Consider the following 69,407-nt stretch of genomic DNA (forward strand, 5'->3'; position numbering starts at 1 on the left):
ATCCCACCCACCCAGTGCCTGTGGGACTGGTTTGGGGGGGGTGTGGAGCTTCCCCAAAGCTCTCCTGGAGCCCGTAGGGGGATGCTGGGCTGCTTGGGGAGGGGGGAACCAGGGCAGAGACACCCCCCCACCCCCCCCTAAAAATGACAAATGCTCGGGGAAAATTTTTCTCTGCGTTCCACTGGCCAAGGTGTTTCGTGGGGGCTGAGCTTGTCCCCTGCCCACGGTGGCCCTCGACCCTCTTGGGCACGTCCAGAGGGCAAGTCCAGTTGGTGGCCGGGCACAAGCGGGGTTCCCCCGGGCTCGGTGGGGGGGTCTGGATTGATGGGCTGCAGGATTCCACGAGGCTGAGGGGCTGGGGGCTGCGCTTGGGTCCCTGCAACCCCCCCGCAGCACTGCAGGCTGGGGAGGAGCCCGTCGGGAAGGGAGCTGGGGGGGACGGCTGGTCGCCAGCAGGGTGGCCAAGGTGGCCAGCAGCACCCTGGCCTGTATCAGCAATGGGGTGGCCAGCGGGAGCAGGGGAGCGATTGTACCCCCGACTTGAGGCCGCCCCTCGAATTCCCTGGGCAGGTTTGGGCCCCTCGCTCCAAGGAGGAGGTGCCGGAGCGTGTCCAGAGCCGGGCGGCGAAGCTGGTGAGGGGTCTGGAGAGCAGGTCCTGTGAGGAGCGACTGGGGGAACTGGGGGTGTTCAGCCTGGGCAGAGGAGGCTGAGGGGAGGCCTCGTCGCTCCCTACAGCCCCCCCGAAAAGGAGCGAGGTGGGGGTCGGCCTCTTCTCTCATCCTATCGCTCGGGAGGAAACGGCCTCTAAACCTCAGGGGGGATTGGGAGGGAGACCTGACGAAAAATTCCTTCACCCAAAGGGTTGTCCAGCACCGGAACAGGCTGCCCGGGGAAGCGGTGATGTCACCCGTCCCTGGAGGGGTTCAACAAACGTGCCGAGGTGGCCCTTGGGGACGGGGTTTAGTGGTGGGCTCGGCGGCGCGGGGTTGTGGTTGGGCTTGATGACCTCAAGGGTCTTTTCCCCACCGCAAGGGACTCCGCGGTTTTGGTGGGGTCTGGCCGTGCTCCTCCCCATCCCGCCACGCATCCCCGCTCCCGTGTCCCTCCTTCGCCCGGGAAACGTTACCCTGAAGGAGGCGAGACACCCCGAAGGGGGAAGCAGTGAAAACCCTCGGGGGCTGCTCCGCTCCCACCCCCCCACCCCCCAGGCTTTGGGGCCAGCGGTGCTGGCGGGACCCCCACAGCCGGGGACTCCACCTTGTCCCCCCTGCTGTTTGTCCAAGCCCTGGGGCGGGGTGGGGGTGTTCCTGTTTTCTGTTTTGTTGTTAAAACCCCCAAACAACAAGCCCACATGCAATTTTAAACTCTTGAGCTGTGATATTTATACCGAACTGACGTTTTTTCTACACGGGAATAATACTGGAAGTGGACGAGTTGCCTCGGTGTGTGTCGTGCTTTGCCGCAGCGGTGGCGCGGGGAGAGGGAGCCCTCCTGCCTCCTCCCTGCTGGGAGGAGAGGGGCTGAGCTGGGCAAAGCAGCTTTTTTTTTGGGGGGGGTGTGTGTTTCATAACCTCCCCTTTCGCAGGAACTGCAGAAATTTCGGAGCTGTGGGAAAATAATGACGTTTCAACGTTTCCAGCGGGACGCTGGCTGGTACCTGGGCCTGCCTTTGGCTTCAGCAGCCATGGAGGGGGAGGTGAGGCCCTCGCCCACCGCTGCGGCACCCCCCCAACCCACCTCCCCGCACCCTCAGGGTGGAGAAGGGGGGGGGGGATGTGTGTGAAAAACCCCACCGAGGTGGCAGTGAAGGGGGTCGGCGGTCCCCCCACCGCACCCCGGGGCAGGGAGAGGTGCTGAAAACCCCTCGCCCCAATGTCCTCCCCTCCTGCTGTGGCTCCTGCTGCGACCCGTGGGCTCCGGGGCTTGTTCAAAATGACTTTTTGAATGGCAAAAATGACTTTTTAATGGCAAAAATGACTTTTCGAATGGCAAAAATGACTTTTTTAATGGCAAAAGTGAGCCTCCACGCAGGGCAGCAGATCCTCCGCGTCATCCACAGCATCCCCTCCATCACCCTGCCCAGCAAGAGGGCGACCTCCAGACCATCCCCGTGGTGGTCCAGTCCCTCCCTGTCATCTGCACCCCCGTGCCCACCGGCGGCGTCACCGCCATCACCGTACCCCTCATCGGGGGGGGACGGCAAGAACGCCGGCTCGGGTCAGGGTGTGTAGGGTGGGGGGGAACCTTGAAATTATGTGTATGGGGGGGTGTCCCACCACGTGGAGCAGCACCCCTGAAGGGGGATGTGATTTTTCCACCCTGGGGTGTCCTCCCCACCCCACCGTCTGCCTCCCCACATCTGCCACCTGCACCCAAAGCAGCCCCCTACCCCCCCCCCCCCCCCCATGGGGACACAGGGACGACAGGGGACAGAGGAGGCATGGTGCTGCCTGCCCACCACCCATCCCTTCTGGGGGGGGGTGGCCCTTTGGGGGTGCTGGCACCCTCTACCAGGGCTGGGGGTGGTCGTTTGGGGGCTTGGGGAGGCTCTTTGGGGGTGCTGCCAGGGGCTGGGGGGGGGTGGGTTGGTGGCCTTTGGGGGCTCAGGGAGGCTCTAGAGGTGCTGGCAGCCTGTGTTGGGGGCATCTTTGGGGGTTCAGGGGGGTCCTTTGGGGGTGCTGACACCCTGTGCTAGAGACTGGGGGTGCCCCCTGGAGTCTCCAGGTGGCCTTTTGGGGGTGCTGGTACTCTGTGCCAGAGACTGGGGGTGCCCCTTGGAGTCTCAGGGTGGCCTTTTGGGGGTGCTGGCACCCTGTGCCAGAGGCTGGGGTTGCCCCTTGGGGTCTCAGGGTGGCCTTTTGGGGGTGCTGGCACCCTGTGCCAGAGACTGGGGGTGCCCCTTGGAGTCTCAGAGTGGCCTTTTGGGGGTGCTGGCACCCTCTGCCGGGGTTTGTGGGTCCCTCGGGAGCTGGGGGGCGGCACCGTGGGAGCACTGCAGGCTTTGGGGGGGCCCTTGGGCTCTGTGCTGGCCCTTTGGGGGTGCTGGTACCCCAGACCATGGCCCAGGGACCCTCCTGCCCCCAGGTCTGGTTACGGGGGGGCTCCCCCCTCCTCACCACCCCCAGCACCCTGGGGTCCCTCTACCGGGGAGGGCTCCTGGACCCCCCCATTGTGTGCTCGGGGCCCCGTGGGACCCCAGGCTCTGCCGTGGGGCGCCGCTGCGGCCGTCCCCGGGGAGGACAGCGGGGTGCTGCCCGCGGGAGGGTGCCATGGCGGAGGGCACCCCCTCCCCACCCACACCCGGGGGTGCCCTTCGTGGTCCCCGGTGGGGGGGGGGGTTGCGCCCCCCAAAATACCCTCCCGGGCCTCGCTGGCGGCGTGGGCGCGGGGCTGGTGCCACCCAAAAAGCCCCACTCGTGCAGCCGGTGGCGCCAACGGCCCGCGCTGGGCGAGCGCCGCGGGGAGGGTGCGGGCAAACGGGAGCTGGGCTGGCGCCCAGGAGGGGTGCTGAGACCTGCTGGGGCAGCAACTCGTCCCACCGATGACGGAGCCAACCGGGTGGCCCGTGGCACCCGTGTGTCCCCCTGTCACCCCTCCCCGCTGCTTGGTCGTACACCCCCCCCCCCCGGTCCCGGGGAGCAAAACCGCGCCAGCCGCTCTTCTCGGGGGGCGAGCTCGGGCTGGTGGCAGCACGGGTTTGGGGCGAAGGGCCTTTCCCCCTGGTTTCCCCCCACCCCGCTGGCCCCGTTTCCCCAACAGCGGGGGTCCTGCGGGGTGACGGACGCTCGCTGGGGGCCAGGAGGAGGGGGCTGACAAGGGGGGGCTCAGACCCGCTGTAGCTCTGGGTTTTGCAACGTCTCCGCGCCGGCGGCCGTAAATATTTATTCTGGTGATGGAGGGGGAGATGGGGGGGGGTCTCTGCAGGCAGAGCGGGCTTTGGGCTCCGATGCCCACCCCCATCCCCCCCCCCGAGCCGCTTCCCCCAGCCCTGCGTGGCTTGGCGACACCTTGAAATATTTGAGGTGATGGTCTTGGGCCCCACCAAGCCCTGGGCTTGCACCACTGCTGAAGGAGCCGTCCTCCGTCCGTCCGTCCATCCGTTTGTCCCGCTCTGCCTCTCCCGTGTGCGGCCAGGGCCGGGCCGTTGGCTGGATCGTGATGTCCCAAGGGTCGTTATCGAGGCGAGGCAACACTTGAGCGCCCCCCCAGCAAACATCCCTCCTGCCCGGCCTCACTTGCCGTTGAGGGATGAGCTCGGGAAGCCCTTGGGCCACCCCTTCCCCCTGCTGGCACCCCTTCACGGGACCCCCCCACCCCGTGCTCCGTCTGGCTCTGATTTCACCCCCTCAGTCCTTTCTCCTGCCTCTAGGAGACCTTTCATGGTGCTGGACCTCAGCGTCCACCCGGTCCTTCAGCAGGACGCAGCCCCACGGGTGGATGAGTTGAGGGGTAGGCTGGGGTGGGTGGTGAGAAGGTGGGGTGAAGCCCCCAGGTCTTGGGAGGAGGCACAGAGTTGTGGGGTCGTGGGTGTGTGGGGGTGACACAAGGTCTTGGGGCACAGGGACATGGGTCCTCTCTCCAGCAAGGGCGTCACCCTGCAGTTGCTGAGGTCCTTCAAAAAAGGTGCTAACCCCTCCCCAGGGGTTGATACCATCATCTTCTGAGGTCCAGACTCTGCTTCCTCCCAGCCTGCTCTCCTTCCTAAAGCTCTGAGGGCACTAATTGGCCTTAATTGCTCTAAGCAGCCCCACCTGAGACCTCCACCCCACACCCATGGGCCCGGGGAGCTCATTTAGGCTCAACCTGGGGCCTCCAGCTCCTCCCTGAGCTGTGTTGTAGCTGTCTCAGCCCCCACCCCATCCACTGACCCTGCTGGCTCCCCGGCTTGGCCTTGGACCCGGTGGCTGCCCTGGGTTGTCACTCCCATGGGAGCTGCTGGCCATCGCCGTGCCCCGCATGTGGGGACATGCATCCCATGACCTCCATGGTAGGGCTGCAGGCAGCGGTTGGAAAAGCTTCTTGACCCTGAAGCCACCCAGGATCCGTTTTAGGGAGACAGCAGGGCTGAATCTTGACCCTGTGACACCCCCAGGTGGCTTTTCCACGTGTCTGAGAACCTCCAGTACCTTCTTGATGTCCAACCAACGCCATCAAGAAGTCTCCTTCAGCCTCTGCTTGCGCCCGGGCCAAGAGCAAGGTGAACCCCAGGGAAGCCTGTGCCATCCCTTGTCTTGGGGCAAGTGGTGCCCAAGCTCCAGCGAAGCTCCTCGGTGGCACCGGGGGCCACCAGACCCCGTGGCAAGAGGGAGGCATCCAGCACCAGGTCCTCTGGGTGGATTCTCCAGGGGCCGGGTGGGGTTGTGTGGCTTTTCCCTCGGTGGGTGTTGGAGGGGTTTCCCCCCCGCTGCTGGGGCTGCGCGACAGCTCTTGCCATTGCCTTTTGGTTTTGGGGCATCGCTCCTTCAGGCGGGGCTGGGGTTGGGGGGCAGGTAGTTAAACACCCCCCCCCCCCCGTGTGTATCGTGTCTCCCCTGTGCTGGGTTTGTTGGTGCTTTGTGGGGGGCTGGGGAGACAGACCCTGTTGCCGGACCCCCAGGTCCATCCCTGCAGCCCTGGGGCTGGAGCAGCTGAGGTGGGAGCACAGCAAAATGCCCTCCCCCCCTCCCCCCGCCCCGGTTGGTTTCTGGGTTTGGAAAAGGTCCAAGGTTGGGTTTTTTTTTGGGGGGGGAGAGGAAGGCAGGTACCTTCTTCCTTCCACCATGCCATTTGTCCTGGAAACATACCTCAGAATCGGGCCCTTCTGCTTCCTCACCACCTTCCTCCTCCCCTGGTAAGGCCTGGGGTAGCTGCTGACCTTCTCTTCCCCGGGGCTGCGATGCCTCCCCGTGCTCCAGCACCCCCCCCCCACAACTGGGGACACTGGGAGCCATCCCCAGCTCCTCCAGGCTTTCTCCCCATCACCCGGCCGCCCTTTTCCCTGGCCTCTCCTTACGTCACGACCAGGCTAAAAATTTAACAGACCTAAAATCGCTTCTCCCCTGCCCAGGAGTGATGGCTGGGGGGGGTGGGGGGGGTGGGGGATGTCCCTGCTTGGCTGGTGGCATCCCCACCTCGCCGGGGTGCGCGATGGGGTGGCGATGCCTTTGTCCCGTGGGGTGCGATGCTCGTCTGTCTCCTTGCTCCGGGGTCACCCGAGGTCCCTCCGTCCGGTTTCTCGGCCCTTTCCCCGGTCCCGGTTTGCGCCAGGCAGGGGGGTGTCGGGGGGCCTCTCCCTCCTGCCAGCCCAGCACTGCTCAGACTGGTTTAGCAAGTGGATGGGGCGGCTGCTTTTCCTTTGAAGGGCTCCCAGGAAGGATTTGATGACTGGAAACCTCCCCGAGGAGGAGAAAGGAAAAGACAAAAATAGGTGGTTTTGGGTTTCGGTGGGGGAGGCCCAGGCGGTGGGTTGACTCCAGCAGCTCTGCAGACCTTTGTCTCCTGGTCGTGGTGAAAGGCAAGCGGAGAGGGGGGCGGGTGGGTGTCCCCCTTCCCTGGCCACTGTGTCTCCCACAAGGTTCCCGACCAGCACGGAGGCTGATCCAGGAGCTCCTGGCCCAAATCTGGCGTGGCCTCGCCCCCAGGGGGGCAGATTCAGAGAGGACTTGGGGATGTCCACCGCGGCGCAGCGAGAGGTGGGTGCTCCAGCCGCCGCTTTTGGGGGTGGATGGATGAGTTTGGGGGCTGCAGCAGGGTGAGGAAAAGCTGCTGCAGGAGGAAAGCAAAGCTCAGCGACACCCCCCCACCCCCCACCCCCCCAGCTGGGGACTGGACCCCCCTTCCCCAGCCCCCACGTGCCTGCCACCACCTCCTGGGTGGGATGTGCTGAGGGACTCCGGCCAGGGATGTGACCCGGGCTGTGACACTGGGCTGTCACCCATGCAGGGTGGTTCCTGGGGCTCCCTTGTGACCCGACCCAGTGGTGGCTGGTCCCCACCAACTGCTGAGGTCTGAGGATCAGTGTGAGCCCCTGCTGGTTCCAGCTTGGGGTGCCTCTGGCCACCGGCAGTGCTAGGGATGGTTTGGGAGGTGGGAGCTGAGATTTATTTCTCAGCCTGACCCAGATTTCCTCACGGTTTGGAGCCTTTCTTGCATTTTAGCTCGAGTCTCTGCTACTCCGCCCAGGGCTTCACCTCCTGGCTCCTGCACCCTCTGCTCCCGTGTGAGAGGAGGACCCGGGTGTCCTTCCTCACCATTCCCACAAACCCCGAGTGCTTGATTCCCACCCAGTGCCAGGCAGGGGAGGGGGATCAAGGTCTGGTTTCCCAGTTCTCCCCCACCAACCACCAGCGAGCCCCATCCCCTCCTTGGCATTGCAAAGAGGAGACTTCACCTACAGCCCTTCAGTTTGAGAGCCCCTTTTGGCTCCTCCACAGACCACCCCCACCACCCCCTTCGCAGAGTCTCCCTTCCCCAAACCCCCTTCGGCGTCTCGGCGTCCTCTTTCCCCCGCAGAAAGGAGTCTTGGACCCGAGGAACGTGGGTTGCGTAGCTGGGGGGGTCACGGGAGAGCTGCCGTTATCACCGTACCTCGCTCAAGCAAGACATGCCGTCCTCGGGGTTGCGTGGCCCGTGGGGACAGAACGGGGACCTTAGACCAGCGCCGGTCGGGGTACGCCTGGCTCAGCCCCCTCCTCGGAGGCTGCGGCGGGGGCGGACGGAGCAAAGTGCCTGGTGGCGGTGAGAGGCTCAAGGCCGTTCGCCTTCCTGCGGGGCCGGCGGCAGATAAAGGCGCTGCGGGTGGCTCTGGCCCGGCCCTGAGGAGCGAAGCTGCTCCGCCTTGGGACATGGTTGTCGGGTTGACCTGGGTTGGAGCGGGGGCCAACCGGCCCCGCAAGCCCACGCGCTTGGGGGAGGAGGGAGAGAGAAGTAACTCTTCTGATTTATAGATTTTTATCACCGCTAGGGTGAAATTCCCAAACTTCCCAGTTGGTAACCAAGAAAATATCGCTATTTTCCTGGAAAGTTTCGTTTACCTTTGGTTTATACGCGCTCCCAGTGGCAATAGATGATGAACAATATGATGGACCACTGCATGAAGATGAGTAGGGTTTTACACCCCACTGCCAAATCGTGTAAGCAAAACCAAAAACATGGTCAAAATGCTTCCTATGATACTGAACGAGGAGTGGAGGTAATAAAGACAGGAGAAATGGGCTAAGGCTGATCCCCAGAGGAATCTTCCCGAAGCCCGTGATTGTGGGGTGCAACGACACCACGAGTTGGTCCCGTTTGTAGTTCCGTAACAGCAACAAGGTTTGGTGCTCGCGCAGCTCTGGGTTGTCTCTCAGTGCTGGTTTGAGATGAAATTCTCTGGGCAATCCCCATCTAGCACAGGGGGATATATATATATATATATAAAAAATAAATATATATATATATAAAAATAAATATATATATAACCCTGGTCATCCAGGTACCCTGGCAGTAACGAAGCAACTCACGTTAGGATTAAAAGGAATATGATAAGAAGCCGCAGAGCCGTCTAATGATGCCCAGGACAATCCTTGGGGCAGTAACTGGGACAATGCCCTGAGGTTTGGACAAGCCAGCTTTGGCCAGGACGCTTTAGGGGGTTTCCTTGAAAACTGAGAGTAGTCCACCACCAGTCTAGCTTCAGGGGGGTTGGACTAGATGATCTTTCTAGGTCCCTCTCTCCTGTTGTGATGCTGCTAAGGGCGTCCCTCTGGTGCTGTGGGATGCTGTTCCAGAGGGATAAACCATTCCTGGGTCTCACAAGAGGCATTACGAGTTTGGTTTGTGACTGGTGACTCCTCGGGGGGCTCTCTTTTACCTTTACCCTCTCCACATTTGCTCTGTTGATCGCCGCTTGTAATTCTTCCTCGTTTCTTGCATCTCCCGTTTAGCTTAATACCTAAATTTGCATCAAATTAGTTCAGCAGCTAGACTTTCATCAGGTATTGACTCTAGTATCTTCCGTCCAAAGTTCTTACGTTCATAATAACATGCCAGAGCGTTCCTCAAGGCTGAGGAGTGTGGTGTTGACCATCATCTAGCTGCTTTCCGAGGCAGCCTTCAGTCATTGTTACCACCTCCTCCAAAGACGGAAAGGTGGCACTACAGAGCCAGCCCCCGCACGGTGCAGCCCTGCACCCCAGGACCCCCACCCTCCGCTGCCAGCACCAAGCTGTTGTCACGTGGTGGGTTCCCGTTTCCACGTGTGGTCCTGCAAGGCTTGGTGGAGATGTCCCCCGTCTCCCTGGCATCGCCTAGGAGCCCATCCTGTCCCTGGAATCTGCTCCGGCAGCAGCACGGCTTCCCTGGAAAGCAAAGCCACGGGGGGAAGGTGCCCCTGGCAAGGGCTGGGCTCTTCCCCCTTGTTTGCTTTTCCGAGGGCTCAATATTTCTGACTTTCCCCGTCCCTCTGTCGCTGAACCTCCCCTTGTTCGGCACAAGCAGCTCCTCGGGAGGACCTGGACGTCGGCCCGAAGCCTCGCATCGATCGAAACCGTTCGTGTTTGTTCCGCGTTTACGCTGCCAGGGGCCGGGGGTTGTTAAAACCAGGCTGATCCCCCGTCCCACACCGCCTTCCCCGTGTTTACTGGGGGCCTCGTCCTGCTCAGGGCAAAGTTTTCTCACAGCTGGAGGATGTTTTATGCCAACCCTGTGGACCTGGTGCCCTCAGGGAAGGCATTTTTGGAGCCATCGCCCCTCGCCCCCCTTCTCCGGGGAGCTCGGCCTCGCCAGATGATGGTGTTCAGACCCCAGCTTGGCTGCAGTGTGGGGGAATGCCAGCTGCCAGACCCCAAAATTCACCGGCCGTGGCTGCTGGCATCATTGGAACGATCACGGGGTTCAGCCGCGTGTGTGGCTGGTGTGAAGCCCCCGTGGTCCCACCGGGGTGGCAGCAACCCCCTGGGAACAGGCTTTCTCCTTCCCTGGCAGGAGCCCAGCTCCCTTCCCTTTGGCCAGGGGGGGTACAGCAGCCTTAGTTCCCCCCCCTCTCCCTATTTCTGTGGTTCTTGAGTCCCCCCCGACAGCGCTGGGGATGTCCTGGGAAGGGGGTGACAGCAGCAGCCCCCCCCCCAAGGGCACAACCTATGCGGGATCCTGCCCAGGGGACACCAAAAAGTGGGGAAGGGAGGTCCCGGGGCTGATTTGGGGTGGAGGAGCACGGAGGGCGAGAGAAGGCCGGGCTCGACTTAGCCAGAGACAGTGCAGCTCCTTGGGAAGGTGCTGGGGACACTTGGGGCTGGATGTGTCTGGAGGAGAAATTGCTTTTATTTTTTTTTTTTTTTCTTCTCAGAAAGGTGATTTTTATTCCCTTGTTGCTCTGGCTTTTACACTCCTTCCCCCTCCCCTCCCCTCTCAAAAAAAGAAACCCAAACCCAGCCGCTTGGTTCCTCCGTAAGAGCCCGGCTGGAAAGCACCGTGCCCTCGCGTCTGCACCTTTTAAACTTTTCCCTTGTGGTGGTGGTGGTGTTTCCCCCCCCCGCCCCGAGGTTTATCCCTTTTCCCCTTAATCCATTTATTTCTGATCCTTCCTTGTCCCCTGGGAATAAGAAGTGCGAGCAAGCAGGAATCTCCTCGTCTCTAAAGATCAGTTTCCGTGCAAAATTCAACCATTTGTTGGAAAAATGGCATTTTCTCATTTAAAAAAGAAAAAAAAAAAAAACAACGGCCATAGCTTTTAAAAACTAAAATAAACCCCTCGCTTCAGCGCCGGGCACTCCATTGGGGAGATCGTTTCCCAGCCGTGGTCGTTTCGGCCCTTCCCCAGCCCCACAGGTGGGCTCCAGCCCTGGCGAGGGGTCCGGGGTTGGCGTGGCACCGGTGGGACCGTGTCCCGCCATCCCGGCGAGAGTCGCCGCGCCGGTGCCGCCCGGGCACCGTGGCACAGCATGGCTGACGGCGAGGCTCTCGGCCGCCCGCTCGCTCCCGGCAGCCTTTTATTTGCCGGTGGCCCGGTGGAGCTGCCGGCGGGGCTATCGGCGGGAGCCTGATTGGCTCGGCACGGCCTCGCCGTCGCTTCCAGGTTGGCGTTCCTCCTCCCGCAGCCCAGGTAAAGCCTTCCCGACACCCGGCACCTGGCCTCCCAGGATTAGCAACTCGCTCCGGCTCGCCTCTCTGCCTTCAGGTTTTTTTTTAATTTTACCTTTCCCCTCCCCTTCCTTTTTTTTTTTTTTTCCCCTTTTATTTTTTCGTTGTTTTTAATATTATTTTTGAATAAGAGCTGTTTTCCCCCCGGGGGAACGGGCACGAGGGGCGCGGGAGGAATGAGCAGCGGGCTGGTGCTCCGCACCCCGCTCCCCGAGGACGCCTCGGCGTTTGCGCCCCTGAAGCCCGTCACCATGTCGGGGGAACCCGCCGAAGACGCCCCGGTCTTTGAGGACATCAAACCCCCCGCCCGGCCCCTGGAGAACCCGCCCGACCTGGCACAGGTAAGGCGGCGGGCGGTGGTTTGCCGTGGGGCAGCGGGAAGGGGTCAGCTTCGCCCGCTCAGGTGCACCGAGGCTGCTAAAGTCTCCTGCAAACGTGAGAGTGGATTTTTGACTTAATTCTGCTTTGTTTTTTCCGCTCTTTGCTCAAAGACCTCCGTCGCTTTGTACGCTCGTGCTTCCCCCTCCGCTGGATTTTCTCTTGGGCGTGTTGGGTTTCATTATTATTTTTTTTCTCTTTTTTCTCTCTTTTTTTTTTTTTTTTTTTTCCCCCTCCTGTCTTTCTTCAAAACGCCCTGTTGCCCGTTTTGGAGGAGAGCCTGGGTTTTGCTCGCTCCCCACAGCCGGGGCTCGGTTCCCTCTCCCCCAGGGCTGGCAGGGGAGGGGGTGCCGAGGGGCTCTGCGCCGCTGCCGCTGCCTCGCTGGGAAAGACGTGGGCAACAGGGTCGCTGTGGCTGTGCGTGATATGGGGGGGGGAGGGACACGACACGGAGGTTATTTTCTATATTTTATTTTATTATGTTGATTTTTTTCCACCGCCGGGGCGGGGAAGGAATGCTCCTTGAAATTCCCCAGTGGCGTCCCCCACTCCATGCACTGGAGATAAAGACCCGGATAAGCGGCTTTGGGGCGCTGCTGCACGCGCGCCCCTCTTGCACGCGCGCCCCTCTTGCACGCGCGCCCCTCTTGCACGCGCGCCCTTGCCCTGGGCCGTGGAAGAAGCTCGTTCCAGCCCCGCCGCCCATCCCAGGCCAGGGGGCCAGTCCCCTCGCCGGTGTTTTGGGTGATGGACCCTCCATCCCACCGCGAAGAGCCTTCGGCTGCTCTTCCTGGTGGGAAAAGGGGGAAGCCAGGCCTGCCCCCCACCCTGCTGCTGTGGCTTCGGACCCTTTCCCCCCACCCCCCCCCCGGAGGAATGGGGTGAGCTGGGGCGCGGGGTGCCCGGCACCGCCAGCAGCTAATGATTAACCGCACGCCCCACGTCCCCAGCGCCATTTTGATCAAGGTGGGAGGGCGGCTCCGGCCCCCTCGCTCCACGGCCGCCCTGCAGGGACCCCCTTGTCCTGGCCGCTGATCCTCTGGGGACCCCCCCGGGAAGTTAGGGACCCCCCTGGGAAGTTGGGGACCCCCCCGGGAAGTTGGAGACCCCCTCGGGATGTTGAGGACCCCCGGGAAGGCATCCCCATGGTGGGCTGCTCCGGTTTGGCACGGGGCAGAGATTGGGGGTGCGTATCCGCCGCCCGATTCCCTGGCGGCACTGATGGGCCAGTTTGGGGGCTCCATCCTTCAGAGGGAGGGGGCGAGGTGAAGGCGGCGTCTCCATTGCCGTGTTTCCACAGGGTGCCCTGGCGATGGGCCACGCAGCACCCTCCTCCTTCCCCTGCGGTGGTCCTGGCTCGGCACCTCTCCCCGTAACCCCAGGGCCGCTGGAGTCCCTTCCCCTCCGTACCGCGTTCGGGTGGGTTATCTGAAGTCGGAGGGTGGGGTGGTAGCTCTTCAGAAAGGTGTGGGTTATCTCTGGGGCCCGTCCCCGGTGGGAAAGGGCAGTGGCTCCCTGTTTGGTCTGGGGGGGTGGGGGGGGGGGGGAGGGCCAGGTTTGCTTTTTTCTTCGCCTTTGGAGCCTTCCCACCGGCTGCCGGGTGGGATTAGGCAGCGGGGCTGGTGTTCTCCCCCTCACCTCGGCCATGGCCGTGGGGGGCGGACGGGCAGAGGTGCCTCCTGGTTTTGGCCAGCCCCGTGCCACCTCTTGTCCACCTCTTTGGGGGGGGCGTGGGGGTGCAAAGGCCAGCCATGGTTGGAAGCACCTCCATCCCACGGCGCCATCCTTTCTGCCCTTCCAAGGGAAGAAGGGGTTTCTCACCCCGGTTTGGTCCCTGGGGCAACGCCACCCCCACCACCGGTTTGCTTCGGGGTGGAGGCAGCCGAGGGTGGGCCTTGGGGGTGGCTGATCAGAGATGTCATCCCTTTGCCATAAGACCACCCCGTGTCCCTTTGGGGACAATGAGGGGGTCCCTGGGATGGAGGCTGGAAAGCTGCAGGGCTGGACCCCACGCCTCACCCATGCATCACCCCCTCAGCCCCCCACCAGCCCCCACCAGGGACTTCTTTGCAAACCCACCCAGGGTGAAGCGTTATGGGTGGCAAAACCCTGACAGCCCAGGGCCGGACCCCACATCTCCCGGGGAGGAGTTTTCCGTGTGTTGGCCCCCCCTTTCTCTTAACGAATGCCAAAGGCTGTGGTCGATGTAGAATTGATGCTGGAGAAGCTGCCGTAGCTGGAGGGTGGAAAAGCTGGATGGCTGCACGTCTGGGAAACCCTTTGCTCCGGGAGGGTGTTTATCAGAGCAGTTTGACAAGACTTATGGAAAAGGCTGTGACCTGTGAGAGCTCTGCTATCGCCCACGGGGCATTTCCCCCTGCTCCAGCTCTCCGAAATTCTCGGTCTCGCTGATCTCCCGGCAAAGAAAGCAGCAAACTCACAGCTAATCTCCTTATCTCACTGGTGGCAAAGTCGTCCCCCTCCCACCTCCACAAATCGTTTTTCAAATAAGAGTGGAAGGTGGGAGCTATTTGCTGTCGAAAATTTGATTCAATCCGAGTCAGGTGGAAGTAGACCTTTTGTGGAGATTTACGCTTAGTTTTTCCCTTTTCTTTGCCTTTCCAGCTGCCCTGCCCCAAATTAAGAACAAACAAAAAGAGAAAAAAGGAGGGAAAAGGGCTTGTGAGAGAAAAGCACTTTTCCTTTCTGAGTCAGATCAGCCAGAAACAGAATTTTCCCCTTTAAATCTCAAGAGGTCGATGCTAGAAGGAAGGTAAAAAAAAATAAATAAAAAAAAAAATGAAACCAAAAGCAAGGCACGTCCAGGGAAGCATGTTGGAAGAGGAGGAGATGATCCCTTTGCGTGGCTGTCGGGTACCCCCTGGTGAGCAAGGGGGCTGGGGGGGGACAACAGGGCTCGTCTGCTGCTCCCACCTTGCTGCCCTTTGCTCTCCAGGTCTGATGAGCCAAAGCAGCTCCCAGGCACCTCGCTGTTACCCGAGGCTGGGGAACCCTCCTGGGATCATCTGCTGCTTGTCAGATGGGTGGCTGTGTCCCTCTGGGCTGGGCTTGACCTCACGGTAGATGATCTACCCCATTGCTAAGTCCTCTAAGCCACCCCATCGCTCCCGAACCTCCTGGAGCCATGGTCGTTACGCCATGGTCTCCCTCGGGTGTAAGCGTGGTCCCCAGAGGTGCAAGCCTGATGGCTGCCCTCTTGTGAGAGCTGTCCCTGGGCAGACGGCTGCGGTGATGGGAAGGGAGATGGTGAGAATAGACCCAGGTTTCCACGATCCTGGAGCCGTTTCCAGAAGGAAAGTGGCCAGCACGGTCATGAAGGAGATGGCACTTCCCCTGCTCCCTGCCCAACCCGTGCAGGACAGGAGCTGGGAGGAGCACGAGGTGAGGTGGAAGGTGTTACCCACGCTCATCTCCATGGTTGGGTTTGCTGCAGTTAGTGGGTGGGGAGAACGGGGGCTGTCGGGCCTGCCGTCGGGTGCAATCAGTTGTCCTCGCGGGTTCGGGGAAGGCAGCACCTGTCTCAACGGGTTGTACCAGAGCTGCCGTCGGACACTGGAGGGTCACCTGGGTCTGCAGCAGCATTGAGTGAGGACAGGACCTGGCGAGGAAGCTGCTGGGAAGAGAGATGCACAAACCCCACAGCCTGTTCCCTGGTTTAACCCCTTGCCTACCTGTATCAGGAGTCCCAAGGGCAGTTGTGTTGAGGCCGGTGAGTGGGGTCAGAGGCTGTCGTGGGTGACGTTGAAGACCCCGATGAGTGTGGCTGGGGATAAGCCCCAAGCCAGCTCGTCCTCCACTGCCTCGCTTTCCTTGGGTGGGCTGTGCTGCTGCAAGCTGAGAAGCGGTAGCAAACAGCAACCCCTGTGTCCTCCAAGCCCAGTTCCCACCCCACAGGCAGCTTCTCAGCCCTATCCTGGGCGCACCTCCCTGCTGCCCTGCCCGAGGGCTGGGCAGGGGGCTCACCTAGGAAGAAGTCTGGGAGGTCGTTGAACAGATTAGATGGTATCAGGATGGTGCTGGTGCTGTCCCCTGAGAGCTTTTCCCGGCGCTTCAGATCCTCAGTACCCTGAACAGCATTTCCCAGACCCTTTCGAAGGAGGGGACGTAGGCACCGTGATGTTCCTCTGGCTTGATTCGTCTTTCCTGCTCCCCAGTGGTCCAGCATCTTGCACAGCCCAGTTGGAACCAGGGTGGTGGGTCTTGCCCAGGCAGTTGTGGTTTGCGCTGGGGCCGGGAAGGAGTCCTGCACCGCTTTATTTGTTAGTAAAGATGTGGAAGTCCACAGCCCAGCTGTCAAGGAGTGATTTGTGTCCTTGGGCTGTCGGGAGTTGCACGCAATGACTGAATTCAGCTTTCCTGCGGGGAAAGGGGAGATGGTAGCTTTGGAGTTTTGCTCTGGGTGTGTAGTGAGATGTTGACAGCTTGTCCTGGCTGGGGGTCGCTGAGCCCAGGCATCTTTCTGCAGTTTGATGTCATTCCTTGGGTGCTCAGAGGGGACTGGAAATATTGTGCCCTCTCCCGGGGTCCTCCTCGTGCCCAGCACGCTCAGGAGAAGGTGGTCACGCCGCTGAAAGTGGCCCCGGGTATGGGGACACCACGGGCACGAGCTCAACGGGGCAGTGCCGGGTTTCAAGGCTGCGCCCATGTTTGAGGACAGGCTGTGAGCTTGCGGTGTTGCAGCACGAAGGTGTTCCCCTGCCTATCTCTGCCGGATCGTGACGGTGCAAGGGGACCGCGCGGGCTTTGCACCGCCGCGTGTCAGAGGAGCTGCGATTCTCAGGGCTGGCAGGAGCCGCGTGCTGCCTTCACCCATCCTTTACTGCCCCAGCTGAGCAGGATGCTGAGCTCAGGCATCTGCCAGGATCCCGTGTTTACAGCTGTGGGAATGGAGCAGGCTGGCGTGATCTGCCGAGGATTCAGCGACTCGGTCCCTTCTCCCTCTTTCTGAGCCGCTCCGTGCTTTTGTGGGCAGCGAGAAGGCGCGGTTCTTCGCTCCGTCTTGGGTGGCCGGGTTGTTCCGTCTTCTGGGGTCCTCCTGGCTTTGCAGAAGGGTTCAAAAACGTCCGTGTGTTCCGCAGAGGTGTGCAGAACGCCGCGCCGAAGCAATTTTCAAAGGGTGCCAGCAGCCTGGGCAGGCTCGAGGGGTGTGCAAGAAACTGGTGACGCGGAGATGTCAAGTTAAAGGCTGGGCAAGGAGGAACGGGCTCATTTGGTCCCCCTCAGCACAAGTCGAGATGGTGGGTTGGCAGCTGGTGGGGCTGAGCCCTGCGTGGCCTCTGGCTAGAGGGATCTCAGGAGGGCAGGGATCCTTTCGGGCTGTTTTGCTTTGGGATTAGCTGGGGCCTGATGCTTTCAGGACCAGCCCGCAGATTTGCAAGTCTGATGGGGTTCCTCTTGGTAGGTGTACATGGGGCCACGGGAAACGAAGCTGGAGTCCCCAGAAAGGGTGAATTTGTCCCTCTCCTCTTGCGGGAGGACCCTCAGGGAGAGTCCCCAGGCAGGACGCCCGCCCGCCGCCGCAGCCCTGTGTCGAGGTGGCGGTGGTCTCGTTGCAGATCAGATCCCGTGGTGGGAGCGGGTCCAAAGTCAGCGGGGAGCTTGCTCCTGCTCAGCAGGCTTTGGACGAAACCAGTGTTACCAGTGAGCCAAAGACTGGCAAAATTTGGGGGTGAGGGGATCCCAGCCACCGTGTTTCTTTTATTTTTCCAAATCCCCCGAAACCCCCGTGTATGTGTGTGTGTGTGCGCGCACGCAAGTGCTGCTGGAAGCAGACGAGGTGTAGGATGAAACGGCTTGGCCGAACTTTGAGCTCGCTGGAGCACAATGGCTTTGTCCGGGTGGTACAAAGGCTGATTGTTCCGCGTGGGGGAAGTTTGGCTCGGCAAGGTGGGGAGCGAGGGAAAGGGACAGCGCCGAGAAAGAGAGCAGATTACAGGTGGGCTGTTCCTTGTCCTCTCGCGCAGCCCTCGCTGGAACCTCTCTTCCACTCGCCGACACGGGAGAGGTTGCCAACGAGCTGGAAAAGCACGTTGTGGGGTGGGTTTTGGTTGGGTTTGGTTGGTTGGTTGGGTTTTTTTTTTTTTTTGAGCGCTGCAAAGGCAGGTATTTAAGGGAGGAAATGAGCAGGGGACTCCGACTCCATAATAAATGCAACGGATTTCCCTTTATCGCTCTTCCCGAACGGTGTGTGGGAAGCAAACACAGTCATCTGAAGTTACTCACGAAGGTCTAGGGTAATGCATTTCTGGCTGGTGCATCATCAACTGTGAATTTTCCCCTCTCAAACCTGTTTGGTCAGCTACCTACGCTATTTCGTTCTCGTTCCCTGGTCCAGTGAGTTCTTTTATCTAACCCATCCACTGCAAATAATCACACTTACGACCGTCTTGTTAGCTGAGCCCCTTGATTAGAATATTTGCTTTTCTTGTGCTCCATTGGTGAATTACATGAGTCACAGGGTACAGTTGGTGTTTGGGGATTGGATAACTAATGTTTACAATTCAGATGTTCTCAGAACTTGAGCTAGCATGAAAACTCTCAACCCCCCCCCCCCCCCCATGGGCTGTTTACCACATCAAAGAGGTTCAACCCCTTCCAAACTCAGATGGAAACTCAAACAAAGAATCTTTCATTAAGTTCAGAAATGCTTGGAGAATTCTTTGAAAGTTATTATTTTTAATTTTTTTTTTTTTAAATGCAATGGGGACCTTCAGGTTTCCACCAAGGACAGGATTGGCAAGTATGAAAATGCACGTAATGACCTTGCCCTTTGTAGTATTTCCAGTACACGCAGGAGGAGAGAATGGCAAGAAATTGGTCCCAGTGTAGTCGGTCTGAAAACACAGGTACTTACCACTTGCTGGAGGAAAGAATATTATCCATTGGTTATCACGTCTGTCACATCTAAGGCAATTTGTTTGACAGATCTGGACTCATCCTGGAGAGGGCAGAGATGTGTGGGTGCCTGCTCGCCGGCCAACCCAGCCCATCATGTTAATACTGCCTTTACGACATTATCATTTGCCATTTTGCTGCTCCTCGAGGACGGCTTAGGGAGCTGAACCCCGGGGTGGCTGAATATATTCAGGTGAAAATCCTTCTCTCAATGAGGAGAAGGTTCGATGGAGTTCTCTAAAATGTAGAGATGACGCAAGTTTGTTAAATTGAACTGGAAAATTGGGGCATCCCCCCTACCCAACTGGTCGTTCGAGATGCTGCTGCTTCAGAACGCAACGTTTCATTCTGAGCAGCTCTCAGTGTGAGGGGTTTTTGTGCGTCGTGGGAGAACTCAAAATCATTCGCTGGGCTGATGGTTTGACATCACCTCTGGGTGACACGACGAGTGTCACAGCCCTTGTGTCTGGCAAACCCCAGGCTCCAAAACACTCTGGCTGGAGCTTCTCCAGGGCTCGGTGCCTTCTCCACGGGAACTGTCAATTGCCTGTTCTCGGCCTGTGCCATAATCGTTCTCTCTTAATTAAGACCGATTGGTGATTTATTTCTATACAGGGGAAAGGTGGAAAAGAGAGGGTTTAAGCTGAAGGGAGTGGATCCTGAGGGAACTCTTTGAGGCTCTCTGGTCCCAGTCTAGCAGAAGGACCCTCCCAGCGGCACAGACGCTAGGAAATACACAGGGTAGCATCCGTGGCAGAAGGGGCTGCAGCAGGCAGACCTGCTCCGACGTCCCCCTCGGTCCCTGATTCTGGCGGTATCTCCTTGGCCTTGTACCGTGCTAGGTGCTGTGCAAGCTTGGAAGAAAGATGTTGGCCCAAAGACCTACTTGTTCAAACACAATGTTTTCACCTGCCTTAGGGTTTGTTTTGTTTTGTTTTGTTTTGTTTTGTTTTCCTAACTGGTTTGGCGAGGAAGTCGAGGGCCACAAGGACGGTGGGATTTGCTGCCTGCACGTGAAACCTGACCTCGCTTTTCCCAGACGTGCATGGGGTATTGGATCTGCCTTGCGCGTTGTACTGGGAAGAACAGGTTTTTTGGGCTGTTTTATCACTTGCTGAATGCCAGGAGGACTTCGCAAGCCCCAGCAAGCAGCAGATGACTCACCCTGCCTTTGTCAGACCCTGCCCTGGGAATGTGCTGCTTTTCTTCTGGTCGGAGGAGGCGAGGTGATGAGCGTGAGCTTTGAGATGGTTTGAGCGAGGTGGAATGAATCCCACCCAAAACCCAGCTGGGGGAGCTCCCTATGAGCTCTAACAGCCGTGTCACACTCGGTTCGGGACCCGTGGCACAGATGTGTAACCAGAGGGGAGCTGAAAGGCTCAAGGACAAGGCCAGTGTCCTATGGCCACCCAATAGCTAAAACCAAGTGGTTTATTTGTCCAGGTCACGCTGCGGAATGGTGACATGGGAGAGCCTCCATCTTCTCAGACTCAGGGGAGAGGGTGGGCTGGAGCGGAGGCTGCAACCGAGGAGGAGAAATGGAGCTGCAGGTGGGCCTGCTTCTAGTTCGTGGTGCTGGCAGGAGCTGTATGGCTAGCCCAATTCAACATTTGTTTGTACACACGCACAACCCGGGAGAACGCTTGAGTTCCTGCGTGTTTTGGCTGGGGCTGAAGTAGCTCCAAGCCTCCTGATCTTCCAGGAGTTGAAATAACATTAGGTTGTTTCATCTTTCCAGAAAAAAAAAACATCCAAATGGCTGTACCAGCTCACACCAAAAGTCCTACCCAGCCTCTTGCCTCCAACAGCGGGTGCCCACTTATCTTGATGGAAAGCCTCCAGTTGGCTTTGGTGGGCTTGACCCCGGCCTTTTGCTGAGCAAGAGCAGCTCAGAAATAGAAAGCTGCGTACGAAGGCGCGACTCCCTCAAGTCCTCGTGTCGTCCCTTCCCACGCTTTAAGAGAGCTGCCCTCCTGCTGGGCAGAGCGGGGAGCAATGGGTGAGGAGAGACGGGCTGTCCCCGTTTCCTCACCTGCCTTGGGGCTCCGTCCGGCGACGAGGCTGTGCTTGGTAGTGCTGTGAGAGGGGAAACCAGTGTGGAGCTACTTTAATGTCAACCTGGGACCCCCCACCCCTGCCTAGACCAGTCCAAGGCCAGACGGGCTGAATGGCCACTGTGTTCAGCAAAGCCTAGAGGTGGTAGAGCTGGGCCAGAGCTTTCTCCAAGCTCAGTATCTCCAAGGTCTACCCTGCTAGTTGTTTTTCAGTCCATTTATAGCTTTATTTTCTGAAAGGTGTCTGCTGCTCTTTGGGGGCCTGGCTGCTCCAAAATGCTCCTCTTCCAGGCACTTGGCCTTGGACTGGGATGAGGGTGTTTTTCCTGGTTTCTTTGGCCTTTGGGATTGCTGACGGTAGTGGCACGATTTCTGTGATAAATAGCCAGGGTGGATGGCCTTTGAGTGAGTCTTTATCAGTTGTCGGAGGAAAGGAACAGCTAACAGAGTCAGCATGTCTGCTGGAAACACTGCTGCCTACTGGGTCAGCCAGAGGCCAGCCAACCTCCCAGCTGCCCACATCTGCCCTGATGGTGACTCTTGGCCCCAAGGAAATTCCTTGTCTCTGAGAGGTGATAATTACCTTGGGGAGTTCAAACACAAGGGCAGAAAAGGGTAGCAGAATAACCCTCCAGAGCAGTGTGGCTCAGCTCCTGGTCGATCCATGAGCTCCTGGCAGAAACCTGGAGAAAGGGTGTACCTTTGTCCTGCTCCAGGAGCTGCTCTCGTAGGTGGAAAGGTGTGACAGCTTCAGGATGGAAAGCTGGTGGGATAGATCACCTCTGGCAGCCTTCTCCAGCAAGAGCTTGCACAGGGACTTCAGCTTAGGTGCCCACTTCCCGGGTGGCCAAATCTCGTGAGGATGAACCCTGCCCCACCGCGTGTAACGCAGACGCAGCTGAATGCTTCGAGGGCAGCACTAGTTCCTTGGAGTTGCTCCTAATCTCTTGGAGGTAGAGCAAGCAGGCGAGGCCGTCTGGGGCCTTCTGCAGCCCAGCACCCACCCCCATGAGCGCAGAGTTTGGCCCTGCTGCCTGCAACGGTGCTTTGTTATTTACAGCAGCGAAACGTTTGTGTGTACTTGAAAGGAAGAGTCCTGGGGGTTTCTTTGCTAATCCCATTTTGCAGAGAGTTCCAGAAGATTTGAGGAACAAACAGAAAATAACGTTGATCGAGGTCAATATCAAAACCAAATGATCAGAGAAACAAATATTTACTCAGGTCAATATTTAACTAGGAGACAATAAATGCTGATATTGAACCAAATCTGTATATAAATACGGTCTATTTATAATGTGTGCCTTTAGAGGGGCACTGCCAGGTACTTGCCATGGTTTTTGATTGATGATTATCCTCCCCATTGTTTGCTGATTCCCTTGGAGGCTGGAGTTTCATGCAGGTGCATCTATGAGAAAGAGGCTGTGCTCGGTAATCCCAGGGCCCGCACAACAGGCACGACTGTTGTCCCACGCCCGCCTGTGCTCGGGGAAGGTCCCTCGCCCCGAGGAGGGGCTCCCCTTCCACCTGGAGTTCCCCCATCCCGCGTCACCGGGTCGTGCTGCGGGCTGACCTGCACGGGCGAAGCTGGCGTTTCGCTCGCACCCCTCTCCCGAAAACTCTTTGCCTCCGTGACCAGCACAGCGTGGCCTGAGCAAGAGCCTGAGACCCAGCTGGGAAGGGGGCAAGCGGGCTGGATGCCTCCCGGCATTGCAGAGTAAGGTGAGGGGAGGGGGCTGCAGGCCTGGCAGGGGCTAACGCAGGGCTCAACGCTGCCAAGTAGTGAAGAAATCCACCCCCTTCCGAGCACTTTCCCCCCCCCCCCCCCAAGCCGCTCCCTCTGCCAACTTTACAAGCTCATTGCCTGTTTAGCAAACATTGATTTCTCTCCTTGTTCTCTGCTGCTGCCCGTGTGGTGACAACATCTGATGTTTCTATGGCGGTTTGTTATTTATCAACTTCAGATTAGAAAGCGTTTAATCATGGGAAAGACACGTCCCGCCTCCTGCCTCGACAGCCTGCAGTGCCTAGAGCGCTTCTAACGATGCTCGTGGTTAATCGCTGGCAAAAGGGGCACGGTTGGCTCAAGTGCCTTTTTTTTTTTCCTCCTGTGTCCTCCCAAGCAATGTTTGTCTTGGATCCTGCGTGTATTGATCGATGTCCTGATAACGCCTCACCCTGCCTTTGGCCATATCTGAATGAGGGATAGAGGTCTCCAAGGCAGGAGGTTCCTGCAGGATTTACGAAAACTGGTAGAAGGTAGAGGGGGAAGACTCATGTCGGCACTTAGTAGCCACAGGAGAATCCACTCTGGGGGAAGCGGGGCTTCGTTGTCGGCTTTCTTCATCGAGCGACTGGCTTGCAGGGCTGGGCTGTTGCTGATTTCACAGGGCTGGGTGCTTCACAACGTACAGCTCATGCAGAGGCTGCTGAGGTTGTCTTGCCCTCCAGGGAATTTTACTCGCCAGGTCCCCGGTTCGGATGTGCCAGCGCTGAGTTTAACACGGCCCTGCTGGTCCAGTGCACAAACTGGTGTCCAATGGCCTTGTCTGGAGTGGACAAAGTGCTTGTTCTAACCCCTTTCCTTTTCCTGCTTGTTTTTTTTTGGTTTTTTTTTTTTTTTTTTGGCTTTCTTTTCTCTGGCAAGTTGAAAAAACCCTCCTCTGTGGTCAGAAATAGGTACTGTGACTTTGAGGGGAAAATACTGCAGGAGTTCAATGCTTTTATTATATGAAAGTCTGTTCTTACTGGCTTTCCCTTCCTGGCCAGGCCAAAGATCCCAGTTTGGACACCTCTAAACTCGCAGAAGTTTTATTGATGTTTGCTTTGCCTGTCTCTCCCCTTTGCTCGCTTTTTGCCTGAGCTGCTGACCTATGACTCCGACGATGGCTGCTGGAGCCCTTGTCCGTGCAGTTGGTGGAGTCTGGAGCATGCCCGCCTCCAGACCTCGTGTCTCATCCTCATCTCTGCTGATTGCAAAGATGGCATTGCTAGTGACTGTAGGGGAAACTGGGCCACTGCACCCACTAAAGACCTAGTGGCTTTTCAGCTAGAAGGCCCTGGAGGCTTTCTCCATCAAGTCACGGTGGGTATCTAGTGCAGTATTGAGATGAGCCGAGCTCCCTGGCTACGTGATATGTTCAGTCCTTCTCAAAAAGGCAGGAAAATGGTTAATTCCCTGCCTGTGGCTAGCAGACAGGGAGGAAGGGATGGGCTGATGTTCCAGGTCATTGCTGTCTCATGTGAGCCTGAGTGTCCTCAGCTGCCCTCTCCGGAGCCGCCCCAGGCAGGGCTGCAGCCTGCTGCCAGGACCTGCTTGGGGCTGGCTGAGGAGCCTGTAGAGATCCAGTGTCTACAGGGCTTCCTCCTGGTGGGGCCCGCTTTGCCCTCAATTGCTTCCTTTGTGTTTGTGCTGCTTACCATGGCAGGTCTTGAATGCAGCCGGCTGGCAGAGCAGAGGGTTTTGCTGGTCTCCTGGGGTGGTTGACCCCAAAATGAGGGATCCAGCAGCTCGGCCACCACTTGCAGGCTCAAGCATTACCGGCGAAGGAGCTTAGCTGAAGTATGTAGGTGCTTCTGAAGCTGCTTGTTCCAGTTGTTGGTGGTGGGGGGTGTGACACAGCTTTCAACCCCGAAACACTTGTAGTTCTGACCTGGAGATTTCATGTTTAGGCACCTCCTCATGCTTCCAGGCATGAAGACCTCATGGAGACCAGCGGCCCTCCAGGAATGGTAGCTCTCGGCATCCCCAGCCTGTTTGGCACCCATCCTCTCAAGGCCATGTGGCTCTATGGTCTGTCGTGGCCTTGCAAGGAACATCCTCCATCTAGACACAACTCCCAGAATATGAACACCCTAAAAATGGGAAAACTTGTCCATTGAGTTGGTTTTGCTGGTTTTCTGTGAGAGAGAGGAAAGCCTCGGCTGGTTTCTAGCCTTGCTGGTCTGACTGACCAGCCTGACAGTGTCGGCATGACCCTAAACTGGGAGGGCGAGAAAAGGCTTCACCACAACCTTGTTGGACCGGAGACATGGTAGAGGTTAGGGTGAAACCTAGTGCTAGTGGAGGAGGAAATGGGCACAATGGAAGCGAGCAGGCAGTGGCAGCTGCAGGAGAAGGATGTGGAATGAGAATGAGGGACAGGCTGATGCTGAACGCACAGAAGGCAGTTAAGTACTGGTTTGGGATTTGGAGAGATAACTCTTCCCCTTTACTTGGTGCTGGATGGCCCATTTTGGGCACTGACCTTGGAGAAGGGATCCAGGTCTGGGTGAGAGATCTGAGAAGAGCCCTCAGCCCTCTGTGGGAAGTTGGGGGGAATCAAGGCAGAGAAGAGAGGCATACAGGACATTTGCAAGCACACTGTAGTGCATACAGGGCATGATAAAGGAGATTTAAGTCCTGGCAAAGTCTTTCCACCTTGGAGATTGCCAAGTACGGGAATGGGCCAGCTGAAGGCAAACTGCAGAGGAGGTCCCTGGGGACCCTGCTGCCAGGGGTGGCTGGGGTACCTGCTCCTATGGCTGAGATGGTGGGATTCCCCCAAGTCCTCTGTTTGTAGGAGCCTGGCAGCGGTGTGATGCTGAGAGCTTCACCTCGGAGAGGCTGGATCTAGCTTGTGGTGCTGCCACACTTCTGCCAGGAAGCACGGTCCGCCTGAGCCCTGGTGGCATGGCTTTCCTGAGGAAAGCTGCTTATACCCGTGTTCTTGCAGACGCCGTGGCCAGTGGCACAGGGAGCTTGTTAGATGTTGGGCAGAGGAGGGCAGTTGTGCCTGAGGCCCTGGGCATGCAGTTGAGCGTGGTGTCTCCGGGCTATCACAGCACCTCGTGGTGGGTCCCCATTCTGCAGTGGGTGCTGTGGCTTGGCACAGCCTCAGCCCCAGATCTGCACCAAAAAAAACCCTCATGCATGACTTGTGTGAGCGAGTGTTGCGGGCTCAGCCTTGATGCCTGCTCCGGTGGTTTCCAGCCTGTCCCCAGGACACAGCCTGGATGTTTCTGCTGACCCTAAGGTAGCCTTTGTAGATGGGAGTCCCATGGGAACTGGGACAACTTACTGGTTTGACAGGGATGGAAATCCCTGAAGGTCTTTGCGCCATGCTTCAAAGCCTCCTTCTGGAAAGCTCTGTGTTTCTCGACTACCTTTTCTTTCCCCGTGAGAAGCCCAGAGTCCACCAAACCTTGCAGCCTGGCTGAGCTGCTGCCCAGATTCACCAAGAGGACAAACTCCTGGGGCCAGCTCCAAACGCTGCGGCAGATCCCGCTCTGCCCCTCGGGGAGGATGAAGACATAAAACCAGACTGGCTGTGGGCCATGGCACGGGGTGGGGGCGGCCGCCCCACCTCCCCCAGGCTCCCCAATCCTGGCTTCACGCGCAGAAACAGGGACGGGGGTTCGGAGGCCGCAAGAAGAGCAGGCGAGGCCTCAGCCCGCCCAACCTGCGCAGGGATGACCTCCATTTTCCTCCTGCAGGCAGCCATCATCTGCCTCCCTGTCACGGGGTGCTGGGCGGGAGGAGATGCTGGTGATGGCGACAGGGACCTGCCCGCCAACAGCTCGAAGCCCTGGGGGCTGCGAGGGGCTGGGGGAGAGCAGGGTGGGTGGGTGGGTGGGGGCGAGGCCCTTAATGGCTGGGGGTGGTTGGGGAGGCCTATGGCGGGGGGTGGCTGGGCCCTGGGGGAGGCCGCCCCACTAACCCAGCCCTGTCTGCCCCCGCAGCTGCACCCGATGAGGATGGAACAGCGGATGCCGCCGCTCATTCTCGAGGTGAAGCGCTTTCCTCATCTCTCTCCCTCTGCATGCTCCTGTCCCCGTCGGTGAGAGGTACCTCTAAAGCCCCTGAGAGATGGAGCTGGGACTTCCATGCCTCCCACCCACCCACCCGGCCCCCAGCGCAGGCCACTCGGATCCACCGGCGAGGACATGGCGGCACCTCTGCTGCCTCCTGGTGTGTTCCTCCCGCTCGTGGCGTCTCCATCTGTGCAAGCCACCCGGGGAACCCGTGTAGCCATCTCTTCCGTGGCTTGTGTGTCTCCGTTAACTGTGAAAGGAGCCGTGAGTGACAGCCAGATGGAGACACCTGCGTTCAGGACACTTGGAGCTGGATCCCGCCCAGACGTGTCAGCGCTTGGTCATCCCACTTGTGCTGACCCTGGGCCCAGGAGTCGGTTTTTGGATCGAGCATTGGCTGGGAGGTGCTGAGGGAAACGGCTTGGTATTAGGTGTCAGCACCCAGCAGCGCCGGAGCAGAGTTGGGTTGCTAGGCACTGCTGGGCCACAAACAAACAAAATGCCCCTTTGACCCACTTCGAAGGGCACTGGGGCCCTTGGGGTGGCGTGGGACCTGTGACACCACCAGCGGTGCCACAGCATTCTGGATTCTGGAATCCAGGGTTCCTCACGTCCCAGCCCCGCACACACCAGTGGGGCTGCAGCTATGGACTGGTCCACCGCCCAGCTGCCCCTTAACGTCCCCTTTCCCCAGGACCCTGGGTCTGCTCAGGGTCAGGAGTGGATTTGTCAGGCTTTAATGGAACAACATGAAGACAAATTTGCTCTGCAGGTAGGGGTGGTTATGGGAGAGAAGGAGGCTGGGAGACACTGAACAGGGGGCCAGGCAGTGGGATGGTGGTTGGGAATGCAGGTTTTGGATCTGAAATTTGGGGCCTCCATGCTTTTTTACATTGAATATACCTGCCTGGTCACCTGCCCTATAAGGACCCACTGGAGTTGTGGCGGGGAGACCTTCCCTTGGGAACTGAAGGTGAGAAAGTTAAATGCCAGAGATAAGGGAAGTATAGAAGTAAAAGGCATCCAACACCTTCCCCCTGCCCCCACTCCTGGCAAGTGGGTCGTTTCATTGCTTAGGTATGTACGGCATTCGGAGCCTCTGGTACTGCCTAGAGCAAGCTGGCTCCCAAGGGTAACAGCACGGTGCCAGTGTGGGTGCACCGGGCAGGAGCGCGCTGGGTTCCCCTGCCAAGCTTTGCCGTGGTTCTCCCTGGGCAGGAACCCAAGTTGGACAGTGCAGGGGGGGAGCAGAGGGGAAATCAGGCTTTTGGACTGGTCTGCAAGGGCTGAGTTGGGGGTCTCTGATCCTCATGCCTTAGCTTTAGGGTATGCCTGAGTGAGGGTTTCCTCGCTGGAGCGTGATGGAGGGGGTGTTGCTGGAGGCAGCGCTGCCTTGGGCAGAGGTGGTTAGGTGAGGATGTGACACGAAGCGAGCTTGTAGTGCCAACACGAAGCTTCCTTTCATGAGGGCGGGGACTTTTCAGGGCCTGCAGGTTCGATGAGGGTGGATAGGATTTGCAGCACAGCGTGTACACACACCAGCGCGGCAAGCACAGCGTAGAAAACACAGTCCCAGTGCAGTGTGCTCAGTTCCAGTGCAGTGTAGGACTTCCAAATCCGGCTGCTCTGAGCTTCTACTCGTGTAGGAGAGGGCGTATTTGTGGCACATACCTGTATTTGGGTGGAAGCCAGCTTACCCATGCATTGCCAGTATGGCTTGCAGAGGTGCAAAGGTTCTTTGAATTAGCTGGAAGCACAGGTAATATGTTTCACTGGAAAGGGCGAGGAAATCTCTTGGGTCCAGTCCAGCTTTGTTAAGAGCAATGAAGTTGCAGCAGGGATGACTTTGGCCCATTGCACTCCAGTGACATAGTTCAGAGCTGTAAAACCCTCGGCTCAAGCGTGCAGCGGGTGGGGTGAGATCAGCTTGCTCTCCTGAAGTGCGCTGTAGGCTCTGCCAGGGAAACCTGGTGGTTTTGCCAGCTCCTCTACATATGAATGAGTCTATGAGGGCTTTGCAATGAGCTTGACACATGGATAACCACATAATTAAAGGCTGTAGCTTTATAGAAGAGCATTAGCGCTGGTATCTTTAACCACAAAGAGCAGAACTTGAGTCATCAAACGCCAGGGGATGAATTTCCTAGCGGATTTCTCCATCAGGTTGCTGAATTGTTGGGCCTGGATCCAGTGGGATGCCACATCAGACATGAGCCAGGAGGGGAAGAAACCTGGCAAGCGGTGATTGTCTGAGCTAGAGGTCCTGTTAGCTCGGAGGACCCAGACTTGTAAAAACAGCTCTACAAAACTAGAACGAAACCAAAGGTTAGGTGAGGGCTGAGTCACTTTAGCAAGACAAGATAGTAACAGTATGCCTGGCAGTCTCCATTTTGGGCTCACAGTCCACTGAATTAGTGGCAACATCGCTTAGATTTCTAGGGCTATAGCCCAAATTATTCTCAATTAATTAAAGATGTCATCCTAGAATATTCTCAGTTAACTGAAGATGTTGTCCTAGAATAAAATGCAATACACCTCAGGCTGTTAAGGAGGTTAAAGGAGACGAGCGTCAGCATGTCTAAGGTGGGCTGCAGATCCAACGTGCCCTAAGCACGAGGCTGATTGGAGCAGAGTTTCTGATTTCATCCCGTTTCTAGTGTTAAATTCTCTTGTTTCTGGGACCAAAGCTTTGTATCTCAAGCTTGGCTCTTCTTTATCAGGCCATATTTCTCTCATAATTGCCTTCTCTGCCTAGCTTACCCTTTGTTACCAGTGCTGATAGGTAGGAGGGAAGTGGGATAGAAGACAGTGATTCACTCCTGGGGAGTCTGGCTGAGTCAGAGACTGACGCTAAATTATCGCAGCCTGTGACTCCTGGCCCGTTCCTGCAGCTCTCCCGATTTCCTGCTAGCCGAAATACCTGTTGAACGTTGGACTCCTACCACCAGTGCGTCAAGGTCACCCCTCACAGGTTCCCTTCTCTGTACTTTTTGCCATAGGCACGGTCCGAAATGGATAAGTACCTTTCAAGTGAGGTCCCACCCATCCCAATGATACCCGACAAGAAGTACCGCCGGGAGAGTGCCTCAGTGGTGGACGAGTTCTTCTCCACAGAGAAGCCCACTTCGACCCCCTACAGCGTGAACATCAACGTGATTCTGCCAGACACGACGCACCTGCGCACTGGACTTTACCGGCCACCCAAACCCATGACACCCTTCCCACAGATCAAAACAGAGCCCGGCACCAGCTTTGCCCAGCCCTGCTCTTCTGCCTCGGGCTCCACACAGACCCTGCCCGACTTCACCAGTGTCTTCAGCATGCCCCAGTCCGTGGCAGTGAACAACATCTTCATCAAGCAGGAGATGCCTTCTGAGATCCCCTTGTCCGCCAACCCACAGCAATCCCAGCTTTACCAGATGCCTCTCGGCAACGGCAGCGCTGACATTACCACGCTGACGTCCTCCTCCAACAGCACCACGGCCATCAACAGCCTCAGTGGTGTTACCATGTCCACAGGGAACACCATGTCCAGTGTGGTCCACCGAGCTGTCCAGCCAGGAGGGCCAGTGAAGCAGTACCCGCACGTCTCCCAGGGACAGGGAAACTTCAACATCTCAGGGCAGTTCTACCCTGCTCCGGGGGTGAATCTGCCCCCTTCGCCCCCCAACTCACAGCCTGGCAGCCCAGAAAATCAACCCGAGCTCATCAACACCATCTCTCCCCCACCATCCTATGAAGCCACTTTTGGACTGAAGTTGGTCCAGTCATCCCAGGTCCCCCCCGTCCCCAATGGCCTTGGCACCCTCTCCCAAGGGCACGTTGTCATGCAGCCCCCCAAATACAACAGACGCAACAACCCTGAGCTGGAGAAAAGGAGGATCCATCACTGTGACTACCCAGGTAGGCTCGTGGTTGATGTACTGGCTTGGCTGGGGGGGGTGTGTGGGGTTGTGTGTGTGTCTCAACACACTGAGGCTGGGGGATACCAGAAGTTTAACCTGAAATCTCTTCGTCTGCATGATGAAGGGAGGTGTGTAGCTGGGTGGAGAGCCCCAGGGAAGTGGGGTTCCTACCACCACCAAGGGAGTAGAAGAGGTCAATCCTGCCCGTGCTAGCTGATGCTTTTTTCGCCTCTCCTTCCCTTTCCTCTTCACACTCTGGCAAAAGCAAGCCTGACTCCGAGAGGCAGCGAGCTCCTGCAAAGCACAGGGACGCTCCTGGGAATCTGCTGCCTTAGCTGCCCGCTTCGCTCTGGTCTTGCCTAATGCTGAGCAGCCACGTGCTCTCCATGGCTGAAACCATGCTGGCTTTCTCACTGGCTTTTCCTTTCCCACTCTCCCATACTGGGTGGCAAACCATCGAGTAATTTCCATAGGCTGCATTCATGGTGTCCCTCTGTAGCCCCAATTCTCTTCTTCCAAAGAGGCCATGAGCTGAATGTCTCTGTGTCGTCTCCTTCAGTGGCTTCACGTACTGCATCAGGATGGCGTGGAAAGGCATTTCAGGGTCAGGATCAGCCCAGGGCTGAAGCTGGTCCCTGTGTGTCACCTCATTGCATGAGCATGTCCACCTAAAGACCTTGGCACGAGGAGATCTTGCAGGGTTTCCTGCACTGTCCACAGAGACCTTGTGGGACCCACAGCTGCAAACTCTCATTCGTGCCGCGCGGGAGAGAAGCAGTCATGTCCCTGGCGAGAAACCCCAGTGACAGCAGCGTGAGGGCTTGCAAATCGCCAGTCCTTGCGCAGGGACACACACCTCCCACTTCTTGGGCCGAGCCCCAGCCATTGAGCTGCTGGAGATTAGCAAACAGTTTTCCCATGGGGGTGTGTGAACTGAGGAAAGTCATTTCCTAACTGCCTCCTGCAAGATTTATGCGCTCTTTCCGTGGCACAAGAGTGGCTGTAGTAGGTCAGGTTGGAGGCCTGTCTAGCCCAGATCCTGTCTCCAGCAGCGACCCGAGGAAGTACGTAAGAATAGGACATCTTTAGAGAGATCTTTCTGCGCTGACACCTTCCCACCCTCCGGCAACCTGCAGATTAGGGACTTTGTGAGCCAGAAGCTGCACCCGTGTTCTAAGTGGTTAAGGGCTCGTGCTGAGTTTTTTACCTTCTGCTGGTCACAGTGGGAGACAGATTAAGGATGTGAGTGGACCACTCTCGTCAGAGCAAGAGTCTCATCCTGCAGGACGCATTACCAAGGCAAAACTGGCCGGGGTTTTGGCCTGCATGGGAAGGCAGGAACGTATCTGTGGTGTAAAAAAAAAATAAAGAACAACAACCTGCGCTGAGTAAACACCGGGTGGCTCGGTAGTGCGTACGTGCAGAGACAGAGGAGGGCTTCTTCTAATCCTTCACACCGAGGTTCAGCTAGAGGTGAAACCAGTCAGGGCTGATGGCAGGGGCAGCAGGTCTCCGTGACGTGAGGAAGCGACAGGAGGCACGCCGCGTTCCCGCCAGTAGCTGGATGAACAAGGGAACGTCGCGATTGCAAAGCCCCAACCCAGGTTTCCGGCCACTTTTTCCTCTGGGGGTCCGTGGGGAACTCGGCCGTGCCGTGCTCTGGCTTCTCTGTGCTGCTCCTTCTGGGTTTGGAAACCGCTCTGGGTGCTCAACTGGCTTCATTTCTGAGCCCAGTCCTTGGTCTTGTGCATACTCCTCTCTCTCCCAAGTGTGAGGGACCTCCGAGGCTTCAGAGCCTCGGAAGCAAAATTGAACCAGGTCCCCAACCCTTATCCCTCTTACCACGGGGAGGGGAAAGGCACCTAGCTGCTCCTGCACCTCCTGAGCAGCGCAGGAAGGAGAGCTCATCTCCTGCAAGAGGCTTCTTTAGGCTGTGGGGAAACACTGGGATGAAAAATATGACTATGATGTTGCTTATGCAGGTCATAAAAATTCAAATTCGTATTTTAATGTACGTGTCAAAACACAACGAAGCGGGGCCGTAAAGGCAGCATGAGAAGCTTTTCTAAGCTTTATCTCACTAAAACGAGGAACCAGCAATGATTCATTTCGAGACACCTGACAAACCTTTGGCCAAAGTCACGGCGTTTCTGTCAGGAGCCTTTCTTGGATTAAACCCGTTGTTGTTGCTGCTCTTCTGAAAAAAAACTTCCCACTGGCCTTATTCTGGATCCTGAAAGCCAAGCTGTGGCTCCACAGTGTGCCTGCAGTCTTTCCTGCTTCCTGGAACAGCTTTGCCACATCTACTGGGGCTGGGACTGTTACAAAACACATCTTCTCCCCAGTCTTGCAGTAGTGATAGCCGTTACGTCTGGAATCCAGAAAGACGGACAGCAGCACAAAGCCAGCAGCTAACGGTGGTGAATTTAATGTTTTCATCCTGCCTCGAAAAACTTGTTGAGAAAGGGGGGGGATTTGAAAGTCTATGCCTGACCCTTCCCCAGCTCCCAGCACAATGCCCGTGGGTGTCAGGATGGTGTGGCCAAAGGTGGAGTGTTGTAGAGGTCTGTCTGTTTTGGAGAACAAATGCTCTTTAGTTACTGCTGAAACAAAACGGGTATAGCCAGGTTTATTTGCATGCTGTTACCCAGAGTGCTTTTCAGGCCCGCTCTGTCCCTAACCTCAAATATAAATGTGCTGGATTTGTTTGAGGAAGGGCCCCTTTCTCACGGGGGGAAGTTGTGTCTTCTCTGTTTTTTGCAGGTTGCTCAAAAGTTTATACCAAGAGCTCCCACCTGAAGGCACACCAGAGGACTCACACAGGTAAGAGCACCACATCATCAGGAAGCTCTGCCAGCTTTGTACTGTGCTCGTTAACGACGGTGATCGTGTAGCCGAGTTGATGACCTCGATCTCGGGTGGTTATTGGGGTGAGGAGCGCAGTTAAGTCTGTTGATGTTAACGTTAAAAAAAAAAGTCCAATGGTTGCGCTGGTTTAGAGCGACTCTACGCTGCTGTGGGCGCTTGCTTGCCTTCTGGAAGGATGGTCTAGAATTTAGGAGAAGTCCTTGAGGGTCTCGAGTCGATGGATTGGGAGGAGGAGGTGCCCCCAAAACCTCTGTCAGAGCTCTTCCTTCGAGATCTCCCAAATCCTAGCCAGGTCTGATCCTGCTTAGCCTACAGAAAGCTTGCGTAAGGGCGTGTGGACGGTATATAAGACTTCTGAAGAGATAAGGCTTGCCTCTTTTGTGCCAGGCGCCCCTGTGGCTCCCGAGGAGCGGAAGGAACCCCTCTTATCCCCTTGTGTACCCGCCACACAGACCACTCGTGCCCAGCTCTCGTCCCCTCAGCAGCTGCCAGTCGTGTGTCGCTGGAGCTGCCGAATACACGTGCAGAAGGGCTCGAATTCACGTACAGAAGGGCTGTGCCCTCATTCCCGAGGGTAAAGGGGCTGTGGGCTGCCCTTGCTGCTGTAAACAGGGTCACTGGCACAGAGGAGCTCCCACCACTCCCACCACGACCAGGTTTACCCCGCGGTAAGCCTAGCTCAGTGGCCGTTGTGCATTCAAGCACAGGCCTTCTCATTAAGGCATTTATTATACCTGAAACTTTTATCAGATCCTCAGGTAGTCCAGGAACCATCAGTGCCCTCATAAATCTCTTTTATAGAAGGGCTGATCCTTACTGAAAGCAATTAAGCTGGCCCAGAGTTCACTTTTCTTTTTTTTATTAACAACGAACAAAACCCATCCTGAGGCTGGGAATCAGTTCTTGCGCTTGGCTCTGTCCTGTTTTCGCCTTATCAGCCCTTCGAACAAGCCAGCAAAGAATTTTTCTTTGTGCATGAGGTACAATATTTTTTTGGCAGGGCTCGGGTAGGAGTGGGCTGGAGAACAACACGGAAGGGGTGGAAGAAAGGAACAGGAAGGACATTGTCCCGGCTCCGAGAGCTGGGTGGTGATAAGCGTTTGTCACATGAGCAGTCTGTATTCAGGGCTCTCGCTTTAAAACGAAATATCTCTTTTCCCCTTCCGTTCAGAGCACGGGTCTTAGCTCTGTGCCCAGAGACGTGACCCATCTGAGCCAGGCGCCGTCCTTACAAGCCACGATATAAAGGTGCATCCAGGCAAACTTGGGCAGGTTTTGAACCCGATACAACGCAGTTGTTTTTCCAGGTTTTCCCAGTAATGGGGCTGGAAATCCCAGTGTGCTTGCCTCCTTCCACTTCCCTCGCTGTGAGAGGGCACTGAGGAGAAGGAGGATGTGACCTGAGTAGCCAAGAAAACCGGTAGTGTTGTGGGGTGGGTGAAAAAGAAGGGAATCCAAGCCAGAGCCGCCCGTGGGCAGACTCAGAGTGTCTGTGCCCAGTTTTTGAAGCCTCAGTGTTTTGCTTCGGAGGCCCCGGCCTCGCGGGGCACGGCACCGGAGTGGCAACGGCAAGGTCCATCCCAGCTCCTGCCCGCTAGGCACGCTCGGTGCCGCTTCAGCTCCGTCGCTTGAGGGGTTAATAGCGCCCTTTCTCTCGATTTCTCGCCTGATGGCGGCTGGGCTGAGAAGTACGTGATCTCCAAGATCTTTTCTTGTGGTTTGCCCGTTGCTATGGGCCGGGCTGTATTCATCTCCTGGAGACACCATTCATTTCCTGGGTGCCATTGTGAGATTAAATATATAACCCGGTGGCTGCTCACCCGCCTCCCGGGGGGCTGGGAATGCCAGTTTGGGTCCTTTGTTTGAGCTTGCCCTGCCGTGCTGTCCTGGGAGACGGAGCCAGCTCGTGGGACAATGGAAAGCATTTTTGCTTCTATCCTGGCGATCAACCTGTTATTGTTTGAAACTAAAGGGCCTTGGTAGGGTTGACCCAGCCAGGTGACCCGGCTGGGACAATGTCTGTGGCTGCACAGTGCAAATCCCGCCTTTGTCTTAGCACGCTAACGCAAAACCCCCGAGATCCCCAGCGTGCTGCTTGTAAAGTGACTTGGAGTTCTCTATTTACCTGAGCCATAAAAAAATACACCTCTCTCCTCCCCCTCCAGGGGCTTTTTGAGGAGCAGGACGTGGCCTTGGTGCCCCGTCTCCTCCAGGTTCACCTGCCTGTGCTTTCATATTCCACGGTTTACGCTTTTAGAGGTGCAAAGACTCATTCGAAGGACCCTGAGTGTCATTTTGATGCCCCAAAGTCTCACTCGGATGCTCCAAAGCCTCATTTCTAGAGCCCGAAGCACATCAATGGTGACTTCAGCCTCATTCTTTCCAGCTTTTAGGTTTTGAATCTGAAGCCTCATTTCAGGCTCAAAAGCCTCCTTTCTAGGGTCCAGGCAGGCATTTTAGTGTCCAAGACGCATCGTGAGTGTCCAAACCCTCATCTGGAGGGTCCGTAGCCCTCTTTTAGGGCTCAAAGCCTCACTTTGCGGTCAGAAACCCTCAGTTGTAGGGTCCATAGCTCGGATTCCAAGGGTGAAAGCCTCCTTTTTGTCCCGTGTGTGCAAGGGACTGTAGATCTCGCTGTGGCTGAATGTTTTCTCTTTCCTGGCCAAACCCAGCGCCCGCCCAGCGCGCAGGCTGCGGGGAGGAACGGCCGCTCGCCGGGAAGCATGTCAGAGCACGACACACATGCCTGTGCATGCACGCTGCGTGTGTACGTGCATTCATGCCGCGACGGTGTGCTCGGCAATTGGCCGATGAAACGGTAAATATTTGAGGTCGGGAAAGTCAGCACATTCCCTGAACTCTGCCTGCTTGTTCAGGCTGTTAAGAGCGAGGGCTAATATTTGAGAGCACCACACCCATGCGCGGAGAGGGCTGCAGCCAGGGTTCAGCTCTACAACCCGGGCACGCAGGGAGTTGGAAAGCGGGCACGGGCTTTTTCCAGCCCAGTTCCCAGCTGGCTGAGAGGTTGCACAATTTAATTGATTTTTCAGTTTGGGAAGAGGTATGTGTGGGCGGGAAGGAGGGGAGAGGGCAGAGGCGTGACGTCACCCGAACGCTCTGGAGAAAACACACTGTTTTGTGTACAGAGCGCTGCCGCAGGGCTGAACTTGGAGGCAGGGAGCCTTGGATGGTGGTTTCAGAGATGTGAGGCTTTGAGGAAAATATATATGGCGTAAAACACTTCGTCCTCCTGATACCCCCCCTCCCCACCTGTATGAGCAGCAACGCCTTCCATAGGGATTTTTGGCTTTTTAGTTAAAAATACCCAACCAAACAAAAAAAACTTGGGAGAAATTTTTAGCCAGAAATGCTCCAAAATCCAACAGAAAACCCAAGCCTAGAAAGCAAAGCCGGGGGTGGCCCACGCGGCTGAGACGTGGTCTCTTGGTGGCTACAAACTGTGTGAGCAAGTGAACCCTGGCATGTAAAGTACCAGCGTGGCCACGAGCCCTGTTCAGGCCAGCCCTGGGTGCCCTCCAGGGCCTCCCAAGGAGGACGGGCACCTCTGAGAGGAGGAGGGTGGGTGTTTTTGGAGGCCGGGCAGACGCGTGTCAGCGCGAGGCTCTTGCGTGGCGCGGGGGCGGGGGGGCCTGTGTGACCTGTGGCTCTTCCCCGCAGGTGAGAAACCCTATAAATGCACGTGGGAAGGCTGCGACTGGCGCTTTGCCCGCTCCGACGAGCTGACCCGGCACTACCGAAAGCACACGGGGGCCAAGCCCTTCAAGTGCCTCGCCTGCGGCCGGTGCTTCTCCCGCTCCGACCATCTGGCTCTCCACATGAAGCGGCACCAGAACTAGGAGCCGCCTCCGTTCGCCACTTCTCCGAGAGCAGCTGAAACTCTTTTTTTTTTTTTTTTTTTTTTTTTTTTGCTTTCCCGAGGGGCCTCTCCTCTTCTCGGACGTAGGAACAAACCCACGCTGTGATCAACTGGCAGGGCAGGAGCGGCGGGCAAGTGCCCTCTGCAAGCCCTGTCCCCAGCTCTTTCTGGTTTTAAAAGAAATCTCATTAAAAAAAAAAAAAAAAGAGTTATAATTACAGACTGATCTCATGACGAGGCTCCTGGCGGCACTGGGGCGATGGACCTTGGATTCCGAAGGGCTTTCTTCCAGCAAACCTGCTATTTATTTGTCACTCAGGAGCAACTGTCCTTCGCGTCTCAAGCTCTTATGGGGCTTTTTTTACCCCTTTCAGGGTGGTGCCTTTGGTGAGCCCGAGCAGGGTTGTGACAGGTTTAGCCTGGCTCCGCGTGAGAGGTCTCACTTCAAACCGCTGGCGCCATCCTCTCTGACTCCCCCACGGCGTGGCCGTGGATGTGGCACCTCTGACGTGCGAGAACAGGAGCGCGTGCCCAGGTTTGGGCTGACAATCCCAGTCTCCGTGGGGGCGTAGAAGAAAGGGCCTATGACACACTCACCTGACGTGCCTTCAAGCAAGGGACAGCCCAAAAGCAGATGACAAAAGCCATCTTCTGTGTCCCGTTGAGCCCACCTGCGGTTTCCTTCAAATTCCTGCCCTGCTTGGCGGGGTTTTTTGGTTGTGTCCTTAGCATTTCTGCTTCCAAGATGAATTTTGACTTCAGGTGTCTCTGGAAGGACCAGCACGGGTCTGGAAGCCACCCAAGGGACTGCAAAAAAGCCACTAAAAAAAAAAAACCCTCTGGTTTCCCAGGACACACTGTGCTTTTCTCTAAAAAGCACTAGGCAGGCTCTGCTCGTGCCTTGAACACGCACATGGGGAATCAGTCACCGCCAATCACACTGGTCTTTTGCTGTTGCCGTTTCATCACGTTCAGACAGAAAAGGAAAAGAGGAAAAAAAAAGCATCTTTGCAACAAATTCCAATAAATCCTGCTGTTCAGATTGTAATCACGTTACCTACCTCACAGGTTGACCGCCTTGAGCTCCGTAAGGCACCTTCCCTCTTCTTCCGTGGGGTGCCGTGACACGAGGTGGGGGGGGCACATCAGCCATTCTTCAAAGTCTACCGGGGGTTAAACTTAGGCAGAACAAGAACCAGGCCATGCCAGTTCGAACAGCAGCCCTGCAGGTAATAAATAAATCAGGAACAAATAATGGGCCCGGCGCGTTCAACAGAATATCGATTTCCCCCCGCGCCGTCCTCCTGTTTTATCCTCCCTCCAACAAATTTAAGTGACGTGCAGAGCGTGAAGTGGAAGGCCACGCTGAGCCACGGCATCTTCAGGCGGTGGAAAATCAAAGGCCACCCCTCTCTGCTATTGCCCAACTGCGCGTTGGCCAAAACCCGTAGCTGGGTTCCTGGTTGTCCCTTGCCTTGGGTAAATAAAGCCGATCACACCTGCGGCGCACGTGGCTGGCCTGGCGTGAGAGGAGAGGAGGGCAGGAAGGATTTGGCGGCGAAGTCCGTGGTGTGGTGTAGGCTTTGGGGTGGAGGATGTGCCCGGGGCTGGTGGTGACAGCGTTGCAGTGAGCCCTTCGTGGGGCTCTTTGACAAGAAGCCTCCTTCCTTTCTCCGTGCCACCAGGGAAGGTGGGAATGGAGGGGTGAAACCAGGCCACGGAGTTGCTGGGTCACTTTCCCCGACGGTGCGTGGGAAGGGCTTTCCAGGCCTCAGCACTGGGGTCTGCGCCTGGCTGGAGGGTTTCAGGATGGCACCGTGTTCAAGTGAGGATTGGAGAGGCTGGCTCACAAAAATCAGCTTTTGCTGACCATGTCTATGTCCTCCACGTCCTTTTCCCAGCTCTTCCATTGCTTGTCGTCACAGCTCGCTGGAGCAAACGGGCTCGTTTGGCATCTACCCGGTTGGCTGTGGGGTCTGGCGCTTCTTCAGGGCACAGAGCAGGACCTTGCCAATGCCACCACTGTGACTTGAGCTCCTTCTTTTTCCCACCTCACCTTGGAGGTTCGGTTGAGCTGTATGAGCGAGTAGGGCGTGCAGTGCCATCCCCCCCCTCCCGCCAAAAACGTTCAGGGGGTAGGAGCGGTGCATGGCCTGAAGCCTCCATGAAAAGGGCAGTTTTGCCTCTTGTTTCGGCTAAGAGATGAGTCTGGAGAGCCTCAGGGAAGGTCTCTGATTGCAGAAAAACCCCTCGGAGAACAGCGGCGGTGCAGGGTGCAGGAGCGTGCGTGTCTGCCGGCACGGGCGGGCTGAGCTCACGCCGAAGGAATTTCAGGGTAGCGTGGAGATGCCTCAGCCAGTCCCCGCCAGTGTCTCCAGGAAGCTCAAGCTGGCTCGGTGGGGCTGGTGGGGACCCAGCGCAGCCATGCTGGGACCTGCTGGGGCTCCACCCCGCCCCGCTGGCGCCCGTTCAGCTCCTCGGCGGGTGAGCCCTGGCACGGCGAGTCCCCACACACCCTCCCTTGGGAGCCCCCACGGGCTGTAACTGCAACCTCCACGTGGGAAGACCTTTTTTTTTGGGGGGGGGGTTGTTCTGGTTGAACCTCCTAAACGTGTGAGCCAAACTACAGGGCACAGGGTCCACCCAGCCACCAGGGTGCCACCAGGTTGGTCATGGGCTTAGCCCTCACCCGGGACCCTCTCAGAGGGGGCTCATTGCCCCCCCCCTTTTTTTTTTTTTGGAGAAGGAAACCTCTGCTTCTTCCCCCCCAAACCCCCGTTTCCATCGCTCCCTCCCCTGCTGTGCTGGTGGGGCTCAAAACCTGTTCGCTGGAAAACAGTACGAAGCCAAAGCAACCAACAGGCAGCTTTAAATCTTAGGGGAATTTTAAATAATTTTCCTGATGATCTTGGTTTTTTTTTCACTACAGAAGAAATGCATCTGCTCATCCTCACATAGACTCTGTGTGTGTATATATATATATATATATATATTTTTATTTTTATTTTTAATTTGATGCGGGGACAGAGGAAGAAGTGTCTTAACAAAAACCCACCCCAACCCAGTACGGCTTCCCAAGCAGCACCACGGCTCTGCAGGCAAAACGCTGAACATGCAAGTGTTTCACTAGTGCAAAAGCAACACTTTAAAAAGAAAAAACAACCCAAGAAAAAAAAAGCCCGAAGGAAAACCACAGCAAACCTCGGCTTTTATTTCTCTGTTTTTACGTGGACGGCCTCTAGCCTCGCATTTCATCGCGGCTCTTGGTGGCCGAGGGCAGCTGTTCCCCGGGAGAAAACCGGGGGAGATGGGGAGTGCTGCTGATGGAGCAAAGCCCCCCTCTGCTACGGGAGGGACGGCTCGGAGCCGAGCGACGTAGCTGGGGGGTGGACGTCCCCCGGCCGAATGAAGATCCCTCTGTCCCTGGTCCCCTGGGACGCTTTGGAGACGTTGGAGGAGGTTTGTGAACCTGTGCTTGGTGCAGAACAAATACCAGCCCTGCCGGGAGGTGGGTGCCTCGTCTCTGCTGCGCCTGTATCATAGCAAGGGTGGGGGGGGGGAAAAGAAATAAGAAATCGCTGTAAATAGGAAAAAAAAGCACTGTACGGCTTCATGGGTCTGCGTGGATTGAAAGTGATCGTTCGCTGTCTGAGATGAACACAATGTGAAAAGAAAAAATTGGGACCTGGAAAACTTGGGTGGAAGGTTTGATTTTCTGGTGATGCTTTTGTTTGTTACATACTCCCCTCCCGCCCCCCAACTCCCCTACAATTATTAATCTATCTCATATTTTGTAATAAAATTTTATCACGTGGAGACGTGGTCTTTCTTCTGTTCCCTCCTGCTGCAAATGCTCTTTTTTTTTTTTTTTTTTGCCTTTACCCGCTGCTGCCTGCGCGTGTGTTGATTTTACAGGCTGAAGAAAAGGAAAGAAGAAGAAGAAAAAAAAAAAAAAAAGGTTTTTTATTAGGTTGGATTGGGAAAATGGGTATCCAAGTGGGCAGGAAGGATCCGTGCACGGTGTAAGCCTGGAGCACCAGGCAAAGCTATTGGTGTCACGTGGCCTAAGCTGATGCTTCGAGCCCTTTCTCACCCCGATGTTGCAATGTATGCAAAGAGAAAAAGAGGGGCAGGATGCTTTTTTGGGTTTTTTTAATCCCCTCCACCTTTACTACACGCTCCCATTTTTCTGCCCTGTAAGGGAAGAAGGGGGCATCCGTGGGCCGAGTGGGTCAGAGGGAGCGGGAGCCTCCTCCATCCCCCGGCCAGGCAGAAGGGGAAAAGGGAAGAGCGCCGGGGGGGACACGAGGAAGTGCTGGGGAGCTCAAAATCCCCGTCTGTGTACTTTTGTGTGTACATATACACACATTTGTAGAAGCAAACAGGCAGCAGGAGCTCGGCGAGGGCTGTTGAGCTTATGCACGCACATGCACAAACACACACACCCCTCTCTGAACTAAACAGCTCTTTACAAGCCGTTCCTGGCAGGATCCCGTCTGCTTTCTCCAGCCATTTCTTGAGGATCACTTCCCACAGTCACCTCCTGGCCCGGCTGCATTTGCAGGATCAGGAGTTTTACTCCGTGTTAGCGTCAACCACTCCCTGTTGCTTTCCGAAGGTCTTGCGTTTCAGCCGCGTTTCTCACGAAGAAAATCCTCTTTCCCTACTGATTAGATTCCCTCAGCTCGAACTTCATTACGGCGCCGAGACGAGTCGTTTTACATCCTTCTCCTGCGGCCTTTAGACCCCGTTGACCGTCCCCGGGCATCCCACTGTTTCACTTTCCAAGCCCTTCACCTCCCTTGGTTATTTCCAGATTTCATCATCACTTGAAAAATAACTTGGGGAGCGAGATCTAATTAAGATGAGGGAGGAAGAGCAGGACACCGAGCTGGGCACCTTCTCTTCTTGTCACTCCCTTGCAGTCGCAGAGTTCTGCTGCAGATGGCCTGCCCAGAGCTGGAGGGAGCGCCGGGCAGTGCTGCGTGCCTGGGAAGGGGCCGGCAGCAGCAATCCATGGTGGTCTCGATGCTGGGTGCTGCAGCAAACCTCTGGGGGAGGCTGGGGGAGAAACCAGCACCGAGAATCACAGCATGGTCGGGGTTGGAAGGGACCTCTGGAGATCACCTGATCCCTCCTGAAAGGCACCTTGACCCCACGGCTGGCAAAGGGGAGACGAAATCTGGAGTTATTTACCGACTTCAACTCCTGAACAGCCTCAGTTTTACCTTTCCACTATCTTCTGCCTGCGAATAATGTCAGAAGTTGGGGTGGGGGAGGAAGGGGATGCTGTTGGGGACCCCCGTCCTGGCGCAGGGGGATGTCGGAGCCACCTGAGGTGCAGCGAGGGAGGTTTGGGGCTGGAAAGGAGATGGGAGTTTCTGCGGAGTGAGGCATTAGGAAGACATGGGCTGATGGCTAGAGCCTCTGGGGTGGTCTGGGAGTTGAGGAAAGCCATGTGGAGACCCCTTCGTGGACCGGCTGCTGGGTACAACACACCTTCCTTTGAAGCCATCTCCTGCTCTGCAACTATTCATGGAAATACATTTTTGATGTAAGGTCTCATTCTGTCCGGTACGGCCAGAGCCGAGGTGCTGGTCACCTTTGCTAAGCACGACATCACGGCAGGAGGCATCACATGCCCCAACACTTGAACATCTCCTCAGACAAACCCCCCTGCCCTCCCCTTTCCACCCAGCATGTCCTTCGGCACGCCGCTGTGCTCCGGACTTTGCTCCGGCTGCGCGGCCAAGCTGTTCCTGGCGAGATCACCCAGACAGCGAATAACCGGGAAGATCGGCCCTGACGTCAGGAAAGTCCAGAGAGTGGCCATTTTATTGCACGCGAAACCAAAGCGCCCTTCCTCGATGGAGCTGCAGCGGGGAAAACCCCGGGGAGGGCATCAGAGGAGAGCGTGGATGGGGCTGCCATGGCCTCCTCTCCTCAGTGGCACCGCTGTCACGTGGGATGGGGACCCTCCTGTCCCAGACAGGCTTCCTGTAGCCATGGGCCAGAGCTGGGGGAGGGACAACTAAGGACCTGGTGAGAGGGACTCAACTTTTGGGTCACTCAAGCTAAAATGGCGCTGCAGGAAAGCTCCAGTCAGGTTCCCAAACCATCCTTTTTGGAAAAACCTCCTGCCAAGCCCACCCGCAGCTGCCTCTTCTCACTGATGTCCACCTCCATTGCCAAAATTGATTTGCACCATCCCCAGTTTTGAGGGACAGGGCTGGCTGGAGCGTGTCGGTGGTGCTGAGGACAGCAGGCAGGCGCCAAGGTGCCCATGGGCTGTCCCCGTTGGAGCACAGGGCTGCGTATCCCCTGGTTCTCCATCCTGGCCCTTTCCCTGCCCAGGCCCCCCAACCCTGGTCCTTTGCCCCGGGGGGAATGCGATGCTCTGCTTCACCCATATGGCATCCCATTGGGTGCTGGGGAGCTGTTTTGTTTTGGGCATGATAAAATCATAAGGTTGGAATAGACCCCTGAGATCATCTAGTCCAACCATTGACCTAACACCCCCATGCCCACTAAACCGTGTCCCCAGGTGCCACATCTACACATTTATTGAACACCTCCAGGGATGGTGACTCCACCACCTCCCTGGGCAGCCTGTTCCAGTGTTCGACCACTCTCAGTGAAGAAATTCTTCCTCATGTCCACTCTAAACCTCCCCTGGCGTAACTTGAGGCCATTTCCTCTTGTCCTATCGCTTGTTCCTTGGGAGAAGAGACCAAACCCCACCTCGCTCCTTTCAGGTGATTGTAGAGAGCGATAAGGTCTCCCCTCAGCCTCCTCTTCTCCAGGCTGAACACCCCCAGTTCCTCCTCACAGGACCGGTTCTCCAGACCCTTCACCAGCTTCGTTGCCCTTCTCTGGACACACTCCAGCACCTCAACGTCTTTCTTGAAGTGAGGGGCCCCAAGGGAGAGATGCAAGACCCTGCTCAGGTCCCTTTGGGTGAGCTGTCTCCCTGACACACAGAGGAGAAGGTGGCACTTAACAAAAATCCTCTTTCTCCAAACACTGGCAAACCTGGGACGCAGCTCAAAGTGGAGCTGGAAGTTCAGGCTCATCCCAAAAAGGGTCCTCAGCAGAGCAGGACCTCATCCTGCCGAGAGCCCTTCACCCTGCAGACCCAGCCAACGAGATGACCCCCCCACACACACACACACCCGCCCTGTGACTTTCACTGCCTGCAGCGTCCCCCCAGCTGCCGGTTCCATCTTCGCCTTGTTTGTGCTCCGGTGATGAAGCAACGCTGCTGTAAAACCCCGGTTCGATCGCATTGACTGTTCCTGCCCGGTTATGGGGCTGTTAAAGCTGCAGGAATGCCAAGATCGCGGCTGGTCAAGGCCAGGGAGGGAAGGAGGAGGTGGAGTGGGATAAAAAAACAGAGGTGAAAGCCTGGTGGAGGGGGTCCTGCCTCCTAGTGTCGCATGGCATGGGCAGGGGGAGAAGGCACCAGCTGGAGAGGACCCAAGGGTGTCCTCTCGGGTATCTTTTTTTATCTTGGCACCCAGAAGGAAGCAACGCTGATGCCACTGTGCCATGCCTAGCACCTGGAAAGCAATGGGAGTCACCATGGCAGGAGGGTCTAGTGGGCTTGGTGGAGATGGGCAGCTCGGTGGAGGAGACCCAGCAAGGCTCTGGTCTCCCTCTGCCCCACCCCGGGGTGATTTTGGAGGGGAAGCGTGGAAGGTCCCACCGCTGTGGGACAGCAAAGTGCCTGCCCAGTGGCACCCTGTGCCCAAGGTCCCGTGGGAGAGGATGGGAGAAAAACCCAACCCAGCTTCCCCCGGGGATCTGGAAAAGATGCCACGGGTGCCCACCTTGCACCCCCAGCCTGCTGGCGTTGCAGTGAGTCCAGCACCGCCCTCTGCCCGCGAGCGCCTGCTGGACGTGGCAGTGACTTTCAGGATGGTTTTATTTTTGAACTTTATCATCCCTTCCCCCCAGGGGGCTAACCTGGCGCATCTCCCCCGCGGCAGATTGCTGTCTCCCCAAGGTTGTTCTGTTTGATGTTTTCATGGCCCGGGCTGTAAAGTTATCCATTGACTCGGGAAAACACAATTAAGAGAGAAAGAGCTGCCAGGCGGGTTATTCAGGTATCTCTGCAGCTCAGCGAAGGATTGTGGCGTGGGCCAGGGATGTGGCTACCAGCAGGTACGGTAAAGCCTCCCAGGGCTGGGACGATGCCTGGCAGCTGAGGGACAGGGGGATGAGCTCCTGTGGCGCTGCCCGTGAGCCCCCGCCATCCGCTCGCCTGGAAAACACAAGGGCTGGGAAGGGAGTGCTGAATTTTGGGGTGGGCAACAGAGGGGTGCATGTGCCAGCGGCTGCTCCCACCCCTGTGGGAACGGCCATGCTTGCCGTGACAGCAGCCACGAGGGCTGCCCTTCAAACCTGGACCTTATCTCCTTTATCCTGAGGACTATCAACCCCTCGAGTCTCCCTGTGGTGCCCTATCATGCCGCCGAAGCCAGGACCGAGCCATTAAAGTTAACTATTACCCAAAGTGAGTGTTTATTTGGGGTAATACAGGCCCGGGGGAAAGTGAGGGAGGGGAGGAGGAAGGCTCTTGTTTCTTTTCTACAAGATATCACCAGCCCCGCAACATCAAAGTGGTGCTTAAACAAGATGAATACTTAAATAACAGACGGCAAACAGCGCTGCCGGGAGGTGAGATGGGAGAGCCCCAGCCACCGCCACACAGCTGGGACACCTCGGTGTCCCCCCAGCCCATGGGGAGCCCTGTACAGTGGGGTTTGTCTCGTACCCGTGGGCAGAAAGGTCCCTACAAGCTTTCCCCTGGCTTTTTGTCATTGGGCAACTTTGGGGAGAAATCTTCCCTTTCCAGATGTTTTCCCCTTTCACCCACACACCCATGCTGTGTCTCTGACCGTGCACGTATCAGGCAGCAGAAGGAGCCAGAGCAGGGAACGTCCGCATCCAGACCTTCCCTTGGGTTGTAGAAGGGCAGCATCCATCTTCAACTCTGAAGCTAAACATCCCCAAAGCAGAGGGATCCCCAGTCCCAACCTTGCCCCAGACAAGTCGCTGCCCCAGAATATCCTTTTTCTCCACTCCCAAGGCCATTTCTCTCTCTACCCTCTCCTCAGAGGGGACCCTGTGCGAGTCTCAGCTGTAGGGCAGGGCACCTGCTAGCTGAGATGAGAAAGGGACCCTTCCCACAGCCGCTGTGGCCAGTTGGTTTGGGTTAGAAGTGATCTCAGGTCCCCCTGCTGAAATGCTAATAGTGCACAGAGGTGGTTCGGTCTCGGTGTCACTGCTGTGGCTTTATGGACTGGTGGGGGTTTTGCAAGGAGATGGGGTGATCTGCACAGCCTGAGCCTCGGGGTGGGGGAGGTTTGAAGGAGGATCCCGATGGGGAACCCATGGGCAGCTCTGGAAGGACCTTGGGAAAACCACGGAGAGCAGAAAAGCGAGTGTCCAGGGCCTTCAGGAAGGGCAGGAAAGAGCGGTGATGGGATGCAGAAGGATGAAAGCGGCCCGTGAAAGCCTTGTAAGGGATGTGGACGCGGTGAAGCCGGCAGCTTTGGATGGATGCGAGGCTCAGGCAGTGGGAAAGCAGCAACACCCGGGCGGCAGGACCAGCACGGAGGCACTGGGGGACAGAGGCTGGCTGGGAGAGCCATGCCAGGGTGGTGGGAAGGCGTCGAAGGCACTGAGCTCAGCGTGTGACCCAATGCAGGGACTGCCCCCAGCCCTATCCAGAGCCACCAGCTGGAGAAATCCCCCCCCCCCGCCAAACACTGAGTCTGGGGGTGCAAAACCAGTTGAGGGCTGCCACATCCCTGCGGGTGCTTGGCCTGGATGGCAGCAACATCTCCAACGTGGGGACGGGCTGGGAGCACTGATTTCACACGGATGTTGGCTTGCTGGTGCAGTGGGAAGGCAGTGACTGGGAAGCCACAGCCTTGCTGGCGGTTTTTGCAGCCCCATCGGTCCCTGCCCTCCGCAGGGGCACATCTGGGGTGCTCCCAGGTGGGGGAGGTGGGGAAGGACGGGGACATCCCCATCCTTTTCATGCCAGGACCCGACATGACCCGAGCGCTGCCAGCACCCGTGACCACAGCATCAGGCCATCGGATGGATCCTTCGCCCTGCATGGTCCCTCCTGGGCGTGTGGCAGCAGCAGGGAGGCCAAAACAAACCCAGGAGCTCCCAGGAGTAACCAAATCCCATGCAGGAGGGCTCACCTGAACCCTCTCATCCTGTAACCCTTCACCAAGGAGACCTGAGCGTTGCCTGGCGCTGTGGGAAGCAAAGGGGCCCTGGAGCGAGGGCAGTTGGTTCCTGACACCCCCGTCAAGTCCCATCGCTTTTTGGCTCACCCCGATGCTCCCACCGGACAGAGCAGGGCTGGCAGAAGGACCAGAGAGATGGCTGCTCTGCTCTGCTCTGCTCTGCTCCTCCAGCACCCTCCTTGCAGCCCATCCCCATGCCAATTCCCCCTGCCCCGGCATCGGCAGCGTTCGACCATCTCCACTTCCCAAAGCGCCTTTCCCCGGGGTGTCTTCACGGCGTCCCGAGGGCGGGAGGTGTCCCCCGGCGCTGGCTTTGGTTTAGAAGAAAATGGGGACCTGAAACTGCCGGGAAGGGGGAGGTCTGCTCTGCCCTAACCCCATCGTAAGTGGATTGGGGAGAGACGCGGCTGGGTGCAACGGAATCGGTTAAGATTTTGGTGAAAAAAAAATCCCCACTGGCAGCAGGAAGGACGTAAGGTCTCTAAGCCGGGTGGAGAAGTGCCCCGTTGAAGCTCAGGTCTATCTCAAGCACCAGAAAGAGGGTAAAGGGGCTAAAACCCCTGCGCTGGAGAGCATCGGAGGGTGCAAAACACACAGGAGGGGTGGTTTGCTTCCCTGTTTGGAGGGGGATATTGAGCCCGGGCTTGTCACCGAGGGGGGGGACATGTCAGGAGAGGATGATTCACCCCCCTTGCCACACCGTTCTCCTTCTGAACCCACCAGGCTTTCTCCCACGACTGCGAAGCCGCACTCGTAGGTCATTTATGTGAGAAAGGATTGAACCAACCCTGCACGGGAACCTCCTTTCTGCTCCCACCATCTCCTCTGATTTGCCAGGGCCATAGGGCACTTCAGCCCCTGCAGCCCATCCCGGGCACCCACAGGGGTGGCCAGTGGAGCTCCCACCACCACCGCCTCCCGCTGGACACCAGTTCAGCTGAGCCAGTGCAGAGACCTTGCAACTCGTTGCACTAGTGATTCGAATTTTTTTTCCAGTGGTTACAGTGCTTTCTGTTTCTCCTGGTCCTTCCTTCTGCACTGGGGCCCTGGATCACTCAGGCTGATGTTTGGGGAAAGAACCTGCCCAAAAAAAACCCCAACAGCCGGGCACGAGGGCAGAGATGCCGGTGCGGCTCCCGGGGTTGACCCCGCCGTGAACCAAAACGCGGAGTGCCCGGGCACAGCGGTGCTGGGGAGGTGCCGTGGAGGGGGGAGGCCTATGCCAACAGGCGCGGCGGCAGAGCCACCACGCCTCGCCTCACGGGAGGGGACGTGGAGCCAAACATGCCCCGGTCAAACCAACCAGCCACGGGGCCGCACGTCCTCCAGCCCGTCCCGGCGCGACGGAGCCCGGTGGCTGCGGTTTCGCGGTGCCGGAGGAAAGGGTGGCATCCTTGCTCCGTGGCTGTGCATTTTGGGAGGGGGGTGGGGGGAAAAAATCTCGTTCCTGCCGGGTGATGCCACCCGCTTCGCCCAGGACAGGTCTCCGTGCTCAAGAGGAGCCAACGCATCTGCCGGTAGCGCTGGTGTGAGGAAGAGCGGAGGGGATCTGCCTCCCTCCCGCATCTCCAGCCGGCCTTGGGTGAGGGTGAGCCAGAAGGCAGATCTTCACCCCTGGCTCCTTCGCCTTCCCCAAACTCATCGGCTTCTCCTGCGGCTCAGGCTGCCGATGCCTTTCGCCTGCGCAGCGCTTGGGGCAGCAGAGCCCTGCTCTTGGTTGGAGCTTCAGCCCTTCGTACGTCCTGGGAGCTGGGCCAGCCCTGGGTGAGTTTGGGGACAGCAGAGGCGATGATACCTTCCCCGAGGAGCTCCTCTGCCTCCCCTCCCTGCTCTCCGAGCGAGGGCACGGAAAGCTGCGGGAAGGCGGGCAGCATTTCCCACTCGGGTCCCTTCGCAGCGGAGCTCTGCGGGAGGATGCTCGGGGCAGCACCGGGGCGGCAGCGTCGCAGAAAGCCGCGTTAAGAATTTCAGCCTGAGCAGGAAGACCCCCAGGGTTTCAGCCCCACGTTCAAAGCCCATTGCCCGGGCTCCCACGGCTGCTCTGGGTCAGAAAGCAGCCAGAAGTATAAATCGCATCATTTATGGACGGCACCAGCAGTGCACGGTCACACCAGCAGCCTCCTGGTAGAGTTAAGGTCTTTATGCCAAGGTGTTGGGATCTTTTTTTTTTTTCCTTCGCTGTTTCCCAGCTAGGGAAACTGGAGGCTGGAGCAGTTAGTGGGGGGGTCTGCAGGCTGCCCTGGCACCCCCAGCGCTGCCCAGGGCTGGCAGCTGGGAAGGAGACGCTGGCCCTGGCTGTCCTGCTGTGCCATCTAGTGGGATGCTGGCCTGGCTCCCAGAGCGGGACAATCCCTCTGGAGCTGGGGACACCCACACAGCCCCCTGCAGCACCCCAATTTTACACACCCCAGGACAGCGGCGGAACACCCCCCCCCTTGTCTTTTGGGCATTTCTACCCCACGGCCCTTTCCAGCCGGGGGGAAGGGGACACCAGGTCAGGTCCCCTCTGGCAGGACACTGCGAGTCCAGCCCTCCTCATCCTGTGCTAGAGCTGGGTATGAGTATTCACCCGGGAGGGCTGGGAAAACAAATTAAAAGCCTCCAATACCGCTGCCTGGCTGCTTCCAGAAGCTGCCCGGAGAGCAACACTTAATAAGGGAACATCATTGCTCTCTCACTAATTGAATCTGCTTTCAGAGCCCACTCCAGAGGTCGGCGTTTGCTGCGTGCGCCACCAGAAAACACCCCGCGGGCATCCCCGCACCGTCGAGGACCAAAGCGGAGCTCCCACCAGCAGCGAGTGCCAGGGCACGGCGTGCTTCTCCTCCCCTTTCCCCAGGGCGAATCTGTTGGGGTCTATCCAGCCGAGCAAACCTGGGGCAAAACACGTCAGTATTTGGAGGGGAAAAGGTGGCGCAGGAGGGTTGTGGCTCGGGTGGGGAGCTGCGGCTCCGTGCACCCCCGTTAGGATTTCAGCTGGAGGGAGGTCTTGCTTTCCTAGAGCCAGAGGGGTTCCCATGGAAGGAAAAGCTGATTTATTGGTTTTTCTTATCTGCAGCAGATAAGAGTTTGGCTTTGAAGAGTCACTTTAAAAGCAAGAAGAAAAAGGTCTGCTGCGAGATCTCATCAAGGCGAGATGCTGCCGCTCAAAGTGCTTCATTTCAGTGAGATGCCACGAGGATGGATAAACTTGCTCAGACGTCAGCCACTGCGTTAAGTAGCGGGCTTCTAGGCAGGAGATGAATCTCTAGCTGCCTCCAACCACATTATCAGACATTTAGCGCAGAGACACAGCAAACGCCCCCATTTCACACGCAGCAACAAGACCTGCTTCGCACTGGAAGCCTCAGAGACAGCCCGAAGTCACCCACCAAACAAGAGCTTGCCAGAAAGCCCACACGTGGCTGCTGCGAGGGCAACTCTTCCCGATGCCGATGGCTTCAGCTTTTTTTTTTTTGGCAAGAAGCAGTTATGTCCTTGCTCAGTGGCTTGCTGAGTGCTCGGAGGACCCTTCCCCTGGGCTGGGCTCCTGTAGGGCGTGCTGTAATTAACACTATCCATCACGAGCAGTGACAGGGCTCGTTGGGAAGCGTGATTAGGTTGTGCCAGCTACTGCATTTCTCCTAAGGGTGTGTGGGGGGAGTGTCCCTTTTGAAAAATAGCCCCATCATTAGGTCTGGGGCGTTAATTAAACGCTAAGCCCCGTGGATAATCCTTTCAGGGCTGATTGATCTTCTTCAGAGTTTTCTCATGTTTGCTGGGAGAGAAATGGAGAGCTATTTTGTTCGGAGGAGGCTCCCAGAGTCCTCCCGAGACCGCCTGCGCCAGCGCCATCACGCCGCAGGCAGATTCGGAGCCCACCGTGATGTGATGGGGTGGGGGGGTGTCTCGGAAACACGTCAGCCTGGACACGCAGAGGGTCCAGCGAAGCTCTGCTCCAAGCCAGCTGGGCGTGCAGCACCCTGACCCTCGCGAGAGCCGCCCGGGTGACTCCCGTGCCCGATCCTCAGCCATTCCCAAGCCATCGCTCGGCGCAGGCTCAGCGTGGAACACCCAGCAAGGTCTGCGCGGCCGCGGGGTTAGGCAGGGGAGCTCTGCGTGGGCACGGGGTCAGCAGACACCAGGGAGGTCTTGGCAGATCATCTCTCTTGGGTTAAGAGATAGATTTTTACTTCTCTTTTTCAAACAAGTAGCACCAACCGTCCTGCCAAGACCAGCACGAGGAGAAAGCAACAGCAGCTTCCTTGAGATGTGCTAATAGGGGAGACTTTGAAGACGAGCTCACTTTCCACAGCATGATGGGGAAAAGGACCCCACGTCCATCCCGCTTTCAGATGCCTTCAAGTCTCTGTTGGGCACACAAAGCTTCCATTCCCATCCCAGTCCGATCCTGCTGCTTTAAGGTCACGCCGAGGCTACAGGAGGTTTCGCAAAACATCCTGAACTTTTCTTTGAAGCTCATTCGGTCTCGTGGTCCTCCAGGGCTTTCCCATTCCTCCTCCAGGAAGATTCACGAGCTCTGCCATGGAGCGAAGGGCACAGCCGTCCTCACTGGATTATACCCACAGGGAGGGCAGGCTGCGATTAATAACACTCATCAGCAAGGAACAAAGCAGGGGCTGGGGAAAGAATCAATTAGGCTGCATCTTAGCTGGATGGCATTCAGGGGAGGACTTGGACAGCTTTGAAATATGGGCAAGGAGTTTGCTGGCAGCAGCTGGTTTCCCTTAACCCCTTCTGCAGCAAGCTACCATGGTGGAGGGGAGGTGGGCATTGCCTGCAGAAACCCCCAGCCCAAGTTTGGGAGGGTGAGTTTTAGAGCTGATATGTCCATGTTCTTCTTGAACAGCTCAGGGTGGCCCAGCTAATGCATTTAGGGACCAATACCACAAACCCCAGACTGCAGCAGGAGTTGAAGGTGGAAGCAGCAGGAATAAGGAGTCGCTGGGGAATAGGTGGGCATCGGTCTGCAGCGAGGCAGCCCGAAGGGCCAGAACAGCTCTGGGCAGCATTTTCCTGCAGAAATGCTGGCCCAGGGTGGGTCCTTCTGCACAGAGCATCGAGTCCTCACTTACCAACACGATCTCCAGAACCACCAGGAGGTATGGAGGAGGCAACACTGCTGCGCAGGCACAGACTTCCACGCAGCTCTGGTTGCAGCTTCCGTGGCGTTTACCGGGGACCAGCTCTTGCCAAGAGCCACACGTGGCCCAGAGCTGTGCATTAAATGAACTGTTTTACTTGCAGCGGGTGACTGCCTCCAGCAGAGGAATTAGAGATGCTCAGCAGAGCAGCCCTGCTGCTACGCTGCTAGAGAGAGTCACTGTGGGAATTCACCGAGGACTTAATGTTCGGTATTACTGGGTACAATTAAATTAGATTAACATATGCTTTGGGGAGGAAGTGAAGATCTTCAGAGTTGCTAAAGCAGGAGGAATTTTTGGAGCTGTGTTCACAGGTGGGGCTTTGGTCCCCTGACGTCAGGGAGGCAAACCCTGCTCGCCTCGAAGGGACCGCTGCGATTTGGCCGTGCGCGCGTGGGAGCAGCGCCTGGCTCCAGGGGATGGGACAACACTGATCCCTCCAGCGCGGGAGGCGAGCTGCATTAGTGCACCAGTCCACCGTGGCAAGGAGCCTCAGCTAATGGTTTTCAATAACAGAGGGCTGAAATATGAAAGTAATATGTTCTTTATTTCAGAGTTTTTATTACATTTGCCAGGCTCAGAAAGTCACAGTGAAAAACAAAAATGACTGGCTGGTAGAATCCTATTAGATCCATTAATCACCATCAAGTACTAATATCTGTGTACTACCTCCCTGGTGATATTAATTACTACGGCCATCAGGGGAGAGGGCAATCGAGCCCTGACCCCTGGGTGGTACGGAGTGGCCTGCACAGCACTCAGCCCTTCCCTGGCCAGTGCTGGGGCCACTTTAAGCTCTCCTTGGCTGACAAAAAAAGCTTCAACCACCAGGCATGGCTGCTCCCATCATCTCTCTGAACCCACACTTGCTTGAGTGGGTTCTGCATTTCCCTCTCCAGCATGAAACTCCCTTCACCCACTGCTCCTCTCCAGGAAGGAGAAAAAACAGACCCTGGAAACATTGGTCTAAAATATCCTCTGCTTTGGGTACCGCCACCAAGATGGGTGCAGCAGAGGCAATGCCCACCTTGGTGCCTCTCCTCACCTGTGTTTTTGTCTCTGGAGGCAGCTCCAGGAGCTGGAGAAGATGCTGTGTAGCCTCAGGGACCTGCCCTGCCTCTCGCAGCACGGACAGGGTCTCCTGCGAGGAGAAACCTTAGGCACTAAACTCACTGGAGCCTCCCAGGAGATCCACCCAAGGATACAGCCAGCAGGGCAGAGACCCGGTCCCACCATCTCCAGGCAGGGCAGACACAGGGATACCAGCTGGAGTCAGTCAAACACATCACCAGACAGGCTCATGTTGATGAGGAAGGTCCAAGGTGGAGCTAGGAAGCCACCCCGTGGGTCAAGGACCGGATCAGGAGTATCAACGGCCAAGGACAGGCATGGCTATAGGTGAACTGGAGACCAGCACCCCTACAGCCCTGCCCAAAAGAGAGTGAAGGCCTGGAGCAGAGCTTAAATGGGCTCCTGGGACCATGGCTATGGGTGGAGGCCCCAGGGGAGGATGCTCAGGACCATTAAGGCCAATTAGCACCTTCAGGGCCCTGACAGTCAGCTGTGAGGTCTGACCGGGTTGTTTAAGGCTTGGAAACCTCCCAGGGAGGAGGTGGCACAGCCTCTTTGGGGACAGGCTCCGCTGCCCAAATCTCCTTGCTGTGCAAAAGCCTTTTGTATCCAACATCTCCCACTCTTGGGTTTTTTTTTGTGCCCATTGTCTTTCGCTCTCCTGCCCTACACAGCTGTGATAGCCTGGCTCCGTCTTCTCCAGCTCTTCTCCCAGGGGCTGGAAAGCTGCTGTCAGGTCCCCCAAAGCCATCTCCTCTCCAGCCTGGGCAAGGCCAGGTCCCGCAGCACCTTCATGGGACAAGGGCTCCAGCCCCTGCCAGTCTCTGTGGTCCTCTGCTGAAGTTGCTTCTGTTTATCAATGTCTTCCTTGGTCTTGGGTGCCCAAAACTGGATGAAATATTCCAAAGTGGTCAAAAAAAAGGGGGATAATCTCATTCCTCCATGTTCATACTGCCCGGGTATGCTTTTTTCTGTAGAGGAGCCATTTTTGGAGCTTTTTCTCTCCGTCCATCCATCTATCATTGATCCACCCATTTTTACAACGCAGATCAGATCATCACGTTTTTGTGAGGTCCCATGAAACCAGCCTGGAAGGTTTCGGGTCAGTGTGTAGAGGCTGGAGGAGGACAATCTCAGGTTGGCAAGAAGAGGCCGTAAAAACCCTTCACCCACTAGAAATAAAATCCCTAAAAGTGTTTAAAGTCTTCAGTGCACTCTTATGAAAACACGTCAGCGTTTCTATCTGAGATGCTTAGAGGCTGGCTTTAAGTGCGGTAGATATCAAAATATACCAAAAATCCAAGAATTTCATGTGTCCTGAATGGATTTAGACTTCGTTTGGGGTTTTGTGGTTTTGTTTGTGGGCTTTTTGTTTGATTTTTTGTTTTGTTTTGGGTTTTTTTTTTGGTTTGGTTATTTTCTTTCTTTTTTTATTTTTTGTAGAACTGTAATTAGCAACACCCCCAGCCCAGGCAGCTCTTTCCACGGTGTAGCAACAGACCCGTCCTGCTCTTGGGAGCTGGCAGAAGCCTGGGGACTTTTTATAAGCCCCCTTTCAGCTGCAGATCCCCAGGGAACGGGGATGAACAGTCCCCGTGGTGCTCCTATTGTCCCTGTGACCTCCACAACCAGCTCCCTCGCACCCTTGTGGCGGCCGCTCCTGCGGGAGCTTGATGGGGTCTGTCATAACGAGGGGTGCATGGGAGTCCCCCCCAGCCTGCAGCAGAGCAGGTGACCCTCACCTCAGGCAGCGGTGGCCAAGCGGCAGCAGAGACCTTTCCTATTGAACCCCGTGCCGGCAGGCGCAGCGTTGCGGCAGCAGTGCCGTTCGCCGCATGTCCTCCGTGCGACTGAAACCTAAACCAATTTTTTTTGGTTTTTCTGTTTTCTTTCCAGCCTCTGCTGGCAGAGGAATCATGAAGGTCGTATTTATATTTATTAGATCCATCTTAATGGTTCCTGGGGAGCGCTGTGGGACACCCAGAACAAATCACAGCGCCCGGGAAGGACAGGGAGAGTTACCGGAGAGTTATTGAGGACAGCAGGCACCCAGTGACCACCAGTGAGCGGGCTGCATTTTCCCTGGGAGAGCAGAGGAGCTTCTGTGCTCGACCATCAGCTCAACCTGGGACCCCTGGCAATGGCAACCGAAAGGCAGAGTTTCCCGCTTTGTCCCAGTTCAGTTTTCTCCACGTGCTGGGAAATCTCCTCCGCAGCAACAATCTGGAGGCTACAAGAAACGTGGCTGGAGCGGGCAAGGCAGCGGCTTTGGGAGTCCTGAAGAAAGAGGGAAGCCTCTCCCCAAAGAGACACTGGTTCCTCTTCCCAGTGGCTGTGGCCCAAGTGGCTGGGCTTTGTGGGACTGCTGGCCACGGACGGGCAGAAGCCAAAATCCCTTCTGAAAATGGGGATGAGCAATGGGCATCGCTTAGTGCTGTCACGGGTAGAGGGGGGGGACACGCAATATTTGAATGCGCTGACTTGCTTCGGAGCGTGAAGCTCCTGCCGCCCACATCTGCCAAGGGATTGAGGGGGTCTCAGTCTCTCGAGTCTGCTTCTAGGTGTTTGTTCTGATTTGGCAAACAGGCTCCTGGACCTCTCCAGTTGTATCTTGTGCATCCCAATGAGTGGCACGGGGCTGTGCAGCCACCCTGCCGTCCCACTGGGGCATCTACGCCACCACCTCAGCCGCAAGATCGCCTTGTGGGAAGGAGGATTTTGCAGGAGCCTTGTGACTGACTGCAATTCCCCTACAAACACCTAATGATGTATTTAAGGCATGTTGTGAATCGGTGTTTAAATGTCACAGAGCTTTGGCACAAGGAGGACACTTAGCACAAGCCCAACAGAAGATCCTTTGCTATTTATAGAGGTGGCAGTGGCCTTCTACAAAGGGAGCAAGACCCTTCCTTTACCAGTGGGAAAGTGGCAGAAGGACTCTTAGTCCTGCTTGCCAGCAATTCAGCCTCAGATCTTGGACTAAACCCCAGGATTTTTGATCTCCAAGGGCTCGTGCTGCCCCTAACATTCTTCTCCTTGACCTTGCTGGAGGAGGCACCACCCAGGCTTTGTCACACTGCTGCCTGGAGTCAGCTATGTGCCAGGGATCTGTGCTCAAAGGATCACATCACTGGGTCCCTGTTTGACCAGGGAAAGAGGAATGACAACAGAGCCAATGCACTTTGCAAAGCCTTTTAGGAGCCAAGGGCGTACGTACCAGCCAGGAGGTGTTGTCCCATCAAACCCCGAAGTGCAAATTCTTCTCCAAAGGCCCAGAAAAGTTCAGCTTTCAGTGAATGGTGCAAAATGCAAGGAGAAAAGACAGTGTCCTTGCTTTCTCCTTTCCCTGGGCTCCGGATCCATCACAAGCCTTGCTGTAATGGGCCATGGCTCTGGGTGAGTTTATCTCTGGGGGCTTTCCTGGAGGAGCTAGGTGGGAAGTGGGGGGGCCTCAGCGTGCACTGAAGTAGCAAGTGTTCCAGCTCTTGGGGTGGCCACAGCACCAGGAACGGGTGAGGGGATTTGGGAGAAGGTACGGGAATGATGTGGGCACCTCCCTGCGACTGGGGCTCTGCTGGGAGACCTGCAGGGGAGCCGACGGCAGCTTTGGGATGCTGCGACCTCCCGCTGAAGGGTGCCCGCGGCAGCTCTTTCCCCTGGAGGGGTTCCCATCCGAGAGGAGGCACTTGAGGCTTCAGCTTGCGGTGTTTAACGATCAAAGGCTGCCTGCAAGCCTTCATCCCAGCAGGCAGGGGGAAGAGGGGCGGGCGGACAAAGCGGCAGCAGGTGCGGTGACCTTTGCATCCCGGGAGAAAGGCAAGTTGGAAGTAAAATGCCAGCCCCATCAGGCTGCTTTGCATCCAAATCTGCCGCTCGCTCGCTCCTGCTGCTCTTCAGAGGTGCTGGGAGCCTGCTCTGGCCTTGATCTCCTCCTGCTATTTGTTTCAATTGATTTATTTTTAGATTTGTGGAGAGGAAGAAAGCAATAAATAAAAAAATAAACAAATAACCTCCCGTCCCCACCCCCAGCATCTCGGATCCCTTGCAGACTGCCAACTTTGCAGGCTGATGGAAATCATCTCCACCCTTCCTCCACCTCCCCTGCCTCTCCCCAGCAGCGCCTGGCAAACCATCCCTCGCTCACCACCCTCAGCCTTGTTTGTGGGGTCAGTGGCCACCCCCCCTGCTTCGTCTCGTCCTGCTAAACCCAGACACCCTTGGGTTTGGCAGCCGTGCTGGGTGGGGAGCCCTGTTTGATGGAGCTGTGCTGCTCTGCGGACGGCGCCTCAGAAAGCAGCTGGCGTGGAGGACCTGCCGGTTGAGAAGGAGAGGGCAAGGTGTCCACATGTCCCCCCCCTCGGCTGCCCTCGTCCTGCCCTGCCCTCCCCTTTCCTACAGCCCTCAGACGTACCTGGCAGCACTGCAGCGGGGCAGAGGGACGGGCAGCTGCTTGTGGTGGCCCCGGGAGGACCTGTGCTCTGTGTGATTGCACTGCAAGGAGAAGAATTTGCCTGGGGTGACCGGAGCGATGCAACCAACCCTCGCTGGCAAGAGATATTTTTACCGTAAGCCTGTGAAAGACGCGCCGCAGCGTGACTGGCACCACGTGGGCATCCCCTCCGATGCTGGCCAGCAGTCCTGCCTCTGCTTCCAGTGTGTTACTGGCGTCCTGGCCCCTCTGACAGCTAAAGCGAGGGGCGTAGGTGGAGCTGAGGCACTGGGGCCGCACTGGTTCCTCTTTGGGCTGCTGCTGTTGGGAATGGAAAGCTGGGTTTTCCAGGGCGTTCTGCCTGTTCTCCGCATCTGCTGGTACTCCCTCCTCCTGCCTGGCTGCGGATGTGCGGAGCTGGCTGGTCTCCCCGCAGTCCAAGGGGGTTTAATTGCGTGGGGAAACCTTGAAGAGGTGGTCTCCTTCCTCAGCTAACCGGAGCAGGACAAAGGCGCAGGGGCTGTTTTTGAAGGAGCCTTACTTTGGGCTGATTCACAGGTTTTCCCGTGAATTCTCCCCACCTAAAACCCATCACGCTGGTGGGCGAGTGTCCTGGTTGACAGCGAGACCGCGTGTTTCTCTCCCCGTGTGCCTGGGAAGGGAGCACCGTTTCTCTGGGACTGCAGTCTTGGGAATACCCTTTGCTGCTTCATCCCAAGGTTTCACCTGCACCAGCTCCGGCGCTCTCCTCCCCTTGGACTGCTGACACCAGGGCGTATCGCCTCTGCGGTGAGAGGCTGCTGGCATCGCGTCGGGACTCGGGCAGCTCCCTGCAGAGCTGTTGTGTCCCCACAGCGGTTAGAAACCTTCGCTCTCCTGAGGTTGACTCACAGCCGCTGCCTCTTGCCTGGTGTTTATCAAGCGCTAACATGCAGGCTGTGTATGAAAAAAAAAAAAAAAAGGGAAAAAACCCCCCCAAACTCCATCTCTGCTTGCTGGCCTGTAGGAAATAAGGGGCAGAGTCCTCTGCACCAGCGCTCAGGTAGCGCTTTCTTATCCGCACTGCAGCTTGCTGTTGCATTACTCTCTGCACTCGCTCAGAAAATGCCGAGGCAGGACAGCGTTTGCAGAGCTCAGCCAGCCTATCCGGCAGGGTTACTCAGCAAGAACAACCCCGAAAGCCCAGGATGATTGCTATTAAACAGGGACAAATTCAGCGCCCCGGGAGCAGATACCATTCAGCCTCATTGAATAAACCCGCCCGAGAAGGTTTCTGTATAAAACAGAGCTTTGCGGCGCGATCTCGATTGGCTTTCGGTCCAGAACAGAGCCGTGAGGTGCTGCTCATGCATTTTAGGATGCTACTAGTGTAATAAATAATAAATGATTTGATATGAGCAGTAATTAGGGCTTGTCCTCACTGGGGATGAGGCAGCAGGGTGGTCAGGTGCACCACCAGCGTGCCTGAGGCTGGAAGGTGAGAGGGGTCGGTCTGGGTACCCACTGGAGTGACTCTGCTTCATCCCCACGGCCGGACAACGCGTCTGGGACGCAGCACAGAGCCAGACCTGCTGCTCGGGGACCCTGGCATCAGCGAGGGGCAGGTGGGACCCAGCTAGGGGGGATGCTTTGGGTGAGAGTCCCCAGAGTCGAGTCTGGTGGCACCCAGACATCGCTTTCCTGGGTGGCCGGGTGGCTGCTTTCGTGAGCAGAAAGGAGAAGTCACTTGGAAGGAGGGAGGCGAGGTTCATAAATCAGGGACTGCGGATGGCACGAGTGGCATTTACGGCTCCCCCAGCACCAGGGCGCTGCTGGGGAATGATGCAGAGCCCTTGCCCAGCTTGGCTCTGCTCCCGGAGCGTTTCGGCGCCTCCTGTCCCCTACCCGCTGCTGCTCGTTCATCCAAACCTTTGATTTCTCGGTTGGGAAGTGCCACCTTGTGCTGCGCCCTCACCTTCTGCCTGGCCCAGGGGGGTTGTGCCCAGCACTCCTTCCCAGCTCACCTGCGCTTCTGGTGGAGCTGGCTCCTGCAGGTGAATCTATACACGGTTGCTTTAAACCGAAGCTGCTCTTGAATTTGTAAGTCTATAAGCACTTGAAAGATCCTCATCTTCCCCAACAGGGCACAGCTCTAATCGCAGCACCTCAGAGGTTATTTTTTCAGATTTAATAACTTCAAGGAATACTGGTTAAACCCAGGCTGCACCTGCAGTGGCCAGATCTTTCCTAGATCTTTGACAGCACCGGGCACATTGCAAGCCTTTCCCTCAGCCAATGTTTCTTTAACTTATTGTGATATCACCCGCATTCTGCTAAAATAACGGGGTTCTTCCCGTCATGCAGACAGAGCTGGGTGAGGGAGGGTGTCAGCTCCTCTGGGAATGTGTGGCCACAACAGAGAATTTCAGGATAAGAGACTCTGGCAAACTCTGTGTGTCTCTGCAGGTGTCCTGGAGACTGAGCTGGGCAAGCAGAGGGGTCAGGAGCCTCAGGTTTAGGAAACCTTCCTCTCACGGTTTGATGCAGTTTTGCTGAGCTGGGAAGGGCGGGCATGTTCTCTGAGGACCAAGTGTATCCGCATAGCGTGTCCCGAAGTGAGCCAGTTTTCTGTGACCCGAATCACCCAACTGAGGCAGGAGAAAAAGCTCTTCCCCGTCCTGGTCCCTTGGCATCATCCAAGTATATAAAATCCTTCTCCCTGCCAGCACCTTCCACAGCATCGGTGCTTGAAACAGCTGCAGCAGCCTGGACGTGCTTCTTCCACCTGGGGGTGCGTGGCTGTGGGACGTACGCGTGTCCTTCTTGCTGTGGAGGGACCACCCACCTGCCACGAACACCCTCGTGAAAGCACGCTGTGTGCATGCCAGCACTGACGATGCCTGTGCCCGATGCGGCAGCGGGTCCTGTCCTCCTTTTTCTACAAAAACGCGCCGGTGAAATGGAGGTTTTTGCCCAGACTCACCCAAGGTGGAAACAGTAAATCCAGTTAAACAATAAACTGTGGTTTTTGCAGCAGCATCTGCTGCACGGTACCTCATCCATCCATCCGTGCTGCAGGAGCAGCAGGGTAGCCATCCTGTGCATAACTGAGCTCTATGGAGAGCAACCAAGACAGGGAAAGGGTTTGATTCCCACTGTGCTGGAACCTTGCTGGGAAAAGCCTCCTTGGAAAGCTGCCGGGGCTCGTGCTGTGATTAACCTCTCCGAGGGCACCCGCAGGCAGGAGGTCCCCAGAGAGCCCGAGCGTGGAGGCTGAGTCTGCTGGGGAGAGCGGGAGCAGCATCATTAACCTCATTTCTCGAGGTCTCTGTTCACAGGGGAGGTGGGTCAGCAGGCACCGAGGTGCTAACGAGGACATCGGGGACCCTGGCAATGAGCTGTCACCACAGATTGAAAGGCAGGATGAGGCTGTCAAAGGGAGCAAGGAGAGCAAAGTGCTTCCAGGCACAAATTCCTGCGCTTCTGAAGAGAAAGATTTGGGTCAGATTTGGTGATCTGCTTTCAGTTAAAGAGATAATAAGCAGAAAGGGAGACCCACCCGTGGGGAGCAACCTTTTGGTGGGGTTTCACACCTTCCCTGCTTCCACCTACCCACCTCTATCCCAGGAGGATGATGTATCCATGAAAGCAACGTTATCTGGGGTGTTTCTCCTTCTCCCATCCTCCTTACTGCAAATGCTGAGATGGTTTGTGGCTTCTCCTGACCCTGCTTTCAGCAGGGAGGCTGGGATGGATCCTGCCTCTCCAGGATCCCACAGTTCACATCCCCCCTTTCCTTCCCTTTCCCTTTTTTTTTTTTTACTCCAGCTACACACTTCGAGCAGGCAACACTCAGACCTGCTGCGCGCACCCCAAAGGAGAGGAGCTGCCGGGTGAGGGGCTCCTGGGCTCGTTCAGCCCCATGGGCTGTGCAAATGGTGACAATCTTCCCCACCCTAGGAAGCCTCGATTTGCAGTAGCATGACCCCTCAGCCAAGGCACGAGAAGAGAGAGAAGGTTTGGGCCGATCGAGAAGAATTTAGAGGCTGGTAGAAACAGCAGGAGGAGGAAATCACCGCGTTGTCCCAGAGCCCTTCACGTGGCCCGAAGCAAAGCACCATGTTGAGGTTACTGGAGTTCTGCGTTTTATGGAGCCTTTAAAAACAAACAAACAAAAAAGCAGACATCATTTTAAAGGAAGAAAATGTTGCCCTAAAACCAGGAGATCCTGAAGTATGGTAAGAGAAGATGAAATGGAAACACTTCAAAAAGTGTCAGTAAAAGATGCCCTAACACTTCCAAAAAGGTTCCCCTCATGTTTTGGACTAAAGCTGTTTGTCAGGTTTGACCTCCGTTTGCAGATAATGAGGTCTCTTTTCCCTCCCCTCCTGTTTGGGCAGCCAGGGGTGTCACCCACTCCTGAGGGCCAGCAGAGCCAGCTGGGGAGCCAGCAGTGTGTCCCTGGCTCCTGCTTCTGGAGTAGGTACATGGCCCAGCTTCTGACCCCCCTCACTGGGCTCCCTCCTGGAGATGGAGCTGGCAGGGCTTGGGGAGGAGGACTTCCAGCTCAGCCCTTTCTCCTACTACTCAAAAACATTTTGTAAACTCTTCCCAAGGCTTTTTCCTTTTGTTATTGCCTCTGGCTCGGAAAAGATGCTTCCTTTGACAGATAAGGCAAACGCAGAATGAACGCTGCAACCCAAACGTTGTTTGCTTCGCAGTGCAGCAGGGGACACGGAGATTGCTCTAGGAAGATGTTATGTTGTTCTCTGAACCATTCCCGGTTCTGCTTTTGTCTGCGGAAATCGCTTAGCACCACCTTGAAACACGCAGCAGCGAGGGTTGCTGCTGGTGGCCATCGCTTCCTGACTGCCTCGTGAGGCCGAGCTGGGTTTGTTTTGCGCTCTAGGGAAGAGCAGAGCAGAGCTGGGCTTGCCTTCCTGGGGACTGGTTCCCAAAAGAATCTCCCAGCAGCACACGCTCCCAAAGGACAGCCCATATCCCAACGGGGTGGGCTCCCAAAAGTCAGTGTGGCTCAGGGTGCCCTGGTCTGGGGGGGAAGCCGGCAGAGGGGACATGGGCGCTGTCACCACCAAGGACCCCAGGGCTCGGGGATGAACCCTGGCTGATTTTATTCACAAGCAGAGGTGCAGACCATGAGCTCACCTGCCACGCTGGGTCTTTCCCACCTGCCACCCTGAGCTCCATCCTGGAAGGCTATTTCTCTTGTGCCTTTCCCACCTCTGGCCGCAGGTCCTCCTGCCTCTGGTAGAGTTTCTCATTCCCTGGAGTTCCCAGTTTCTTGAAGCCTGCTGTAAAGAGGCGGCTAGAGCAGTGAGAGAGACTGAAAAGAGCAGTTGGACAGCAAGAACCTCACAGAAGAGAGCAGGACATCTCCTACAGAGCAGAAAGCACATGGGTGAGAGCTGGTGGGTGATAAAACCCATGCACTGGTGCAGGGCTAAGCTCCAAAGAAGGGAGAGATAAAACTTGATACGCTCAGAATAACTCAATGCCAAGCTCACTCAGCAATCCCTTAACCCTCCTTAACACTGACCTGCCACTAACCTGTGTCTCCAGGGTGCTGAACCTGCAGCCACAGCAAAAAATACAATTTCTCGAGCCCTGGACACTCAGGGGCTTGGTGCCAGCTGAGACAGCTGGAAGGGAAGAACATCACGTCGTGCCGCCTCTGGCCAGATCCACTGGCAACTTCCCCAGAGTAGTTGGCACTTGAACCACGGTCTGTTGTAAATCTGTGAGTTTTCAGGGGAAAAAGGAACACTGCAAGACCCAGAGAGGTGGCTCCCTGCAGTGAATCACTCTGTCAAAACAAGAGCCGCAAGATCAACATTTTGGGAACCGTTGGTTGCTTCTGCGCTCGGAGCATGTCAACAGCGGATAACTTCCATCTGCTTCGGAAAGCGATTGGTCTAATTTAGTATGAGCTTAGATATCAGCAACAAAATCTAATTACAAGGATGTGCCAGGCTCATTGATCACTTTAAATGGCAATGAAAGAGTCTGGCCCGTTGCATAAGAACCGCAGCGTGTCTCCGCTCCGCGCTGTTTCATCAAGGGAAGTTGCTTCCCCAATTACCTCGTATTGACAGGAGCGCGGCGCTGTGCTGGTGACAGTGTGTGGCTTGTGTTATATTAAAAATATAATTTGTGCTTACCGGAAATAAGTTTTCTTTCTTTTTTTTTTTTAATGTTCTTAGACATCCCCCAAGAGCCCATTCCTTCCTGCAGGCTCAGCGTCGCCTCACGGCTGGGGCTACCAAATTAAGGGTGAAGGAAGCAAGGCGCAGGGTTCGTCGGCTCCAGACGGCAGGACATTCAGCTGCAAATGTCTCTGGGTGCTGAGGAGGGAGGAGAACGGGGGCAATAGAGGGCTGGATGGTCTGTCACCTTGCTGCCCTCAAGAAACCTCAGAGCTTTGAGCCTTGACTGGGGGTTGCCTCAGCTGCTTGCTCATACCTATGCTACAGACTGTGATCGGTCCATCTCCAGGGGAAGGGTGCATCCAGAGGAAGGGATGCCAGGCTTCGGGCATGGGTCTGTGTCTCTTTTGATGGGCACAGGGACCTCCTCAGGGCAAGGGGAAGGGCTGTGCAGCCTCTTGGCAAAGCTTGGGCACAGGGATGGAAGTTGTCCTGGTCTCCCTCCCTCCTTTCCATTGCTGATGTGTTCCCTGCAGAGAAGTTCACGGGGAAGGGAGAGCACCTGAAGAGATCTTAGACTGAGCCCATCACCCCCATGGCTGCACCAAGGGAGGTGTGAAGCACCTTGCAACCCACTACACCCAGCACATGAGCCCCCCCCCAGCTCCTCTAGGGTCTTTGTCCAAAGAAATGACTCAGCCTTCAAGGTCTCCCACCACAGCAGCACCCATGGGGAGGAGAGGCTCAAAACCCCATCATCTGCCAAAACTCCTGCCTGCTCCCCACCGCACAACGCTTAAGCAAGTCTAAAACCAGCTTGCCCTGCTGCAATGTTGTCATAACAGATTGATGACGCAACCAGTCCCTCGCCTGCTTCTCGACTATTATTACACCCTGTTGAGTCTCTCCAGGGCAGGCAGCTCCTAGCCAAGGGCATCAGGCACCTCCCTGGGGATGGGGCAGGTCTGGGGTCCAGTCAGGGCCAAGCCATTTTCTATAGAAACGCAGCCCTTCAACCTATGCAAACCTACTCAGAGTCAAAGACTACCTCCTCCAAAGAGAGACCATCACAGACAAACAGAGGTGGGGGGAAAAAAAAAGAAAAAGTCTATCAACATTCACATAGTAGAAATCAGATTTTTTGTGGCTTTTGCTCCCCCAAGGCAGGAAGGTTTTATCATTTTGTGCAATGCCTCTGCACAAGGAACAGTCCCCACACACAAAATCATCATTTCAGAATTCCCACCATCTTGCTTTGAGTGCAATGTCTTCCAAGGGACACATTGTCACCCTGCAAGAGAAGCAGACAGGAAAAAACTTTAAAAGATAAAACAAAGCTTAGTCAGTCAGGGGACCCTCTTGATACTGAGTCAAGATGCATTTTGGTTGAGGAGTTGTATTATAGATGGGCTGATGTCTGCTCGAGACAAGAGTCCCGTAGCATGAGGGAGACAATGAGGATGGAGCAGTTCAGTAATGGCTTTCGGTGTGTGTCACCGCAGCTCCCACGATGTCCAATGAAGCAAATGATTGCATCTGCAGCATCAGTCATTTAGTGTCATTAGACCAGAAGCTCTGTCACAAGATGAGCATCTCCCCGCTTGGAAAATAAGCGTCTCAGCTTTGCCTTGGTGCTGATGTATCAGCGGGGGACCCATTATCCTGTGACAATGGTCTCTAGCTGGCATCGTTCCTGCCTGGAGAAAACCAGAAACACAAGAACCCTCTTCACTACCCAGATGTGCTCGTGCAATGGGCATTTAATCTTTGCATTTGAGACCTACAGGATGCCACACGGCCCAACAGTTTATCACCAAGCTGCAGGAAAAGCCAAAAGTCTCCCATGCTCTGAGTTTTCTCACAAGGCTGCAAAGGAGCGAGCTGGGCAAAGTGGGTCTCAGGGAGACAAGTCTAAAATGGATGTGAGGGGATGGACGACAGCAGAACACCCCTGATTGCACCTGACATTCACCAGGCTTATCTCCAGGCAGGGTGATTAAACCCCCATGTATTTGCCAGCAGCAGGTGATCCACATGCCTTTATTCACTTAACACTTGGTCAAGTCCCCAGAAAGAAACTTTTCCCGTTACATCACTTGCTGAATGAGGTTGGTAATTATTCACAGCCCTGAAATAATACATACCCCTGATCAGGCAGTTGCCATCCATAAAGGCATGGTCAAAGGCATGAGCTATTATCCGAACATTTGCTCTCCTTGGGAAGCTCATTTCCATACAGAACTGCACCTTGTGCAATATATCTCCAGGAGCGATCGCTTAATGCCTCAGCTCCAGGGAACGGGACCAAAAAAGTGAGTGAAACCTATTGATCTGGCTTTAAGTAGAGCTGTATCTATTAATCTGGGAACACTAATCACTGGGGGTTTGACAAGAACACGAGGTTTCCAGTGCCGCATTAACACTCTCCATCCTCTTGGGCAAAGCCTGAGGAAGACAGAGCTGCTTTCACCGCTTGGCCTAGCGGCATGCACAGAGCGGTCTCGGAGGCATTGACAGGCAGGAAAGCCTTGCAAGAGGTACCCCTCCCTGCACACACACAAACACACATTATTCCTGGTCCCTGACAACTTCCCTGACCAGAAGGATAACATGGAAGAGACGTTCCTGGGAAGCCCCAAGGACAATCTTCATGGCGGTGTTTTCCCCGTGAGCCTAGACTGGATGTGGCATTATGAAGGCGGGAGCACAGTGGCTTCTTGTCTCCTCAGGGGGATTTATCACTTCATTATTTTCATCTTTCAGTAAGCCAAAAATGACATAGTGAAGCTCAAGACCAACCAAGCTGGGAAGTTTTGCAGGGATATAAAAAAAAAGCAAAGAAACTCCTTGCTGGCTGAATCTACTTCTCGACTTTTTTAGATAGGGTGGGCTGTAAAACTCTTCGCAAGCAGCAAGGGGGGGACAAATGAGGACACAGACTTAAATCTCAGCCCAAGTGAGCTCGGAGGAGAAGGACCAATCCTTCTGCCGCTGCCAGAAAGGAAGCAGAGTTCGCTGCAGGGTGTTTTTAACCTCTCTGAGGCTCGGCTGTGGTTTTCCGAAGCCAGTACCACTGCCCCCAGTCATAGTGGTGCCTGCATTGCCTGATTACAGAAGCACAGCCAACATTTTAATGCTTTTTTTTTTTTTTTACCCATTTTCCTCAGCTTTCTAGGGGACAACTGCCTGAGCAGGGCAGTCGGGGGTGGGGAGAGTCATTTCTCCAAGCAAAAAGAAAATCAAAACCCACCAAAGCAGAAATAGAAGAGACTAACACAAGCGATCGAGTGACCCTCCAACAAAAACTCCCAGACATTTTTTCCCTGCTACTCTTACCCCTGGCAGAAACCCACCTTGCAGAACCGCGGCTTGTCATCTCTCTTCCACCTCTGCTGCCAGCCTGGGCCACGTCCTTCCTCTGTCACCCCCAACCTCAGGTTCTCAGTCTTCCCTCCCGAGAGCCTCATAAGCATAAATACATCTTGGCCAGCTTCTTGTTTTATGCATGAGTGAAGTCTTTGGAAGAAGGCAGAAGACATTTCAGTGTGTTGTGTAAGCTGGAGTCACTCTCAGGGACACTTCCCAGCTCACGGGTCCTCTGCCCTTCCAGCAGCTTGGACTGGAGCAAGCTGCTGGGATATCTGGCCATGATGGTCAACAGAGGAGGTCCTAGAATGAGCCCTCAAGGGTTGTCGATGGCAATGCTGAGTCTTCAGATCAATTCTCATGTTCTCCAGGCTCATGGGCTCAACCTGCTGGCCCAGGCTGGGACACAGGCACTTCTAGTAGTGCTTTTGCAAATACCCAGTTAAATCTTTACCATGTTCTGGAAAACCAGCTCACTGGCTATTGGTTACAAGGGTTCAACAACAATTTGTTTAGCTCCATTTTTCATCTTTTTAAAGGCAAGAATTTTTTTTATATTTTTTTTTGCCCATTAAAAAAAAAATCAATTTGTAGGGACTTCTGAATGATGTCCTTCTGGTGACCTAGTGCCCTGTGCAGGAACAGCAATACACAAAGCAGTTTCAAGACCAAACCAAAGCCTAAATAAGAATATTGGAAGAGACCTGCCTGTTATCTTCCATGAGATAAGTGGCAATACGAAGCCAAGACCACCATTGACATCTGTACCAAGCTAATAAAGGTATTTAAACAATTGTCTCTTCCAGTAATCCTTTGCAGGGCAATTCCCATTCCTAGGGGAAGTGCAGACAGATGTGATGGGACAAGACCAGCCCAGCTCTGAACTGGTGATGTTAGGAAGGTGTGCAGATGCTGGCTTACTGGGGAGATCCACAGGGAAGAGTCTCTTCCCAACAGATGGACTTCAGCTGAGGCCATCTGGAATCATAGCAAGCATGACAGATAAGTAGTCTATTGAAATTCAGGATGGAGAGAAGACTGGGAGAAATTTGTGGGATTGCCAGCAAACAATGCCTCCTACCCAATTAAGTGTGTTGTACATCAGTTTGGCTGCAGGACAGAGGTCTTTAACTGCTCCAGGTAGCAGAGATGTGTGTTTGGCCCCAGTGTAGGTCTAGGACAGAGGGTCTGTCAGTGCCTCACCAACACCAGGGGAGGCAGGATGGCCTAGAGATGCTCCTGTGACAGAAAGACAGCTGTCCTCTGCGCTTCCAAGTGCTCCAGCCCTGAAGTGAATCAATATCTGAAATACGACTATATTAACAAATCCAGGGGAATTAAGTCTCCAAAGCCTCATCACTCCATCCAGGGATGAACTATGTAGTCAGGTGCACAGAGACTGACCAAACATGCCATGTAAGCTCTAGTCAACCACCAGCTAGTGTTGATTGTAGGTTGATATCTAAGGCAGGAATACCTAAACAATCAGCCCAGAATAAGCTGCTCAAGGTTAGCCTAATGAAATGGTGACTCATCAAAACCAAACGCAGTAGCATGAAATTCTCCAGGGGTTGAGGTGCCTCACAGCTCTTGAGACAGTCGAGTAAGCAATGCAGTAGCTGTGATGTGGAGGCACCACAGACCTGCAGCCAGAGACGTCCGAGTGAGCAAGTGTCCCTTTCACTTACTTCCCTCGCAGGCAACATCGGTGCCAATTGCACAACTTTTGCCTGTTCTCCCCAGAGAGCCAGGAAGGGAGGAATCACAGCCCATTGATTTGTCCCTGCCTGCTTGGCTTTGTGATTCACACCCAGTCATCAGCTTGGTCGATGAAGCAATAAGCCATTGACAAGTAGATAATAGAGGAACTCAGTGTGATGTTTGCAGCCCTGGGTGTGCCACCTCCCCAGCATGTGCTGCTGGCTTTGTTCAGCAGGCCCATGACAAAACTCCCTCCTGCTCTCCTCCCCCAGCACTGCTAGCCACCTGGGCGACTTTTTTCCCAGAAACCCAGGATCCTGATACTTTCTGAACAGTCAGAAAAGAGGAAAGAATACCTACTTGTGCACATCTCAGGGCATACACAGGGTTTTATTACACA

The 69,407-nt window shown here is 56.2% G+C and overlaps 1 protein-coding gene across 1 annotated transcript; it reads left to right on the forward strand.

Moving 5' to 3' along the window:
• Positions 1–5,134: 5,134 nt before the first annotated feature.
• On the forward strand, positions 5,135–36,865 carry LOC104347163 (Krueppel-like factor 5). The gene is made up of 8 exons (XM_086469880.1): positions 5,135–5,213; positions 6,555–6,687; positions 7,441–7,474; positions 11,230–11,439; positions 26,164–26,211; positions 29,235–30,138; positions 32,904–32,963; positions 36,687–36,865. The coding sequence occupies exons 1-8, from the start codon at positions 5,135–5,137 to the stop codon at positions 36,863–36,865; spliced, it is 1,647 nt and encodes a 548-aa protein (XP_086326006.1).
• Positions 36,866–69,407: the final 32,542 nt, after the last annotated feature.

The sequence above is a fragment of the Leptosomus discolor genome, chromosome 9 (assembly GCF_034619465.1).
Source record: "Leptosomus discolor isolate bLepDis1 chromosome 9, bLepDis1.hap2, whole genome shotgun sequence".
Taxonomy (NCBI): domain Eukaryota; kingdom Metazoa; phylum Chordata; class Aves; order Leptosomiformes; family Leptosomidae; genus Leptosomus; species Leptosomus discolor.

Excerpts from the sequence above, each read along its gene's own strand:
- LOC104347163 (XM_086469880.1), top strand. The coding sequence starts at position 5,135 with ATGTCCAACCAACGCCATCAAGAAGTCTCCTTCAGCCTCTGCTTGCGC. Across the intron at positions 11,440-26,163 it reads ACCCGCCCGACCTGGCACAG|CTGCACCCGATGAGGATGGA; the intron begins GTAAGGCGGCGG and ends CTGCCCCCGCAG. Across the intron at positions 30,139-32,903 it reads CCATCACTGTGACTACCCAG|GTTGCTCAAAAGTTTATACC; the intron begins GTAGGCTCGTGG and ends TGTTTTTTGCAG.